At 35.2% G+C, this 60,948-nt stretch overlaps 4 protein-coding genes and 2 long non-coding RNA genes across 6 annotated transcripts; 2 read left to right on the top strand and 4 right to left on the bottom strand.

Annotated features, from left to right (window-relative positions):
- Positions 1-235: 235 nt before the first annotated feature.
- On the bottom strand, positions 236-6,524 carry LOC128214583 (sterol carrier protein 2-like). The gene is made up of 7 exons (XM_052921135.1): positions 6,482-6,524; positions 5,230-5,367; positions 4,651-4,878; positions 3,762-4,179; positions 3,342-3,498; positions 1,933-2,134; positions 236-889 (listed from the first exon to the last, which is right to left on the bottom strand). Exons 2-7 carry the CDS (start codon positions 5,336-5,338, stop codon positions 717-719), a joined length of 1,287 nt encoding a protein of 428 aa, XP_052777095.1. The 5' UTR covers positions 5,339-5,367; positions 6,482-6,524; the 3' UTR covers positions 236-716.
- Positions 6,525-6,729: 205 nt separating this feature from the next.
- Positions 6,730-18,983, top strand: LOC128214584 (hydroxysteroid dehydrogenase-like protein 2). Its single transcript, XM_052921136.1, has 7 exons — positions 6,730-6,833; positions 7,983-8,146; positions 8,369-8,582; positions 8,923-9,128; positions 12,427-12,624; positions 13,881-14,099; positions 18,112-18,983. Exons 1-7 carry the CDS (start codon positions 6,817-6,819, stop codon positions 18,351-18,353), a joined length of 1,260 nt encoding a protein of 419 aa, XP_052777096.1. The 5' UTR covers positions 6,730-6,816; the 3' UTR covers positions 18,354-18,983.
- A 308-nt stretch (positions 18,984-19,291) lies between these two features.
- On the bottom strand, positions 19,292-20,138 carry LOC128212865 (uncharacterized). The gene is made up of 2 exons (XR_008257628.1): positions 20,010-20,138; positions 19,292-19,700 (listed from the first exon to the last, which is right to left on the bottom strand). It is a non-coding gene; the product is annotated as an uncharacterized LOC128212865 (long non-coding RNA).
- A 3,996-nt stretch (positions 20,139-24,134) lies between these two features.
- On the bottom strand, positions 24,135-25,436 carry LOC128213045 (uncharacterized). Its single transcript, XR_008257672.1, has 3 exons — positions 25,401-25,436; positions 24,536-24,670; positions 24,135-24,231 (listed from the first exon to the last, which is right to left on the bottom strand). It is a non-coding gene; the product is annotated as an uncharacterized LOC128213045 (long non-coding RNA).
- A 1,486-nt stretch (positions 25,437-26,922) lies between these two features.
- Positions 26,923-28,866, bottom strand: LOC128215604 (uncharacterized). The gene is made up of 2 exons (XM_052922323.1): positions 28,727-28,866; positions 26,923-28,308 (listed from the first exon to the last, which is right to left on the bottom strand). Exons 1-2 carry the CDS (start codon positions 28,821-28,823, stop codon positions 27,443-27,445), a joined length of 963 nt encoding a protein of 320 aa, XP_052778283.1. The 5' UTR covers positions 28,824-28,866; the 3' UTR covers positions 26,923-27,442.
- An 18,337-nt stretch (positions 28,867-47,203) lies between these two features.
- Positions 47,204-59,047, top strand: LOC128215471 (thyrotropin-releasing hormone receptor-like). Its single transcript, XM_052922155.1, has 4 exons — positions 47,204-47,372; positions 49,736-49,814; positions 51,035-51,125; positions 58,925-59,047. Exons 1-4 carry the CDS (start codon positions 47,204-47,206, stop codon positions 59,045-59,047), a joined length of 462 nt encoding a protein of 153 aa, XP_052778115.1.
- Positions 59,048-60,948: the final 1,901 nt, after the last annotated feature.

Raw genomic sequence — 60,948 nt, 5'->3', positions numbered from 1 at the left:
GGGTAGGGAAACTTCCAACAATCTATTTATTAATTGTGGCATTGTCATGATTACAATTATTATGCACCCCAAATCTAGCAAATTCTTTGATTTTCTACTTATATACATTTAACGATAAACAAAAAGCACTGAAGAGACTCTTTCACAATAAAATATTTATGTCGGTAAAATTCTATAAATAGCTTATGTTTTAAATGTTACATGATATCCCACAATAAAAAAATATTGACTTGACTTGAAAATAGTACAGAGCAAATTTTTTTATTCATATTGTGTTAAATTTACAACCAATTTCAAAGAAACATTGATAAAGACATAATCTAAACGTAAGGTTACAGAATTTTATACCTACATGTGCATACATGTGCGAGTTTTCTTTATCCCTGGTACTAAAAAATGCAGCGTGTTTGTAGTCCCAGAAAAGAAACCTTTAATTAAGCAAGAATTGGAATTGATTTACTAAAATAAAGTATAAATTAAAACATAAATTGTCTCTCTATATATTATACATATATTAATAGCATCAACATACCTTCATTTATCACTAATCTACACAATAAAACAAATATATACTTCATAACATATGGTGCAGTGAATTTTGATCACAATATCATACACAATTATGTCATGTTTCTCAAAGAACAGTCATACTGGTATATTGACAACTGTAATTTGCCATAAATACTGCTTAAAAACATTAAAAAAGTATTTTTTTATCACAGTCTAGCTTGTGCTTGGCGCCCGGTGGGTCGATACTGCTTGTAGAGCGTTACTACAGCAGCGCCACCAATGCCAAAGTTGTGTTGCATGGCAACCGAGGCTCCGTCAACCTGCCGCCTCCCACTCTCCCCCCGCAGTTGGGACACGAGCTCTGCACACTGTGCCAAACCTGCATGAAACAATTTGATTGAATGGACATAAATTGAAAAATTATATATATATGAATTATATATATATATATATATATATATATATATATATATATATATATATATATATATATATATATGGGTTTTCCAAATTTATCTAGCATGCACCATGAACAATGTCTTATTTTCTGCATGATTAACTAAGTGTTACCTCACAAAATTGTTTTTTGAATGATATTAAAAAACAACTAGACTTATCCCATGAGGAATGACTGCCCGCATCAGTTTTTTTTTAAATACCGCTTTGTGTATGATAATGTGGCATAGTATAAGATGATTCAAAGGAAAACAATAATTCCAATTTGCCATGGTCGACAAACAATATGTCTTACAATGCTGTTCATTGATATGATCAGTTTAGTTAAGCGACATCCTGGCATATGAATATTCCAAGGGCAGTTACTGTAACTTGCCAAAGTCAAAATTAACCAAACATATGCCTTGCACAACTTCATAATGGTACTTGTTACTTTGACTTATCATTAAGTAATTCCATGAATAACGTATAAACATAAAGAAGACTGTCAATTCATCAGGCAATAATCTATGTTGCCAAAGTCAACAAAAGTCAGGACGACCACCATTTTGACTTCTAAATTATACCCACTTGAAATAAGGTTTGCCGAGCTGTTATAATATTATAATACTATATATTAGTATATTTATAGATCAGTTTAGCGATGGCCAAAAAATTATCTAATTCTTCATTTATAATTACATAGAAAAGGTTGAATTTCTTGAGCTTCTATTGTAAAAAAGTAAAATCTATTTTATTATAGAGTATTGGTTTGTCCAACCTGGCTTTTTCAGGAACCATGTTTGGTCAGAAATAGAAAACAAATTATGTCCAAATACCAATAAAAAAAATACTTTGGACAAAAATCTGAAATTTTTGGTGCTCAAACCTGTTCAATTACCTTGAAAGAAAAATGGCTAATTTCTACTAAGCTGGAAATTTAACTTTAGTTGCTTCATGAATACAACCCCTGATTCCTTTGCTCACCTGTAGCCCCTATGGGATGCCCCTTAGACTCAAGGCCCCCAGAGGGGTTGACGACCCAGCGTCCCCCTAGAAGAAGCTGCTCCCCACCCGCACGATTCTGCCTCCATACCCCACTATGCAGTAGGTCTGCGCCTCGCCCCTCAGGCGCAAGTTGAAGTGCCTCATACATGAACAACTCATTGCATGAGAAACAGTCGTGTAACTGGAAGAATGGGGAAATAGATATTTTTTTAAATAATGCGTTTTTGCAAATAGATGTGCATTTAAAGCTGCACTCTCACAGATTGAAGGTTTTGACAACTTTTTTTATTTTTTGTCTTGGAACGAGCCAATTTTTGCAAAAATCCATGAAAACTAGGAAATATAAGACTACTGACAAAAAAAATAGATCACAGATTTTTATATTTAAGTTAAAAATTGATGTTTTATGCATTTTTCCTAAACTGTTAGTAACGGTTTATGCCATAAAACATTAATTTTCGAATGGAAATATGAAAATCTACGATCTGATTTTTTGTCAGCAATCTTATATTATTGGTTTGCAAATATTTACGCAAAAATTTGCTCTTGTCAAGACAAAAAATTAAAAAATTGTAAAAATGGTATATCTGTGAGAGTGCAGCTTTATTAAAGCCTTCTACTAATTATTTTTCAAGTTTCAAGCTTTAACTGAGACAAATGGTCATTAAAGTGTGAACACCGTAGTAGATCTTTAAATTAAAATTAATTCTGGTTGGTCTTTCACCAGATCTGCAGCATTCATTGAAGCACTAAAACTACATCAAAGGTCTACACTGTCTACATGCTTGCATCAAGGTCTGTATTCCAAATTGCATATCATACACAAATTGTGGATGCAGTTAATAAATTTTTTAACTTAGTAAGGCATTGCTGTTATCAGTATTGAAAATATTTATTTAATGACCGTGTCCACAGTTAATGGCCATGGGTGTTAAGGAACCAATTATATTGTCAACAGGCTTTACTGTATTAATGCAATGTCTTTAGGTTTACTAAAATCAAATGAGATGTTCATCAAAGCAGATCACAAACTGAAGCAGGGTCAAATTCCCTGTCTATAAAACAGATTCCTAAATAGTTAAGATGTATAACTGGAAATAACAAGTTTTGCAGGAAAATTTATTGTAAAATTGCTTTTTAATGATAGTTATAATAACTTTATTTTTTAAAGATATTACACAGAACTTCAGACTAATAAATTTACTGAACATTTTTCCTCATCTTTTTTATTACCAGTATATATTTTAATTCAGTCTTTATTATATAGGAGTACATTTTGTAGATCTTATGCCATGATAGTAAGTTGTATAATTGTTGATAAGATTGGTCCTTCATAAATACAAAGAAGTAATTTACATTAACATTCTTTAACAATAATTAACATATACCTCAATCACATCTACATCAGCAGGGGACATTTTGCTATCCAGGAAGCATTTCTCGGCCGCCTTGCGAGCCATACCCGCCCCAGACAGGTCCATGAAACTGCGACCAAACGAAGACGGCATGTCTGTCACCATGTTCTGGGCCACAATCTCCACAGCTCTGAAGAAATTTATATTAAAAAATGGATAATCATGATTGTTTGATAACTGCGTTGCTGAATGCATGATTCGATAGCTGTATAGCTGGCTGAATGTTGTATAATGCAATTGCTGCATTGAAAGCTGAGAGTAGCATGATGCAATAACTGTGTTACTGACTGTGTGTTGCATAATGGTATACCTGATTTGCTAACTGTGTGTTGCATCATGTGATAACTGTGTTGCAGGCTGTGTGTGTATGATGCGGTCACTTGGTTGCTTTACCTGTCTTGAAGGTTGTGTTTCAACACAAACTCCTCGCTACAAACAATGGCTGCTGCACCTCCATCTGCAACTGGTGCCGACATCCAGAACGTAATAGGGTCACAAAGCATCATCTTCCCTGAAATATCCTTCTTTGAAATCTCCTTAGATATTGAAGCATTAGGGTTATTTACACTCTGTTTGTGATTTTTATATGCAATTTCAACAAAGTCATCAACTGTCACTTGTGGATTTTTCTTCATGTATTCTCGCGCAGCATAAGCGTACAATTTAACGACGTCAGATGTCATGCTGTTCATTCTTGGCTGAATAAGGCCAGGCTTGGCGCCAATGTCAACCATGTGGTCCATGTGACGTTTCACTGGTGATGTCTTGTCTGTGTAACGCTCTGACAGGCCTCGTTCCATCTTCTCAAAACCTGGAAATGAAGGGATTCACAGTGGGCTGTGGAAACAGGGCCATTTTATCAATGAACTTAAGACAAAATATTGTAACTGCATAATTGCAGTTTGAAATAATGGTATTAACATAATTGTTATTAGATTTTTAACTGAAAAAATCAAGATATCCTACCACTTCATTATTAGAATTTGTTTCAAAATATATATAAATATTACTCAGGGATACTCATTCGAAAATGTTATTGAAAGTAATGATCATTACAAGAGGAACCAACGGTTCTTAAATTATCTGAAACAACCTCTTATAAAATGACATATCAAGATGCATGTAAAAGAAGGTTTCACAATGTTCTTCAAAACATACTTGATACATGTAAGAGTTAAGGCATGAACACAGTGTTATGCTGTGTTAAAATAATAAAAGAAAACTGGATTTGTGACCCTGATGAAACCATCTTTCCAGTATAGTGAAGAATTGTCTTCTCTACCTAGTGCCATTACACAGTCCTCCATGCCGCTCTGCACAAGCCGACGGGCCATCATGAGGGCCGTGGAGCCTGATGAGCAGTTGTTGTTTACATTGTATATGGGAACGCCTGACAGCCCCAGCTCATACACCGCCCGCTGACCGCTTGTTGGCTCCCCATAGCAGTAGCTCGCCACAACTGACTTGATCTGGTCATATGTGAGCCCAGCATCCTTCAGTGCTGCTGTACCTTTTCATTTTAAAAAACATGTACATGTATGTATGTATGTACAGATCCAGCACTTGTTGCTGCAATTGGGCAAAAACACAAAAAGTATTTCAGATAGAGTAGATGAACCTGCTACATACACATAAGAATGAACGTTCGCATAATTTACCAATATAAATTGAATATATTTAAGTTATGACCAACATGAAAGTTTTCACACAGTATGCCAATGACATGAATGGCAGGAACATTAAAGCTGATGATGAGAGCAATACCAATGCATGAATGACATAATATATATGCAACACATTTTTGTCCTTAAAAAACAGATGTGCTAATAGCAGATAAAAACCAACATGACAACAGTCTTACCAGCCTCTCTGCCCATATCTGGGTAGTCCCATTGTTTTGTCAGCGGCCTCTCAAACTTTGTCAGCCCCACCCCCACCACAAATACCCGACTACCGCTGGGTCCAGACATTCCTCAAACAGGTTGTCTTATTCAACAGCCTATAATAGAATTTCATCCATGATGATTAAAGTTAATAAGATCAAAAATGACATAAAAGAGGAATGATATCTCTGACATCATAAGATTCTTTGAAAATATTGGGACCATAGCCTTGAATTCAAGGCAACATTGTTATGTACATGTACATTGTGTACATGTATCTATACGATATGTACCATATATGTGTCAACAATAAGCCATCAGGGCGAAAGGTGTAAAATCACAAAAAAAATCAATGAGGGCCTTGATTAGTTGTAAATGATCTCCATAAAAACCTTCTGTATCACTTTGAATTATCTGCTGCATATTCAATATCATATTTACTAAGATTCAGATCACAAAAAAAAGATAAACTTTGTGACATAATGTGGAATTAAACACCAGTTATTACAGTGACTCCTTTTATAGCCTAAGGCCAATTAAAGGGCCTTGATTTCTAAAGACAAAGTGCCTCTCAGGATTGCCCTCCATACTTTTTTTAAATTTCATGACCTATAGTACAAGCAGGCAAAATATGGTGGTTCGTATTCCCTTTGCCCCAACTTTGCACATGCCCTGTAGAGTGTAGAGTAATACTGTCTAGCTATATTTTAACCAATATGGTATCACTGCTAAGTGTTACACTGTGTATGACTGAGGCGCAAGAGGTCACTAGTTATGAACACAGAGCACTTTCGCATGCTCTTGTAAAGATTGCCCAGAAGTTGTCAACACAATATTAGTATGGCCGGATTCGGAGAAGTCGTTCCAAGTATGTATATTCTTTAAAGCACCATACAACTGTAACCACGGCCCCAGGTCCGGAGGGAATGCCCCCGTTTGTCCCCTGCAGGGCGGAGATTTTATCTGGAATTAGCTGGACCGAAAGTCGAAGTCCCCGCTACGGAGGGCGTAGTTACAATTCACTGGTGCATAATTAAGTGTACTACATGACAAATTAACTGATTGTAAGAGGAGTACTAAAGACTGGTATTTACATCCAAACTGGTTGTAGACATGAGTTTCAAAATGAAACAACATTTTCAAATCTTGACCATGTCTTACTCTATGACAAATTACCAGATGACCTGTACTGTAAGTATATAAATAATAATTAAAAAAATATCATTCTACCTGACTGTCAACTGGAACGTTATAGATAATGACCCGACTCTTGCTAGTGGTCTCCCCTAAAAAATACGAAACATTAAACGAAAATAAAATATTGACGTTTAGATTAATAATGTGTAATATTAGAAGTGAAATAATAATTTATATATTTTCACTCTAAATTAGTCAGATAAACAAAAAATTATGACTAGAGTTTGGAAAAGTAGCATGAATTTATTGATTTTGGAAAGTAAATTCGTCTGAAATAATTGTACAATTATTAAACCGGCGAACGTTCTTAGGTAACCGGGACTAAAGTCTACCCCTTCTACCCGAAGTCCGCAAAAATTTCTATCAAGATGGCAGCAAACACAGGGTAATTTGCTTTTTCTTTGTGATTTTCGGAAATCCTTTGAGCAATCGTGACAATAAGGTCAACGAATTATATAACAATATCTGTGGTTTGTCAAGCACTTATAGTTATATCACCGTTTGTTCCACAAGCTGTCAAGCACTTATAGTTATATCACCGTTTGTTCCACAAGCCAAGGCAAGGGGGGTGAACTTAAGGGCATGTAAATACTGGTTTGTTTGTTATCAGTTTACCTTGTTTTTGTAGTATGAGTTAAGAACCGGGCTGCCTGATTAGTGCAATTGGTTAGAGCGCCTTGCTAGTGTTCCGGTGGGCATGAGTTGGAACACAGCAGTGGTTTCATCCTAACACGTATAGTTATAGGGAACTTCTTTTATCATTTGGATATTCATTTTGTTCCCTATCAACACGCCACAAGTCAACTGATTCATACCAATGTAAAATATATTCTTCGACTGTAACTCAACAATATTTAACACTGCATTAATAAATAAAAACACAAAAGTTACACATAAATTATTTGTAGCCAATACCTTTCTCTTATAACACCAAGTGTTTTATGAAACACAAATTCAGATCAATCTGTCAACAAAGCATCGCCATTTTTTAACTATCTAGCAGGTGCCTGTTATCTTTACACTCAATATTCTTAGCGCTGGGATCTGTCATTCTTGGTTTGGAAAACAACAAGTGGGATATGGACGCATAGAGTCATCAAAATAGAAATTGTCAAAAACTCTGAATCGGCTGTTTATAAGGACAAGTTTCATCCCAGGTTTACATTATTGGTGTCAAGAAAAGCGAAGTGCATCTTGTGAAGGTAGTCATTCTAAAATGCTGTCCAGGCTTCTCTTTTTTTTAATGATGTTTAGTCTGGACATCATTTAAAAAAAAAAGAAACCTGAACAGCATTTTAGAATGACTACTTGTGTAGGCTACAACTGAGCTTACTGGGAAGCTGGTGCTTACAATACATTTTATTCCCAAATCTTTTACACCAATTCAGACAATAAAAAGTTTATGGGACTGGAAAGACCTTTGTAATATTAGCGCATGGATCTAACCACTGAGCTTACTACAGCAGCTGGTTCTTACCAATTAACGCTATAGATAATTGTACTATTCAATGACATATATATGTATTCATAACAGGAAGCTTCTAGGTAAGACATTGTTTATCACCGGTGCAAGTCGGGGTATTGGTAAAAGCATCGCCCTGAAAGCCGCCAAGGATGGAGCAAACATTGTCATTGCTGCCAAGACAGGAACACCTCACCCAAAATTGCCAGGCACAATCTACACTACAGCTGCTGAAGGTCAGTTTCCCAATATGATTTTTAATTTTATTTTACACAATACAAATATATGAAAATTTGATTTTCTCCCTTAAACCAACTTAAACTTCTTGATTTTTCATGATAGTTGTTAAAATGGTTATGAATTTCACTCTGAGTCTTTGAGTTTCATCATGATCTATCCTAGTTTTAACTTGACTTTTTATCATTGCTTTGTTTTAATTTTCCAAATGGCTCTTTCAGTTGAAGCAGCTGGTGGAAAGGCTCTGGCGTGTCTTGTGGACATAAGGTTTGAGGATGAGGTAGAGCGTGCTGTGGAATCTGCTGTAGAGAAGTTTGGGGGAATCGACATACTTGTTAACAACGCGAGCGCCATCAGCCTGACGGGAACTTCCGCCACACCCATGAAGAAATATGACCTCATGAATGGAATAAACGGGAGAGGAACGTATCTCTGGTCAGTTTTTTCGCTTGACTATTTACCCCCACACTCGCAGCGACATTGCAGCATTTGATTAAGTTTTGCCTTATCTTTCTGATAAAATATGACTTATTTGTTGGAATCTGCATGAGGAAAGTTATGGTTTTATAATGACTTTTTATCATTTTATTGAAGCAAAAGGCTTGAACATAGATTAAATTAACGATTTGCTTTAAAATATTTATGTCACAATACTTACAAAACATACACATGATGCATACACCATAATGACATGTGTAAAGGAAAGAGAGTTGTATAAAATTAAAACAAGTAATGTGGTGTCAAAAAACTTTTACTCTCTCTGTTTTGATGATAGTTCACGCGTGTGCCTGCCGTACCTGAAGAAGAGCAAGAGCCCCCACATCTTGAACATCAGCCCGCCCTTAAACATGAACCCAAAGTGGTTCAAGGGCCATGTGGCATACACTATGGCCAAGTATGGCATGTCCATGTGTGTCCTTGGAATGTCAGAAGAGTTCAAAGACGAAGGCATTGCTGTTAACGCTCTCTGGCCAAGAACTGGTTAGTGAAGTGTCTTTTATTTAATAGTGAACTGTGCATGAAGTCCTTCCTATGTTATTAACAAAAAATGATAATTATAATGACAGACTGTCTTCAAAATTTCATCCAATAGTCGAAATTAGCATAAGCCTGCAAGCCCTGACTGGTAAAATGCTTTCAGGGCTTGCTTAAATTCTTGGTATTATACAGGAGGGCTTGTTCAAAAATGTAATGCCAAGCAGTAGTATATGAACTCAGGCTTGCTTATAAAAAAAAACTTATTTCGATGACTGTCAGCATCATTGTTAATAATAATAAGCTTTCTTCTTTGTGCATTGAGTCTCCTTTCATAAAGTTATCTTGTGTTCACTGTCATTGACAGGAATTATAAGTTAATTTTAAATATAGGTTGAATAAAAATGCAACAACAAGAATAACACAAATTTTATACCAAGAGCACCTGCCAATAGTAGTTACAATAATCAGTTACAGTATGTGGAACAAGTATGCAGAGGATAATGAGTTGAATACCCTTAAATAAATTATGCACATATTATGAAGTAGCGGTAAGTAAAAAGATACAAGATATAAGTTATAAGAAAATTTAGTTTACATCGGATATACATAAATTACAACACTAGCTCAAAGAGCTATTTTCCGAAAAAATGCAAATCAAATAAAATAAATTATGCAACGCAGAACCTGTAAGATAATAAATGCATTCAAATAAGATAAAAACAAACAAGCAGAGCCTCTGTTTTTCTATCTTATTATGCCATATCAAATTTTATAGATTAAAAAAAACAAGATTAGCTTCCATATAATCTCATACAAAATACCAGAGGCTTTTTGTTTTATTTTAAAGTGAATATGTTACATTTTACAAGGTGTATAGATCAGCTTGAATATTCATATTTGATAGGGGGCCAAGTCATCTGCATGCTATACATGTTTAAGGACAATAAATCTGCATGAACAATATATATTGTGGTATGTAATTACTGCCCTTGTCTCCTGTAATATTTCATTGGTAATGCACAAGTCAATTGTAACCACGCCCCCCCCCCCCCAGGTCCAGGGGGTATACCGGGGATAGCCGGGGAAATGGGCTGTGTTTTTACCTTCCATGTGACCCCGCAGTCCCGGGTGAATGCTGTGGTTTTGTCTTCACGCCAAATATAGCTGGGAATGGGCCTTACCTAGAGTCCCTGGGGTGCGGGGGCTTTTGGCAGGGGTTTCACCATCAGTTTGTCCCTGCCAGGTGGGGATTTTGCCTGGGCTTGGATGGACCGAAAGTCAAAGTCCCCGCTATTCCCCGGACCTGGGGGGGGAGTGTGTGGTTACAATTGACTGGTGCATAATGCTTTTACACCCCAATTTCACAGCAAAGAAATGTGCATTCCATGATTGAATTCCATGTACAAACATTCTCCCTGTGTTTCAGTTTAATCAATAATTTGATCTGGAAAAAAGTACTGTCTTATAGATTTAAGCTAATTTTACGTAGTTTTACGCAAGGTTTAGATAAAGCATAAATTTATATAATAATTATAAGTCTTATATTTATAAAAAGATAAATAAAATATTATTATATTTCTTTTACTGTCATAATAAATACAATATAATTTGGTTGATTGAATTTTTTTGGTTGTCAGTTGTGACTGTCTTATTTATTGATTGAAGAAACTTCTTGTAAAAAAAGAAAGTTCTTATTTTTTTAATTAATTAAAAGAATACTAGACATACAATAAACATGGTTAAAGATCTTTAAATGTCAACATCTTTCTTAGAAAGTACATAAAATAATGTTGTAAATTCTAATTTCTCAGTAAAGCAGACATCTTTAATGAATATACATTTTGCTTTCACTGGCCATCGACGGTATATCCATTTTTATATTTATTTCACTCTAGGGAATGTTTAATGCCCTTATAACAAGATCAAGCTGCGCACACTATTTTCGTTTTTCATTAATTTCCGTAAGATATACTTCTTTAGTTTTTTATACTTCATATATATGAATTATCTTTATGCTTATCACAATAAACCTTTTTGCTTTTTTTAAAATTGAATTTAAGTATGCATTTTGCCATTAAAATAAGCTACTTAAGCCTGTTAAGAATTTCGAGAAACTGGGCCCTCACTGGCCCCAATTTCTCGAAAGTTCCTAAGCTTAACAGGCTTAAGTTGCTTATTGCATTTAGCCAAAATACATATTTCAATTGAATTTTGATAAGTGAAAAATGGTTTATTGTGATAATCGTAACGATAATTCCTATCTTGAAAATAAAAACATATAAAGGTCAGAATATAACACGCAAAATATTGAAAGACAAAAATAGTGGATTTAGCTTTATCTTGTTATAAGAGACTTAATAAGTTTCGAGAAATTGGGGCTAGGTTATCAAGTTCATGAAATTGACAGTTTTAGAAAAGAAAAAAATGTGTAAATAAATTGCACAATTTTATGACTTGAAAAAAGGAAATAAAAAATAACAGCTTTTGTATGGAAGAGATGGTGTTTTCTTAAGAAAGAACTTTAACACATTCTTTCTGTCTATTTTTTTAAGCAATCTTGTACATTTCATTGAACAATTGGAATTTCCATTTTAATCATAATGACACATTCTAACCAATCCAAAAGACCCCGGCCTTATTCCCTAAATATTGAGAAAAGTTTTGATAATCTTGTTTATTTCATTTAAATATCTTTACCAATAACCTAGCCTTTTTGCTTACTTGTATTTCAGAATTGTTTTTTGCTTAGATATAAATTACATTGTCTGAAAGAAGCAAGTTCTTTTGAATATGAGTGTGATGTAGTAGTACTGGTGTCTTTCCCTCAACCAGGAAATTGTATATTTGATTTGAGCCCGGTTGACCTCCAGCAGCATTGTCCCTCGACTTCACAAAAAGGACACTGGCAGAAAACAGATTTAAAAGGGATGCTTATTAATTCACAATCAAACCTTAAAGCTGCACTCTCACAGATTGAAAGTTTTATATATTTTTTTATGTTTCGTCTTAGAATCAGCTAATTTTGTTACCAATGCCTTCAATTCAGTCATATAAGATATAACAGATCTCAATTATTTGGGAAACTGCCGAAAATAAAGTGTTAGTAACGCTCTTAGCCATCAATTTTCAAACGTCAATATGAAAATTGTGATCTGCTCTTTTGTCAGCAGTCTTATATCACTGAGTTCAAGACATTTATACAAAATGAAAAGAGAAAAAAAAGTCGTCAAAACAATCAATCTGTGAGAGTGGAGCTTTAATAATTTTGTAAAAAAATAAATAGTCTTATTGTATACTGCAGGCATCTATACAGCAGCAATGCAGATGTTGGGTGGAGGTGATGAGATTGCTGCCCAGTGTCGTAAGCCCGAGATCATGGCAGACGCCGCCTACTGGATGATGTGCCAGGGGAGTGATTTCACGGGCAACTTTGCCATTGACGATGAGATCCTAGTCAATGCGGGCATCCATGATATGGACCAGTATTCCTGTATTCCAGGTGAGTTGTGTGTTAAATGATTCATCAGATATGATCATGCTGATGAAATGTGTCTTTTTGGGCACTGCTTTTATTTTCTTATGAATAACTGCTTCAAAAGACTGTCAAGTGTCCCGGGATAATTCATTAGTAGAAGATTGGTATGGTGTGTCCTGGGTGGAATTACTTGCCTTGTCTGTGTCATAATGGTAATAAAAAAATATACTAGTAGTTCACCCATGTAGCCCTTGGCATTATAGCATACTTAGTATCAATACACTACTTTGAAAACCCCAGGAAAGATGTTCCCTGTGTATCATTGCTTTACTCTGGGCACTTTTAATAACCAAAAGATCTGTTAAATAAGGTCAAGGTTATTTCATTTAGACCATCTTCCATGTGTATAACTCTGTCGTTCTGTCAGCATGATATTTAAGACCAGTGTAAATATGGATCCCCTCCATTCAAAAACTAGATCATTAGGTAAAATATTAAAACAGACCTTTGTGTTAAGTTTCTTATTCCTTTCATAAATTCCACAGTGTTTAGCCAATCTTCAATAAACTCAGAATATTTCTCACCATGATATTTAGGACCAGTGTGATTATGGGTCAAGTCGGGTCAAAAACTAGGTCAGATAAGTGTAAATATGGGTTATGTTGGGTCAAAAACTATGTCAGATAAGTGTGAATATGGGTTATGTCGGGTCAAAAACTATGTCAGATAAGTGTGAATATGGGTTATGTCGGGTCAAAAGCTATATATGTAGGTCAAATAAGTGTGAATATGGGTTATGTTGGGTCAAAAACTAGGACAGATAAGTGTGGACATGGGTTATGTTGGGTCAAAAGCTAGGTCAGATAAGTGTGAATATGGGTTATGTCGGGTTAAAAACTAGGTCAGATTAGTGTGAATATTGGTTATATCAGATCAAAAGTAGGTCAGACAAGTGTGAATATTGGTCAGCAGCATTTACTCTTTCCTCTATAAAAACACATCCTGCTGCAAAATTTCATTTGTCAAAATGAATTATTTTGTCTTTAATGAGGTTGCTGTATGAACCCCTTGTCTCAGTAGTTTTATCAAGGATTTTCCAAATAATTTGAAATACTCCTAAATGGTGACAAGAATCTCTCCACTAAATATGATCAAAAAAGGAGATGAAATAATAAATTGCATTAAACTACCGTACATAAAAACTCATTATTTTAAATGAAATATTCAAATGTACACAGCTTGACTACCGTATTTAATATTAATAACTCTATGTTTTATAGGTAGTACCAACTTGCTTCCGGACTTTTTCCTGGATGAGGGCCCTGAGGTTCTACAGCAGAAAATCTTGGATGCTGGGGGCAAGCCAGCATTCATGACAGGCAGCGGGGCTAAGCCCCAGGGGAGTGGGGACTCAGCGAAGGTGTTCACACAGCTAGAGGCCCTTATGTCAGAGGATATGGTCAAGTCTATTGGAGGAGTCTTCCAATTTAACCTGCAGGGTTAGACATCTCTTCGACTTCATGTAGATTTACATGTTTTAAGCATCTTGATTAATCAAGTGATATAACTCTACCTTGAATGTAATATTAATTTTACCCCTTTATTTTCTACTATAAAATACAGGTTTAGGTTTTGCATGGAAGCAGGTGTAGTCAATAAGTCAGCAGCTACTTTATGTATTGCATTGAAACTTAAAACAATCAAGTATGATCACTCTTGCATATTATGTGAATTTTTGCCCCCTTTTTTATATTTAAAAATGATGGTTTAAGTTTTGCATGTTATCTAATTTTACATTGACCCATGCATGTTTCATCAAATATTGCAATCCTTACACTTGAAAACGGCGTAAAAGTTGATTGCCCTGTCTCTGTAACAACTCCTGTTTTGATTGAGTAAATTTTTGCTTGAACTGTTTTTTTGGGTTCCTATCAAACTTTTGCTGAAAAAGTATGATGGACACCTGACAAGGAGGTTCTGGATTCCATTCATGAAATTTAGTGTCCTCGGGATCCCAGGACACTGTTAAGTGTTGAACGCTGTAGTAGGTTCTATTTGTTTCTTATTTTTAGCTCGACTATTCGAAGAATATGGAGAGCTATACTACTCACCCAAGCGTCAGCGTCGGCGTCACCCCTTGGTTAAGGTTTTGCGTGCAAGCACACATAGGTTAATATCTCAGCGACTAGTTGAGGTATTGCATTAAGACTTGATACAATGGTACTCAACCATCCAACCTACTTAATTAACCAAATTAGATAACTCTACTTCATACATGCCATATTTTCTGGAGACCATTCAGGGGGATTTGTTCAAAAGTCTGAAAATTCAGGGGGATTTTGGTAGTATTCAGGGGGATTTTTTAGCAGATCTAATTTGGCAAAATTTCGAAGTATTTTAAGATGCAAGTACAAAAAAAACAACAAATTGCCATAATTTTGAAAGGCTCCCGAGGGGATTATGTCCACAATTTAAGGGGATTTTGGTCACATACCAGGGGATTTTCATCATCGCCATGTAGCATTACGGACATGACACACATGCCAATTCACCTTGTTTACCCCTTTTTCCAGCACTTCATCTATATTTTTATAAGACACAACCATATTGCATAATAAAATCACTCGCTTGCAAAATAGAATACTTCACAGAAAAATATGTTTCAGAGACAATTTAATGTGCTTACCTTCTTCTAAAATTGGATACAAAATTTGCAGCCTATGATCATAAATGATGACTTTCAGACTAAGAGAGAGAATGGAATGAATTATCAATATTTTTCATTTCAATTCCCAAATAGTCAGAATTGTTTGCTTCTGATAAAAAGCAAACGCATAATTTATTAAGTTCATAAACATATCTTCTTTTGGCATTCATAAAAAACAAAAAACAAAAACAACATCACCATAATAAATAAATAAAAGTCATTTCATCCGAATTGTCTACTTTCAGTTTCTCTTCTGGAAGTTCTGTTATTTTCCGATATTTGCGATGAAGGTCAATGTCATGTATGTAAACATATTAGTGAGGCATAACAAAGAACAGCATTGTCTATTAGTTATTTTAATCCTTTTCTTTACTGAATAATTTACAGTCACCTTTAAATTATTAATTCTTTTGATGACAATGACACATGTTATGAAGAACGCTTTAATTTGTTACATCCTCTCTGATTGGATAAAAATTATAGTTTTAACCAATGAAAATCGACCTTTTATCTGACTAGTCTAATTGACATTTCTTACGCAAATTCTGTCACTTTCAATCAAAACAATGCATGAAATGTGCCCTGCTGATTTATTAAGTGTCACCCAATAGGTGTTGTTAAAACACACCATCAGTTGATAATCCAATTAAGCTTCAGGACAGGAAGGGCATTATAACTGTAAACAGGCATATATAATTAAACCCTGTGATAAATTTGCGTAATTTTAAACACTTTTTAATTCCGGGGGATTTTCATCCCCCTCCGGGAGACCGGGGGATGGGTCGAAATTCCGGGGGATTTTATCCCCCTCCGGGGGATATGGCATGTATGCTACTTTGCATTTAATGCCAATAAAAGGCCTTTATTATTCGACTTAGAAATTCTGGTTAAGGTTTTGCATGTAAGCACACATAGGTTAATATCTCAGCAACTGCTTGAGGTATTGCATTAAGACTTGATACAATGGTACTCAACCATCCAACCTAGTTAATTAACCAAGTTTGATAACTCTATTTTGCATTTAATGCCAATAAAAGACCTTTATTATTATTCGACTTAGAAATTCTGGTTAAGGTTTTGTGTGCAAGCACACATAGGTTAATATCTCAGCAACTACTTGAGGTATTGCATTGAGACTTGATACATTGGTACTCAACCATCCAACCTACTTAATTAACCAAGTTAGATAACTCTAGTTTGCATTTAATTCAAATAATAGGCCTTTATTATTCGACTTAGAAATTCTGGTTAAGATTTTGCGTGCAAGCACACATAGGTTAATATCTCAGCAACTACTTGAGGTATTGCATTGAGACTTGATACAATGGTACTCAACCATCCAACCTAATTAATTAACCAAGTTCGATAATCTACTTAGCATTTAATGCAAATAATTGCCCTTTAATTATTCGACTTAGAAATTCTGGTTAAGGTTTTGCGTGTAAGCACACATAAGTTAATATCTCAGCAACTTCTTGAGTTATTGCATTGAGACTTGATACATTGGTACTCAACCATCCAACCTACTTAATTAACCAAGTTAGATAACTCTAGTTTGCATTTAATTCAAATAATAGGCCTTTATTATTCGACTTAGAAATTCTGGTTAAGGTTTTGCGAGCAAGCACACATAAGTTAATATCTCTGCAACTACTTGTGGTATTGCATTGAGACTTGATACAATGGTACTCAACCATCCAACCTACTTAATTAACCAAGTTAGATAATATACTTTGCATTTAATGCAAATAATTGCCCTTTATTATATGACTTAGAAATTCTGGTTAAGGTTTTGCGTGTAAGCACACATTATTTTAATATCAAAGCAACTACTTGTGGTATTGCATTGAGACTTGATACAATGGTACTCAACCATCCAACCTACTTAATTAACCATGTAAGATAACTCTAGTTTCATTTAATGCAAATAATTGCCCTTTATTATTCAACATAGAAATTCTGGTTAAGGTTTTGCGTGTAAGCACACATAGGTTAATTTCTAAGCAACTACTCGATGTATTGCATTGAGACTTTATAGAAAGGTATTCAACCACTCAACGTAATTTGAATAACCAAGATATATAACCTGTATTTTGCAAGTAATTGCCCTTTATTATTAGACTTAAAAAATCTGGTTGAAATTTTCCATGTAACCACATTTATGTTACTATCTCAGCACATCATGAATTGCATTGAAATCTAATCTAACAGTGATCCATGCATGTTTGGCCAAAACTTTTTAATCCTTACACTGAAAAGCGGCGGAATAGTCGAGCGCGCTGTCTCTGTGACAGCTCTTGTTATAGCTTTCAAATGCCCAGTTTTTTTCTTAGAATGGAATTTACTCCATAAACCCTATGTTCTAGTACCAAAAATAGTAAGAGAATTATATCATCGCGATCTAAGTCAGTAATTGGAAACCCAATTCCTTAAATAATGTGGGAAACTTGTCTGAATTTGTATTTGGTTATTGTATTTTTGAGATACTTCATACTTTTTCAATATCTTTTTTTATTTATTTTTTAAAATCAGCTTGATTGACCTTTAAAATCCTCTTATTTGATTAAAAAAAATCCATATGCGTTGGCTTTTGTACCTCCAAATACTGTTTGTTTTGCTTATTATTTGGTTTAAAGAATAATATGCACGTTATGAATGTTCATATGTACTGATGTTGAATTAAAACTAAATATAGCATTATGGATGATATAATCTTTAATAATAGAAGTCTATTAGATTTTTCATTATGTTCTATGTAAAAACTATTTTTTTAATTATTTTAAATAACTGACGATATCTTGCAGGAGCTGAGGATGGTATATGGTACGTGGACCTGAAGAACGGCACTGGGACCGTGGGGAAGGGACCGCCACCCACAGAGGCTGGATGTACCATGACCATGGACAGTGATGACTTCATTAAGATGTTTGCTGGCCAACTGAAACCTACTTCTGCCTTTATGATGGGAAAACTCAAGATTAAGGGGGACATGGCATTAGCCATGAAACTGGAAAAGCTAATGGGCAAAATGAAGTCAAATCTTTGATCTCTGGGACTGGTAATGATAGGATTTACAGTCAGATAAAAGTGAACATATACATATTATAAGTACATGTATGAAGTATTTTACATGTATCAAGTTGTGATAAACTATGGGCAATCTTATAATGTCTTCTATTTAAATGTTTGGTTTCAAATCTCAGTCTAAATGCAGTCAAAGATGAAACAAGTTCATGTACACATAGGTTCATTTGTTTCGTGAGAATTCAACGTTATATAAATTATTTTATTGTCGTACTGGATTCACATTTTATGATTTAAAATCAGGTTGTAAACTCAGTCCCTATGTCAGTGATTTTCTGTTCAGTGTATAGGCAGCGAAAGGCCTCAGAATGTCAGAGGGGAGATTTTGTTGTCATTCAAAAATGTCATTACTGTATTAACTATCAAACATATAAAATTGGGTCGACTGTTCAGAACTTTGTTAAAGTTAACAATGATGTTAACGTCATCGTTGTTTACTTTCAATTGTATTCTCCTCATCATATATGATCATTATTTTTTGTATTATTGGGAAGAATGTAATGCACATGTATTAAGGGATTCTGCATAATTGTTATTTGAAGACAAATGAGTTCATTTCATTATGGTATGAAAATAAAAAGTATTTACTATTCATGCAGTTGTTGATTATTTCATATCTGTTATTGATTTCTGATATTATATTGTGATGAAAGCTAGAATCACTTATTAGTCCGTTTCTTCAGTAGAAACCAGTACTTGTTTTCAATTTGAGAGGCAATGAGAAAGTATCCATGTTGGGGATCGTGTTGGGGATTGAACTCGCAACCTTTAGCGTGATAAGCGGACACATAAACGCTAGAGACACTGTACCGAATCTTTATCACCTGGACGCTCGTCCTACATGTACACTAGCACTAATATGGATACAACCAAGGCCACATCAAAGAGAAAAGAAAAAAAAATCTTTTCAAGCTTTATTAAGAAATCATGAATGATAATTGAAAACATGATTATGTCCATTGCATAAAAAGGCATTTATAGAATATCTCACACACAATTGAAATTCAATGCTAGTAAAAAGTCTGACTGATCTTATGTTTTGACATAATGAGTACACAAGTGCATGCGTTGAACAGAAAACGACATCTTCGTTAATCAGAACTTCCGCCACTGCCCCCTGTCTTACTTCCGCCGCCACCACCTCCGCCTGATCCAGCCGCGCCGCCCCCACCTCCACCACCTCCAAACATTCCACCTCCTCCTCCACCGCCGCCGCCTCCCTGGGATCCAGCACTCCCACCGCCGCCACCTCCTCCATTTCCTTCACCGCCTCCGCCACTCGTTCCTCCACTATTACCCATGATCGTTACTAAAAATATACATCGTCGTAATCATCTGCAATGCCCAATAATCCAAATTCATGGCACAAGTTTGAATTGACAGAATATTTCGGGGCGCCATTTACAATGTTCACAAGTTTACAGCTATACATGATTGCTGTACATTAGTTTAAAAAACAACAGACAAATAACGGTTCTTCATTGTTTCTTAACATAAATATTCATTAACGGAAATAGAAAGTAAACGATATCATTATTTTTATTCTGTTAGTATCGCGGAATATCAAATAATTATTATCCTATTATCCTTTACTACAAGAACTTCAAATAATACAAACTTTTAATCTGTTTTTTGTTCTCTTTTATTCAATACGGACCTTTCTTTAAGATTGTCTACTCAGAATAACTTTTGTTCCAAAGCCAAATTTGATTTCCTGATTTTCGCCAATCCTAAATTTTGATAAAAAGAAAGCGAAACTACAATAAAAGAAAAAGGAAAAACGTTAATTTAGTTTAAACATATTTTATTCATCAATACATGTCAAATACAATGTAAATCAAATACAAGTACAAATGTTATGAAAAGGATGAGAACGAAAGATAAATAAATCTTATAATGTTCTTCTCCAAAACGTTAATTTGGGATTCTACTTTCGGTTTATTTATAAACACGTAAAAATATAATATTGACAATAACATATGTTTAAGTATTTTGTTTCTTTAATAATTTATTTGATTTTGTATATTATCATGACTTATTAATAACATATGACTTTTTTTTTCTTTTTTGGTCAAGTTTCAAAGATTTTCTCGAGCAGGAATTCATTTGTACATATCTCCTGACAGTCACAGAAAATGATTAAAATAAGTATGCTAATTTACGTCTTCAACTCTTGACAATAGCAAAACGTCATAGTATATATATCAAATATTTGTTGACAATATTGGGTGGTCCGTACGGCATGGGTTACCGATCTATCCCTCCCATGCCTATAATTAGACTTCTCCTTTTGCACTAGTGGGGCGTTCGTAAGGCACGGGTCGCCTTCTTTTGACCTCTCATCTTGCACTAGTGGACGGTCCATAGGGCACGGGTCGCCCTCATTTGACTTCTTATTTTGCACTAGTGGGGCGTTCGTACGACACGCGTCGCCTTCATTTGACTTCTTATTTTGCACTAGTAGGGCGTTCGTACGGCACGGGTCGCCTTCATTTGACTTCTCATTATGCACTAGTAGGTGGTCCATAGGGCACGGGTCGCCTACATTTGATCCCCTATCTTGCACTAGTGGGGCGCCCGTACGGCACGGGTCGCCTGCATTTGACCCCCTATCTTGCACTAGTGGGGCGACCGTACGGCAAGGGTTGCCTGCATTTGACCCCCTATCTTGCACTAGTGGGCTGTCCGCACGACATGGGTTGCCTGCATTTGACCCCCTATCTTGCACTAGTGGGCTGTCCGCACGGCATGGGTTGCCTGCATTTGACCCCCTATCTTGCACTAGTGGGGCGTCCGCACGGCACGGGTTGCCTGCATTTGACCCCCTATCTTGCACTAGTGGGTTGTCCGCACGGCATGAGTTGCCTGCATTTGACCCCCTATCTTGCACTAGTGGGCTGTCCGCACGGCATGAGTTGCCTGCATTTGACCCCCTATCTTGCACTAGTGGGGCGTCCGCACGGCATGGGTTGCCTGCATTTGACCCCCTATCTTGCACTAGTGGGTTGTCCGCACGGCATGGGTTGCCTTCATTTGACCCCCTATCTTGCACTAGTGGGGTGTCCGCACGGCACGGGTCGTCTGCATTTGACCCCCTATCTTGCACTAGTGGGGTGTCCGCACGGCACGGGTCGCCTTCATTTGACCCCCTATCTTGCACTAGTGGGGTGTCCGCACGGCACGGGTCGCCTGCATTTGACCCCCTATCTTGCACTAGTGGGGTGTCCGCACGGCACGGGTCGCCTGCATTTGACCCCTATCTTGCACTAGTGGGTTGTCCGCACGGCATGGGTCGCCTTCATTTGACCCCCTATCTTGCACTAGTGGGTGGTCCGCACGGCATGGGTCGCCTTCATTTGACCCCCTATCTTGCACTAGTGGGGTGTCCGCACGGCACGGGTCGCCTGCATTTGACCCCCTATCTTGCACTAGTGGGGTGTCCGCTCGGCACGGGTCGCCTGCATTTGAACCCCTATCTTGCACTAGTGGGGCGTCCGTACGGCAGGGGTTGCCTACATTTGACCCCATATTTTGCACTAGTGGGGCGTTCGCACGGCATGGGTTACCAGTCTTTCCCTTTTAGGCCTAAATGACCTCTCAGTTTGCAGGACTAAATTAAATCAGATCTTGAATTGTTCATACAAGTTTCTCATTTACTTCCCTGGTCAGAATTTATCGAACAATTTGATATCCCTTATAACAAAGTCAAGTTAAGCACACAAGTTAAATTTTTGGTACGTGTTCAGTTTTTTCACTATAAAGAGTTTTGAGACTTTTAAAGGAATTTATCAGTGTGTTAATAACGATATATATTTTTCTTGTTTCATAAAATCAAGTTCAAGGAAGCAGTTTGGCTAAATAAAAATAAGATGCTTGACCTTATTATGGTAAAGACTTTTTAAGTTCGAAAATCAGTCGGTTTATAAAGGTCATATTCCTAGTATATACGCTTTTTTACTGATGTTTGAAATGGTGTTGGTCTTGGACATCCCGGATGAATTATTAGTGAATGGAAGTCTAAGAAGCTTGGACATTTCCCTCCTATCTCGCACTCTCTGGTGACTCGTTACTCATCGTCTCTCACCAAACCATCACTGACGGCCAATCTCTCATTCCGGGGAACGCTAAGACAATCTAATATCCACAAAACAAATTGTCTATTCATTTAATTAAATTCTATCAACGTAAAGAAAACGTATTTATTCCCAAGATTCAATTACAATTCGTAATAACACGAATGTTTTGCATCTTACGAACAAGTTTCCCTAATTGTGTTTTTAGACAAACGTAAATTACAGCTTTAATGACTGTAAATTGTCCGGTTAGAGTAGTGGTTAGCGCACTCGCTTCTCACCTAGACGACCCGGGTTTGATTCCCGGTCTCGGCGCATGTGAGTTTGTTAAGTGGTCACCAAACCGGACAAGTGGGTTTTCTCCGGGTACTCCCCCACAACACAAGACAACTCGCGCAATAAAATCGTGCCTACGAGAGTGACTTAGTATAAGCTATCATAACTTATCGTTGTAAAATATATAATGTTTAAACTAATGACCATAAATTGGTTCTTCATTAAATGGTGTTCCTACTTTCTTAAATGTTCCAGATTAGTAATTCAAACGATGCTGAAAAGAAAATGGATACGCATCAAGTTGTATTACCAGGTCGTTAAATTCTGAACATAATCCGTACATTTTAGTAAATATGGACATCGACATTCTTCAAAGAGTTCCTCTGGCCAGATTTGCATTAGTCGGAACATATTGTTAAAAGTAAAATATGCTTTATTTACATACATTTAACATTTTGCATTTTTTGACTCCATGAGTTCAACACCATGAAGTGGAGGTAACCCACTGAGTTCATCGCCCGGCATCGGGCAACAGCAAGCACATTTTTAGAACGACCATATTATTATCAGGACGATAAAAATGCGTTTTAATTTTTGATATATACACTATCTTATAAGTGTGCAGGTTTAAATATGCACAGAACTGAGAGAATATTTGTTTGATTTTGCAGGAATCTGCCGGAAATAGAGCCGAGATATTGCATGATTTTTTGTTGACTTTAGAACAGAATCTAGTCATTAATTTCGACAACGTCAGCGTCAAAACTAACGACAACGGCATGACTCAAGATCAATAGAACAAAACATTTGCTGACTCAAGGGGTAAATTGTCTCGAAGCCGTAAGGTTACTGCGCGATATTTTAGGATAACCATATTATTACCAAAAGGATGATTAATATTATATATTTTATACCTTCTAATATTTATCGCCATCAACCGATTTTGCCACCATTATTTTTTTTTGGTGAAGTGAAATATGTAAAGATATTTAATCATTGAACAATATTTTGACTTGACGGAATTTCGCAGAACAATGCAAGGCCGAAATTTTGGCCAAGGATTACATCATTAAAAACAAGCATATCACACAGAAAAATAAACAAAACATCAAGCTTTATTAAAAAATCTTGAACACATGTCAATGTCCATGGCATAAAAATGGCATTTTAATGGGTATTTCGCAAACAATTAAAATCGAATAATCTAATAAAAGAAGACTGATGTAAAGTTTTGACATAATGGGCTTATGTAGATCCCCAGACGAAATTTTCGTTAACTAGCACTTCCACCACTGCCTCCTGCCTTACTGCCACCGCCACCACCTCCGCCTGATCCAGCCGCGCCGCCCCCACCTCCACCGCCTCCAAACCATCCACCTCCACCGCCACCGCCGCCGCCTCCCTGGGATCCAGCACTCCCACCGCCGCCTCCTCCACCACTTCCTTGGCCGCCTCCGCCACTCGTTCCTCCACTATTACCCATGATCGTTACTAAAATATACAACTTTATAATCATCTGCAATGCCCAACGATCCACATTCATGTCACAATGACCGTTTGGATTGACAGAATATTTCGCGGCCATTTACATCACAAGTTTACAACGATTATGGTTGCTGTACATCAGCATTAAAACATGAAACATATAATGGTTCTTCATTGTTACTTATCTTGAATACTTCGTAACGGAAGTAGAAAGTAATTCATATAACTATTTTATTTATTGCTTTCATCGCGGAATATCAAATAATTAAGAGTCTATTATTCCATACTAGAAGTAGTATAAAATACATACATACACACTTTATCCTGATCTATGTTTTATTTCTTCTAGTCAATAGACGGATTTTCTCTCTTTTATCGGTTCGACCCTCTAATCTGAATACTTTTGTTTGAAGAGAAATTTGTCTTCTGGATGCTTTTTCAGTTCCTGAATTTTAATAAAAAGAAAAGCGAAACTGGGGTGAAACACAAGCGAAACTGGGTTGAAACAAATTTTAAAGCGAAACTGAGGTTTCAAGATTTATTTAGATCATGGGTTATTACAACCATGTGATCAGAACAATAACGCTTTAACAAACAATTAATTAAACATATATATATAAACAAAGTGGACATATATTACATACAGTTTCCTATAATAGGAAATACTAAGACAAATAAGTCGTATTGTTTTTAAAGGAGAATGACTATTTGACATTAGATAAAAGGGATTTACAAAATATAGCCAGTTTAATAAGTTTTTTTTTGTTTTTACTGTTCATTTATTGATCTAACTAAATACAATTAGAGTTACGACAAAAGTACAATTTAATATTTTTCTTTCTATCGTCTGAAAAATGTTGACATTCAAACAAGTAATGAAATTCATCACCTAAACTATTACTATTACACAAATGACATGTTCTACGAAATCTCTGAACATTTTGACCACGCCCTACTTCAATAGGAAATTTGTGATTCATAATTCTAAATTTAAGCAAATACAATGAAAGATTCTTGGGTAGTATATCAATATAGCTTTCAAACCCAAAATCTTTTTTGTATACTTTATACATTTGACATTTTGGTGAATTTGAAACAATACTATACCAATTTTGAATAAATTGGTCAGATAATCTGTTTTTAACCATATTTTTAAAAACAATAACACTATTAACCTGTTGTAAATCAAAGTACATGGATTTGGAATTCTACTTTCGGTTTATTTACATCAATGTAAAACTTTATATATAAATACTTCAAAACGAAACTAGGACGTAATTCGTCAATTTGGAATTCTACTTTCTGTTAATATATTTTTATATATGTATATAAATACTTTTGATAAGAATCTTGAAAATATATTTTGTTTCTTAAATTATTGATAGTATATTATCATAACTTATTGATAACATCTGGATTGTCTTTCTTTTCTGGTAATGTTTTCAAGATGATGGATATCCACGAGCAGGTGTTCATTTGCAAAAACTCCTGACAGTCAAAGCATATGTTAAAATAAGTATTCTAATTTACGTCTTCAGCTGTAGACAGTTTTAAAACGTCATAATATATATATAACAAATATTTCTAATCATTACCGAGTGGTCCGTATGGCATGGTTATCAGATCTATTCCCCTCCATGCCATTAATTTGACTTCTCTTTTGCACTAGTGAGACATGGATTGTCCTAAATTTTACTTCTAAATAAGCACTAGTGGGTGGTCCTTAAGCCATATATGATGGCTATATTTTTTACCAACACAACGCTGCGGCTGCTGGCGATCATTGCCATGATGCTCAGCATCAAATATGCCTAATGGTTGACGAAAGAGTATTCAATGGGAGTTCATTATGTAAAACTTAAGACTATGGAATTATAAAAAAGAGTTTAATTTGGCCTGTTACCATTTTTTGACAATTTTTTTTTTTGCATTCTTCTAAAGTATCTCAGTATCTACAATTCAACTTAAACAAAATCAATGTTGACCAAGTCCGCCGGAACACAGTAGCATTTGTAAAGAACACATTTCATATCCAATTTGCATGAACTTGGGTCAGAAGGTGCATATGTGTTGATTGTGTATCACGTTGCGTTGAAACGAAAGTTAATCGGTAAAGGTTATTCATATCAATACTGTTAATCTCTTTAGGTGAACATTTCTACCAAATCTTGGTTTATACTAATTAGCTTTTAGCTATTGTGTCGAAAAGCTGAAAAAGTAACTCCCAAAGTCCTTTTCCTGGGTATATGTAAGTATTGGTTTCCTATTAAACAGGTCATGATAAAGTACCCGTGGCCGCGGTAATCGAACTCATAAACTTCAGTGTGACAACTAACCGTGAGGTAACTCTCTACCCAATCCGTATCACCTTAACGCTCGCCCAATAGCATTAATATGGATAAAAACGGCTAAGGTCACATCAACGTTCGACAAGAAGAAATGTATGTATTACGCTTGATATTATATATAGTTAGAACCTGTGCACTCACAGGCTCACTATAAAACATTTAACGTGCTAGGAGGATTGATTGGTATGCACCACATGTAATTAAATATTTTAAATTAAAAATGTTGAAAAAACAATAAGACTTATAAAAGTTGAAGTGGTTAAGGGTTTGGCGAACAATGAAGTAATCTAGTTGCAAAACTTAAATTTATTTTATCCTCAATATTGAATTATAAAAATACTGTGTATGAATGAGTTTAGAATACAGCCATTCATTTTAACCATAAGCCTCTAGGGTTTCGTTGTGAGCCATGGTGCGTATCGAAGTTGATATTCAATATCTGTATCCAATGATTTCGATAAACATTATCAAATACACTTTTGTTTATTGAAAACTAGATATTGTAACATTGGAATTACATTATACATTGATGGTTTTATTAATGTACCATTGAAAACTCACGTGAAGTATTATGATATTTTTTTTCACTTTAATTGAAAATAACAGCCTTAGATACCAAAGTGTTTATTTGTACTGTCTTAGTTATGTTAAATTGTGGTTCATAATACGAACTAGACCACATATGTTCCGTAAAAGTAAATCTAAACTGTTCTTCTTTGGAACGTGATTTTCGTCTGTTCAGTTCATTACATCCTCTTTTCCACATGTCAGGATTTGCTCTGTATTCATTCACGCATAGTTTTGTGAAGTCGCTCTGTCTACACTTGCTTTTGCCATCAACCTGAAACGCTTTGTTTGCAAGAATATCACTATATACACAGTCTAATAACACCATCGTCATCAAATTTATACGCCAGCGTATTTAGAAAAAAGTGCGTATTCGGAACAAGGACATGGTTTTCATGAGTCATTGGGTATTTTGATATCTCCTGTAGGTTGTATGGCACTAATCCGTTGACTGAAGGGTTATCTTTGAATATTCTAAGTGCGGATTGATTTATATTATTGTACTTTACAAATGCACGGTTGACAAAAACAGGCCCTGCAACGACCAGCATCCAGTTCCTGTTTTTCGCAGATTTTAGACTGTCCATCAAAAGCTTAAAGAATGGGTGTCTAGGGCGACTCATCATGATAGCATTGTTAGTCAGGAACGGCATCTTCAATCGGAACACGCTGTGTTCAAACGGTTCAAGGGGTAGGATTGCGGAAAACACTTTAGTAGCTCTGTCCAGCGGGCGTAAAAACCTAACATCACAGTCTGTATAAACACCGCCGTACTCATAAAGTACAAAATATCTTAGAGCATCTGCTCTGTTCATGGGATCTTTATAGCCATCCCATATCGGTAGAAAGTATGGGTATTTCTTTGCCAGTAGCCTTCTGGCTGAGTCCTCAGTCCAGAAATAATAGGTCCAATTTGGGTGTAGCTCGAGGAAGGACTTAATCATAGGAACGTAGTGAGTAGGGATTTCTTCCGATTTGTATGTTTGATGTAAAATATGGGGAATCTTCGGTGTAGCATCCTTTAGTGTTGGGAAATCTTCATGCATTTCAGCTTCGAAAAATGGAAACGTCATATTTGGTAATAACTCCGGAGATAGTTCGGATGATGTTTTGTTTAATGCATTCCTCCTATTCAACCGGACTTGCTCTGTGCTTATAACTTCTTTATCTGAAATATTATTGGAAACTGCTTTTGAATATATTGTTGTTGAAGATGACAAAAGTGAGTTTAAACATATGGTGAAAATTGACTCAAAAAGTTTTGTTCATTTCACGAGCGCGTTTTTACTGACGTCATGTTGCGTAGTAATTTTAGTAAAATGTTGACGTCAAATAGCTAGTCTAAAACAACACTGTTTTCAGAATATATATATCTTATCTTTGTTATAGTGTTTGTATAAAACTAATTACTCGGTTTTGCACGGTTCATATGTCCAAATTTATTTCATTATGTATAAAATAAAATAAATAACACGATGCGCGTTGTTTAGCGTGACTTAACTGGCATCTTGGGTGCCCTACGAATATTTCCAGCATGGAAAAATTCACCGAACATGCTTGTCAGCTGCGCGTATAAACTAATTTACCTTTATTTAGAAGCATAATTGCCATTAGCCCATAACCGAAACATAAAGCAGTTAATAAAAACACAATAAAACGCAATTTGATAGTTCGTGTTATCATTTTTAGGTAAAAATATAATTCTCCTTAGTATATCCGAATTACACTCGAGTGATTTAAAACTACATTTGATTTACATAGAAGATAATCCTCCGGTAAAAAAACAAACAAATTATACCAAAAATATACACACGTTACTTCGGAAACAATAGAGTCATTGGTCTGATACATGAATTTCAATGGCATGAAATTCACCTTTTATTTGTACCGGCATGCGAAAACCCAGTTATGTGAATTTTGGGCTTTATATTTTGTATTTGCATTTGTGAACACATTTTACTCTTATGAGTAAATAGAACGGGGATTAAAATAATATACATTAAGAGGGAAATGTCTGAAATTCATTCTTTCAAATGACATTTTTAAAACAAACAATGAAGCTTAGGCCACAACAAATGAATCATTTGTTCTACGGATTTTGCCAAAACAACCTACGAGCGAGCGAGCAAAAAAAAACACTTTTTTTTTAAATTTAAGGCAAATCAGAGGCGAGCGCAAAGCGAAAAAAAAGTATATTTCTTACCACATTGATCATACAGTTATGTCAAGGAATGCTTTTTAATTGCATAAACAGGTTCTTAGTTATAAATTAAAAGGTTTTGATTGTATCACATGAAAAAAGTCTCAATATTTAACAAATGGCAATAAGATCCAGTGCTTTACTATTAACTTTCATTGCTTCAGCAATTTAAACGTAGATATGGATATGTTGTAAAGACAGCATTCTCACAGTAACGTGCAATTATTCGAAGACCAACTATTGTATTCATTCCGTACTAATCTAAATTACTATCACAAAAAAACATTTTAGACTAGTAAGAGTAATTCATCATTTGAGCATTTCCAAATAATAGGTCAGGTCTAAATTTGAACCACTTGAAGCACAGGATAAAATTGAAGTGACTTTGACATGGCAGAAGATCGAAAATATAAATAACACAGAGAACATCGCTAAAAAGACACTGTGGATCGAATTGTGGGACAATATAATTGAAGCAGTATCAAACAAATCTGCAAATGTGGCACTGGTCATTATATTAAGTGTAAACCCCGCCCTGACCACAAACCTACGGTTTATAGGTCCATGCATTGAAAAAGAATAACATGATAGCCTCCATAGCTTCAATGCCGGTAAGAAACAGGCCACTTTATTACTAATCTTTTTTATCTGTTTTGTAACACTTATGAGTATAATTATGAATACTGAGAAATGCATTTTAGAATTTAAAAAAAATACTCACGGAAAACATGTTTAATGGTTGTAAGTCGTGTGTCCGTGTATTTGAATATAAGTTTTGCACTCAAAATCTGATTTAGTTATTATTTAGCACTAAATTTTGGGTACAAAACAATGAATTACTTAAAACACACACAAGTAATTATTGCCTTCGACGATTTTGTTTACTGACGACTATAATCCATTGACTATGACACTGATTTTCACTTAAAACATGTATTTTACATTACGAAAACTGAAAATTAATGCCGGAAGTGAATAACAACGATGCGTCATGCAAAATATTCCCAACAAAAAGACTGTCAACAAATATCAGCTGTTTTGGTTTTTGGTTACCCGGACCTGATTTTGTCCTGACACGAGGAAAGTTTGCTCGCAAAGAATGTAAAGCATGGGAATACCTTCAAAAAAGGCGAAGTCGACGTTGCAGGTTTAAATTCTAAGTAAAATAAATTCAACAAATAGGGGAATTTCAGAAATAAACAAAACATTTATCTGCGCGGCCAAATAATATGTGCGGGCGCAAAACATTTTTTTTTTCGTTTTTTTATTTTAGATGCGGCAAATCCGACGAACAAATGATCAATTTGTTGTGGTCTTAATGTTAATTTTTCAAAACTCGCTTTTTTGCTGCTCGCCAAGGGAGACTACTGCGTAGGAGGTTTAGACCCATAAAGGGTAAATTGTAACAGTACCGTGTAACCTTCATCTATTTGGGAGAAGTTGGTATGAAAATTTACAAAAAAAAAAAAAAATAATCAGGCTATTATAATTTAAAGTTTTATTATCTATTAAAGTGTATTTTTTTATAAAACACACTGAACTTCACATTGAATCGTGCAACGTGGAAAATATCGAAAGCATCGTTCTACAATTTATGAACTGGTCCCTCAGTTGGAGTAATATCTTGAGTAATATCAAATATAGTCGCCGCCCTTCTGGGAGCCGATTAATAACACAAGTACTGGGACACTACCAAACAGGTGATCCGAGTATCTGATGATAACCCTCAATTAACCTTTAATGAATATTGATCCGATGAAGAACAGCAGTCGGCTAAATAGGTAAATGACCTGTAGACTTCATCCACTGAACTTAAATCAACTTTACTCCGGTGGTGGTAAATGATTCGTACACGCTGAGTGTACGGACAAGTAACAATTCCCGTACACTCTATACGGAAATGAACTCTTTCCAGTACACCATTGTTATAAAATAGTTTTAAATTTCGTAATCAAGTAAGGTTATTTGGTGTTTCATTTGGCAGCATATATGATATGAACATTATTTATACCATTTACTTGTAAACATGTTTCCGTGTTTACGCCGAGAAAAAGGAATGTGTTAGTATGAGTCACGTTTTGTAGAAAATGTAATGTGTTTTGGGTTTTAACAGCCTTTGATGAAATTAAAGCGACATCTTTATGATAAAAGATAATAAGAATTGACAGTGGTGAGTGGTGTTTCATTTGACAGCATATATGATATGATCAATATTTATTACATTAACCATTGACATAATCGTTTTTCCGTGTTTTGCAGAGTAACAGGAGTCGCGTTCTGTAGAAATTGTAACGCTTTTATGTGTTTTTTTTTGTGCCTGGGTGGATTTATTCACGGCTGGTCTCAGAGGAGACGGTGGGTGACCGAAGAAATGGGGTGCATAACTAATATATGTTGTCATTATATTGAAAGGCGGCACTTAATATATTTATAAGTGTCAGCACTGTCTTTTTCTAACTCGCATGAACGGGATGGATATACGGATCCCGTATATGCAACGTGTACCGTATGGTTATGGTTAGACCCCGTACACGCAAAGTGTACGGGATGGATACACGGACCCCGTACACTTAACATGTAAGGGATGGATATACGGACCCCGTACACTTAACATTTCTAACTTTCTCATGTGTCTTGAGACACTTCTTTGAGAAATGTTGGGACAAGTGTGAGACGGATCTCAAGTAAATTCCTGTTTCACTGACTGTTCCAAGGCAGTAGCTCTTATGTATCTATAAGGATATCCTTATGTATATGTAATCTGTCTTTATTGTCCAAATTAGAAGAATTACCAACCCTTTTGTTAATAGCGGCAGTTGAAAATCATAAAAATTCTTGTTTTCGCTTATGTCTCGGGACGGATTCTGATTGAATTATTTAGAAAGCTTCTGACGAAAATCGCTAAATGATCTTTAAGCCATTTATGGGATTTATTCTATGGGCTATGAACTGCTCGTGATTGCACTTTGACTTTTCTAGAGGCATTGGCGCAAAACACTAAAACGTTATTTGCTTTCCTACACAATTAATTCGGCTAGCGGACTGCGCCCGCCAAATTTTGTAGTAAACATCAACTGTTACATAGAACGCAAGCCTTTGAATTCAAATTTTACCACACATTACATGCACTGTTATTCATGGTATCAATGAAAAACTATGTAGACATTTAGATGGCATTGACATTCAATTTTAATACAATGTTGCAACATACTGTTATTCCCCTCGGCGGCTATTGCCCAGCAACCACGGACTGAACTTTCTCAAGGTTTTTTTTAGCTTATCGAATGACTAAAATGATTATAAAAAAGTGTTCTTCATGGCTTTCCGTTATGGATTGTTCAAATAATTTTGATTGTGTCAAAACTAAAAAAAAACATTGATAATTAATCGGATAATTGTCAAATTATTCAATTTGATTGCGACCCCGAAATTTAGTGCTAAAAGTTACTAAGATGCATGTGTGGTCGGTCTGCGTTGTTTGTTCGAACCTCACTACTAGTTTATACTCTTAATAACTTGAAGAAAAAATATATCTAAACTGATAGCTGCATTTAATGTGTGTTGGTTTATAGGTAAAATCTTATTTAGCTTGAGGAAATTTTCACAAAATCAAAGTGATTTTTTTTTCAGCTATCCGAAAATCAATGAAATGTTAATTTGCATGTGTTTAAAATTGATATTGTCAATGAAATAGGCAATAATTGTTTGTTTCCGTGTTTAACCGTAACATATTTCGCAGAGTGAGCACACAAAGTTATATTTTACGAGTGGCGTATCATGGCATAGCTACGAGTTAAATATTCACTTTTTCTGTTCTCTGTATGGCGATCTCACACTGAAACACCAATGTTCTGTTTACTTCATACCTAAAGTGGTATACATTTATATTTCAGCATCGTATATCATATGAGAGGGAGCATCGTTTGGGACACAACGTTTTTGAATTTGTGTCACAGAACTGTGTACGCTGGCGTTTGATTTGGAATTAAGAGAGGGATAAAAATGACAAAACAGTGAAAAAGTAACAAAATGTTATTTCGCTGTTCGAAACGCTAAAATATTAACTTTACCTCACTGATAAATCTGTATATATCAACGGAAAACAAATGATCAAAGCCTCCATTTACACATACTGATACGAACAGATCCTCAATAACTTTATAAAGATAAGATTAGATGTATATCATAAAAAGAGACTATCCTCTTGGATGAATTTAATTCCAAGGGGTTATGTTTCCCTCTGGAATATCTGCCCATATCTTGAGGTCAGGAAGTAAACAATTCAAATCATAACACAACTTATTTGTTTCCTTAGTAAGATTTAAAGTTATTTTATTGAACATGAGTTCACAACTTGTCAATACAATTACACAATATATCCAGTAAAGAAATGGTAGAAATAAACAAATCATGTTCCCCTCCTTGTATTAATATTACGTTTGATATTTTATACAGGTACTATAAAACATAAAACGTGCTAGGAGGATTTATTGGAATGCGGCACATAATTTTTAAATAAAAAACGTTGACGAAATAACAAGACTGGTAAAGTTGAAGTGGTTAAGAGTTTGGCGAACAATGAAGTAATGTAGGTTTGTCCTAAATGAAGTAATGTAGATTTGTCGTCAATGAAGTAATGTAGGTTTGTCCTCAATGAAGTAATGTAGGTTTGTCGTCAATGAAGTAATGTAGGTTTGTCCTCAATGAAGTAATGTAGGTTTGTCCTCAATGAAGTAATGTAGGTTTGTCCTCAATGAAGTAATGTAGGTTTGTCGTCAATGAAGTAATGTAGGTTTGTCCTCAATGATGTAATGTAGGTTTGTCCTCAATGAAGTAATGTAGGTTTGTCGTCAATGAAGTAATGTAGGTTTGTCCTCAATGAAGTAATGTAGGTTTGTCCTCAGTGAAATAATGTAAGTTTGTCGTCAATGAAGTAATGTAGGTTTGTACTCAATGAAGTAATGTAGGTTTGTCGTCAATGAAGTAATGTAGGTTTGTCCTCAATGAAGTAATGTAAGTTTGTCCTCAATGAAGTAATGTAGGTTTGTCGTCAATGAAGTAATGTAGGTTTGTCCTCAATGAAGTAATGTAGGTTTGTCGTCAATGAAGTAATGTAGGTTTGTCCTCAATGAAGTAATGTAGGTTTGTCCTCAGTGAAATAATGTAAGTTTGTCCTCAATGAAGTAATGTAGGTTTGTCCTCAGTTTTGAATAATAAGGATGTGTGTGTATGAGTGAGTTTAGAATATAAACATTCATTTTCACCATAAGCCTGTAGGGTTTTGTTGTGAGCCATGGTGTGTATCGAAGTTGATATTTAATATATGTATCCAATGATTTTGATAAACATTTTCTAATACGCGTTTGTTTATTGAAAACTAGATATTGTAGCATTTGACATTACTTATACAGTTAATTACAGTCACGTGCAGTAATATAATATACTAAACTTCAATTGAAAATAACAACCTTAGGTACCAAAGTGTTTATGTGTATAGTCTTAGTAATGTTAAATTGTGCTTTATAATATGAACTCGACCACATATGTTCCGTAAAAGTAAATCTAAACTGTTCTTCTTTGGAACGTGATTTTCGTCTGTTCAGTTCATTACATCCTCTTTTCCACATGTCAGGATTTGCTCTGTATTCATTCACGCATAGTTTTGTGAAGTCGCTCTGTCTACACTTGCTTTTGCCATCAACCTGAAACGCTTTGTTTGCAAGAATATCACTATATACACAGTCTAATAACACCATCGTCATCAAATTTATACGCCAGCGCATTAAGAAAGAAGTGCGTATTCGGGACAAGGACGTGGTTTTCATGACTCAATGGATATTTTGACATCTCTTGTAGGTTGTATGGCACTAATCCGTTGATTGAAGTGTTATCTTTAAATATTCTATATTTGGATTGACTTATATTATTGTACTTTACAAATACATGGTTGACAAAAACAGGCCCTGCAACGACCAGCATCCAGTTCCTGTTTTTCGCAGATTTTAGACTGTCCATCAAAAGCTTAAAGAATGGGTGTCTAGGACGACTCATCATGATAGCATTGTTAGTCAGGAACGGCATCTTCAATCGGAACACGCTGTGTTCAAACGGTTCAAGGGGTAGGATTGCGGAAAACACTTTAGTAGCTCTGTCCAGCGGGCGTAAAAACCTAACATCACAGTCTGTATAAACACCGCCGTACTCATAAAGTACAAAATATCTTAGAGCATCTGCTCTGTTCATGGGATCTTTATAGCCATCCCATATCGGTAGAAAGTATGGGTATTTCTTTGCCAGTAGCCTTCTGGCTGAGTCCTCAGTCCAGAAATAATAGGTCCAATTTGGGTGTAGCTTGAGGAAGGACTTTATCACAGGAACGTAGAAAGTAGGGATTTCTTCCGATTTGTATGTTTGATGTAAAATATGCGGAATTTTTGGAGCAGCATCCTTTAGTGTTGGGAAATCTTCATGCATTTCAGCTTCGAAAAATGGAAACGTCATATTTACAAATAACTTCGGAGATATTTCGTATGATGTATTGTTGAATGTATTTCTAAAATTCAATCGGACGTCCTCTTTGCTTATAACTTCTTTATCTAAAATGTATTTGCATACTGCTTTTGAATATTTTGTTGCTGGTGAAGAACAAATTGAATTGAAACATATGGTGAAAATTAACGCAGAAAGTTTGTACATTTCACCAAAAGCGCTTGCGATGTTTGTTTACTGACGTCATGACGCGTAATAATTCTAATAAAATGTTGACGCCAAAAAGATTCTCCAAAACAGCGCTTTTTCAGAAAATTTACCTAATTTTTGTTATAAAAGTGTTTGTATAAGATTAATATTGAAATAAAAGAATTAACACTATGCGTGTTGTTTTGCGTTATTCATCGGGCATCGTGGGTGCCAGACGAACTTTTCAAGCACGGCTGATCTAATCGATCAGAAAACGCCTGTTCTTTGCCGAAAAAATATAATAATGTATAAACTTATTTACCTCCAATTCGAAGTATTATTGCCATTAGCGCGTAAGCCAAACCTAAAGAAATTAATAAAAACACAAAAGAAGCAATTTGATTTTTCTTGTTATCATTTTAGTTAAAAGTATATATAGCAGCGTATCCAAATTTCACTGTAATACGTGAGAGACTCGAGTGATTTAACATACATTTGATATACATTTTACACTAAACTACATGTATAACGATGTGAAAACGGTTTCCGTAAACAAAATCGCCCAAGGTTGAATAAATATCTCGATAAACGTTTGGTTAACATGTAACTTGAATCGTTGAAATAAAATTTTAAATGATTATTTATACAAGTTGCATCTACATGCGAGTTTTACAGTTTGGTTTGTTCATGCATTTACACTTGAAAAAAGTCAAGACAAATTGCAGTATTCAAAAATGTACCGAAGCTTATTACGGCCGTCTTGACTCAGAACTTAAAGTAGTGTTACATATTAGACATTTAATTGATACGTAACGATATAAAGATTGATAATTTTCAAATTTATTATGAGCTATTATTGAGTATAAGTCAGTTTCATCATCTGGTAGTTTTGTTTCAAACTACCCCCTGTTCCTCATTTTACGAAAAACTCGATTGACTTGCTTCCCTTGACGTTGTTTTACGTGCGTAGTTGTTTCCCTTTTTATTGCCTCTCGTGTTTGATAAAGAAAGAAGATGAAACGGGAGCCAGCAATCGACATATCAACTCCCGCTTCCGCGACAATTCAATTAAAACATGGCCTTTCTGAGGCTTCAAGTTCTCTTACATGGTTTATCACCAAAGTAACGAGTAAAACATATGAATTCTGATTTATCTTTCGAAGCATTCCAATGACGTTTGCCATTTGAAAGTTAACAAAAGGAAATGGAACGAATGTTCAACCAAGTCAAACACTGAAAGTTTGAAACAGTTTCAAACTAACGATAAATCGTGTGTTCCTGAACCGGCTGAAGTCTGAAACTGTAAATAATTTACTGAACTAGTACCACTAAAATATGCAGGGGCGGTTCTAGAATTTCAATTGGAGCTTGGCGTGTTACGCTTAAGTATCCTCCACCGCAACTAGCTAACAGCTTTGCCTCTGTCTAATCCACTCCTTTGACCAGATGTGATGTTGAAAGACCTAGAACAGAAATGCCTGCCATCAAAATTTTAGGCACTTACATTCTCATAAAAAACTCATTATTTATATTGGCATAATAAACAGTAGTGCCACGCAAAAGACTGACAGAGCTAAGCTGATACGATGTGCGAACGAACTTTGTGAAAGTCATTTGACTGACAAAAGGAATCAATGTCGAACTATGCTAACAACAAAAGTGGCTTAGAAAACCTAGGTATTTATCGATGGAGTACAACTCATGTTTGTATTTAAAAAAGGGTTGTCTCTAACCTTCGGTTGACAAAAGAGTAACATCCCTTCTACGCAAATTAGCCATGGAATAGATGATTTGCTAAGCAAAAGTTCTTAATGTCAACCGAATTTTAGATAAAGGTTAGCTAGATAAAACATTTCACAAATTGTAAAATCATTTAACAGAAACTTCATCTATTTTAAACATTATGCAAAAAGATATATTGTGAAATTTGCAAAGAAGTGCATATGTTGATCATTCTAGAGATGAGAGAATTTCATCATGGTTCATTCTGGTTTTGACCAAAGGCATTTATACTCTATATACCGAATTGGTGATAATTACTACAAACATATGAACATGACCAGCATGCCATGAATTTACCATGCACTTGCAGTTCCAAAGCAGTGCATTTGTGTTTGTATCACTTAAAAAAAGTTTAATTTTAAGTACATATTGCTTGCAGGGACATGCACACTAAGTTTCACGTCCACTAAAAGATCGTGACATGTAACGTCACATCCGTGATCTCAGAACTTTCCATCGTAAGTTACCGCATGAGGGCGACGCATTTTTAATAGACTCATAATGACCAACCTTAATGTGGCTTTCCTTCTATTACCCCAATCGTAACTACTCGGCCATCTCCGGCAAGCTTCGAGATAGACCTCGTAAATAGAAGTAAGGATATACGAAAGTGCGATGCGGCTGCCGGCGATTAACACCGTTTTCAGTCCGCGTAAAGAAGGCCCATTGTAACAACAAGGAAATGGATTGTGTTAAATTAAATGTGCTTGTTTAAGAGAAAATATTTATTGTAACCTCAAAGAATGTTCGTTTTATGAATATTTAGATGTTTCCTTATAGTTGAAGCACTCTATTTCCTCTAGAAAAATCGTGAGCACACAGAAAATGTACTTGACAGTCATTGAAATGATCATACGGTTCATGGCATGCATGAATCATTACATCGGATTAAATGCATGCATGGACTAAATGTCAACATTTTCTCAACAGTTATAGGAATACCCTATGAAATGTAAGTTTTAGGTCATACTTGGCGGTGTTATTTTTCACACCCTGCCTTGCCATTAAAACAACATTATTATTCTGTAAAATCATTGATTGCCTTGTGCAGAGTTTTGTGGGTTGTGGTAGGAAGGGTGTGAGCTTGGCACCCAGTCAGCTTTACCAGCTGAAATCTATGCATGCCTTTACTTCAGCATTGTTGGGTTTGGGCTGCAGATTTTTTTGTGTAAACAGTTCTGTGGGGTTGGGGTGGGGCGGCGACTATCCACGCAGTAAGCTCAATTGTTAGAGTACCAGTACAACGTTCATGTGGATATGCACCAGACAATTGTAACCACGCCCCCCATGTCTGAGGAATAGTGGGGACTTTGACTTTCAGTACAGCCAACCCCGGCTAAAATCCCCACCCTGCGCCATCCAATGGCAAAATCCCTGCCAAATGCCCCCACACCCCAGGGACTCTAGGTAAGGTCCATTCCCCTCTATACTTTAAGCGAAGATAAAACCACCGCATTCACCCAGCACTGCAGGGCCACCTGATAGGTAAAAACACGGCCCATTTCCCCGGGTTAACCGCAGTATTCCCCCGGACCTGGGGTGGGGGGTGGGGTTACAATTGACTGGTGCACTAAGTTGACAGAACTTGTCTTAAAATTGTATTTGTTCAAGGCAGATCATGCTTCACTTTACCTCCTAAGCTGTGGATAAAACCCACTCATTAGAAGTTTCCTTACACATTATATTTGTCTTAATCTATAATTATTAGTCTCAATATCTTTGAGTAAACACCAAAAGAGTAACTGATAAGATACTCAACTGATTTATTTTTTTGTAAATAAAAGCCAGGTTACTAAGCTTTTCAGCAATGCATTCCAGACTTTTTTCAATAATACTTAATCTATTTTGAATAATTAGCCTTTAGCTCACTCTTCACCAAATGACTCTTTTATGTCCAACTCCATAAAATGCAAACAAGAATAATTACAGTTTGGATCAATTTTATTTTTAATATTAGTCAAGTAATAACAGAGCCATCTGTATGCAATCCAATGTAAAATTAATGATAAATTAGGTTTTGCTCCCATTTTTACTTTCATTTCTGTGCCAAGCCCTTTTAAGTGCATTGAGTCTTTTGGGAGACTTCACAATATTTCTGGCGTTTAATCCCCATATATGGCTTTAAGTTGCCATATAAATTTAAGTCTTCATTATAAAAAATACTGTATGTCTCCACTTTAACCATAAACACACAATGAGAGGACTATTTAAAGCATTACCATGTGTCAGAATTATAGATCTTTCTTTGCATTTTATTTGTCTAAATGTATCACCGGTCTCTTTAGCAGTATCCTTGTGTCTCTTTGAGTACTTGGCTTGACAGTTTGGTTTTTATTACATTGCTTTAAATGTTTTATTTGTACACAACAATGATGATGATGATGTTGACACTATGCCAAAACCTCAACACATTTTCTTCAAACAAAAAAGGACAGTCATTCAGAATAACTTTTATTACATCATTTGAGAAAATAAACTCATACAATCAACGAAATAAACGTGCATCTGTAAAATAACAAGTCATGTTATGTGTTCGTTAAATTTAACTTAATAAAGAAAATAAATATTGGTTGCAGTAAGCAATGCGCATCACTTCTAATAAACATTCCAACAGACTGAAAAATAAATCAACACAAATGGAAAAACTGTTTGCAAGTCAGCTAGTATCTTATTTTATGCCTTATCAGATTGCTATGCAAGCTGGAAGCTTACAAAATCACTCTTAAGTCTGTTGCCTAAGTAGAAACAAGTATGGACATCATTTTCCTGAGGTCAAGAGAAAGTATCTTGGAGGTCTTGAACTCACAACCTTGAATTTGAGGCTTATCCTCTAGACCACTTTCACCTTTTCACATTTTAAAGAGCCCAGTTTACAATATGGCATTTGCAAGGATGTGCCCTATTAACGGATTTTCTGAAGTCTTAAAAATTGAACTGAACAAAATAGTTCTCCTTTATTTGGTCTGCCGATGCCATCTGTTTCTGTTTTTGTAGTTATCTTCCCTCCATAATATAGGAAAACCACTTTAAGCGTAGATAAATCCTTTACCATATTACCCTTTTAAAATATATGTTCGGATTTATTTAATAATCACGGACCAACAGATGACTTTTATCTTCAATTTCACATCAGTATGTAAGTCATCAAATATTTGAGATGACAAGATGTTCCACTGAACGCTTTGTTTCCATCTTGCACTCATTTTTCCAAGGTAGGCGTTGCAGTTGTGTTAGATGATTTCCATGCATTGCAGGTCAATCCTCATACAATGGCATTTTTGATTACATTCGGATTCCAGTGCCTGAAATAGAAAACAGAAAATACAACAATAATAGGAATTATATTTTCAGATCAATTATTTTAAAAGCCTGTACAACAACAGAAAAGGATTCACAAAACATTAAGTGCAACATAAATTTAAAGCTGCATCCTCACGGTTTTACTGTTCTGACACCTTTTTTATTTTTATCTTTAAACGAGCCAATTGGCAATTATTGTGCAAATGTATGGAAACCAGTGATATTAGACTGCTGACATAATATCAGATCACAGTCTTTCATATACAAGTTTGAAAATTTGGTAAAAATTCCTCCAACTAGTCATATAAAGTCACACATAATAGAACAGATTTCAATTGTTTGGAAAATATTTTTTTTGCTATTGCTTTAAGCCATATAATTAATTATATGTGTAAATTTAATTTAATTACTCCTTTGGGCTTTTGAAGAACGACCAAGAAGAACTATCAATCTGTGAGAGAGCAGCTTTTAGCTCTGGACTACTGGTAAATTAAAAAATATGAAACGAAATTCATGTTTAAATTCATCTACAATGTTGATATTTTAATACTGTCAATCCTTGTTGGTTAATTGTACAAACATGCAGGTACTTTTGAGCTTAAACCAATAGGATACTTGACTGTTAAATTATTGTCCGAATTTCGAAAATAGTACAACCATTACCTCATCTGCCTTTTTTCATTAGAAGAAGCCGGGAATCAGAGTCAGCTGCACCCATGGTACCATACTCTTCTCTGAAAATGACAATAAGATTAAAATTTAAATGTCTGCATTTCATTGGCACAGTAAAAATGTCGGCATTTTTCAATGTTTCTGCATCACCACCACTGGTGGATATCATAGAATTTAGTCTTGAAAGAAATGTGTGCTGGTTTATGCGTTCAAACTCATTTTGTTAAACCAATAGAATGAAGATCTAATTTATTTAGAGAACTATATTAGTGAACAGGGCCGAGGCATTCAATTGTGCCATTACATTAAATTGTTCGATACCAACACTCACGGACATATAAACCATACATCCTTGGTTAAAAGAATGTAAATTTAAAATTATAAAAAAAAATAAAGTTAATGATATGAAATGTTTGAGATAAATACAATGAGAAAGAAAGTCTAACCTATTATCAATCTAAGTAAAGTCAGATTCAGACTTATTTGTTATTACAAATAGAGTATTTGTTTTCTTAATTTTTGCCACTGATCACTGGAGCTTCAAAATTGTTATTTACTATATTAGAATCTGTCAAATGAAAGAAGACTTTACCCCACCCACTAAGAATTAATGACATTTCCAATTAGTTTCTCGTTAGGGCTCTTTTAAAACTATTTATATATTTTATTAAAATACAATATACAAGTATGAAAATAACACTTACACACAAATAAGTGGTAAAAGTTCGCTCCTCATTCTGTCTTTGGACTAACATATCTCTTGGTTATTTGAACATCTTCTTGGTCGGCCATGATGGACTATTTTCTTACGACCCGTATTATATCCGAGGCCATATCTTGATAAGTTCCGATTGCTATTACCCTAGACGAAATCACAGCCGGTCATGTGGAAACGTAACGGATAACCAACTCACAAGAATCGCGGAAATGACATGTTTATCATCTTTGCAGATAATCATGGGATGATTCTTAGCCACGCCGTAATTTAAGCCGTATGACCGTTAATGCAAATTACTTTATTAAGCCAGTATTATGATTTTGTTCGTGATTATTGTTTTACGACTATATATTATGATATAACTATTACTACTTTTTTCAAATATTTCATTATGCAAACATTTCAGTACATCATAAATATTAAATGACTATATATTTAGCACGTAAAGCACTAGACTTCATTAAGTATTAAGACAACTACTATTATAAAATATGTGATACCTATTTTTTCACATATTAAGAATGAAGCGGGTCGTAACCGTCTGTTTTACTTGAATAGGTGCCAGGGGGCCAACGTGTTTTGTGTTTTTTCCGAATTTTAAGTGAGGGAAATGTGTGATGCGAAATGAAATGCGAAATGAAATGTTCGAAAGGATTTTGGTGTTTTGGGAGTATATTTTCGCAATAAAAAAAGCCTACCCGGAGGCCACACGTGTTAGCTTCTATCAGTTTTTGAACCCATGTTTCTAGAGGCCTTAACAAAAAAGTTATTGAATGTATAAGCTGAACGATTGCATGTTGACAAAGTGAAAGTAGAAAATTGCATGACTTGAAACTATGTTTTAGTCAAGGTGTTGCATTCATTTACCTGTTTTACAGTTTTTTCATTGAATTTTTGCATAACTGTTTTCTTTTCGACGGCATGTGCAATTATATGGGCACCACACGGCCGATTTTTGTATGTTTAAACACCTTTAATATTTGGCAAGGAAGTTTCATGCATTTTGTGTGTGATGCAGAATCAGAATACGTGTTCGTAAATAAAAGTGTGATTAAGACACAAGCTGTAAGACATGTTAATATTTATGATAAAAGGAAAATTGTTACCCAATAGCAACGCACCGCGATTTTGTTCTCCCACTCGAGAATATTATATTTTGCATATGGACAACGGATAGTTATAAATATATATATATTCTTATGCCCCAAAGTTGGAGTGAAAATCGTAACATACTGTAGGGACGACACGTTTAGAGACTGGAGTCCGCGATATTCGAGACAATATTCAACACCGGCCATCTCCCCCCACCCCAACAAGAACTCAATTGAAGGGCAATCGATTAGCTGATTAGAAATTTCATTAGCTGACATTCATTCGCACGGTGAAATCTCAAATATTAATGATAATGAATCTGAGCGGTATATAAATGTATTCCAATTGATTCATTGTCATCACAGGTGTATTCAGTGTGACGGCGACTATTTTGGAAACAACAACAAAACGTGTTTGACGTCATGTACGCTGTTTACGTTCCGACGTATTGGACGTGCGCCGTGTCTGAGCTTGTGCACCTTTTCAGACCTCTGTAACTTTTGAAACGATATGCTATTGCCATAATATTTTCAGTATTTGTAGCGGTTTATATCTGCGTCTTGTTAGGTTTAAATGCGACCTTCTTTCAGACAAACAGTTTAAAAAAGTGTCTCAAGACTTAAGTGACTTCTTAATCAATAGTTTTAAAGTATACGAAGTGTTATAACCCCACACACCGAGAAGTCTGACTCTTTCAGTTAAATACACAATTTTTATATCAACCATTAACCTTATACCAGCTTGTAGAATTTACGGCAGCCTCAGAAACCAGTTGAAGAAAATCTTTCTACGATCCCCAAAGAAAATTGTGACACAGATCCTTTACCATCATGGTTTCCTTATAGGGGCATATAAGGATTTTTTCCTGTTTTGACAAAGATCATCAACGTCTCGCTTGACACTGCGTGCTTACCAATATCCATAAAAAAGGTAACGTATAAGACCTCTTTATTTCGATCAGAACACACTCAGGAATTACATACCTATTCCAAACATACCGTTTATTTCTATGGTTCTTGAAAAAGTAGTTAATGCGTGTACTACTCAACCTGTCTGCAGCTCTGACACCATTGATCACAACACTCTTATAATTCGCTTGGAATATCATTTTTGAATTTCATGAAACCGCTCGTATTGATGTCATCATATCTTAGTAATTGTTACGAGACTGTATTAACGGTGAACTGTCAAAACAGGTACCGGTGAAATACAGCTTACCCCAAGGATAGGTTTAAGGACCCCATACCTTAAATATGATTACCAAGCTAGTTGGTGATACTACTGTACTTATCTTTTGAAACAACATACATCGTTTCTGAGGTCGAGGCATTACGTTATGTTGATGCCCGTGCGCTTGGATCGAATTTCCCGAGGTTCGAATTATTTTCGCCGCTCCCTGGGAGTTCGAGTCAATGGTGTTCGACTGTATATCAAAAACATATAAAAGGTTTGTATACACGTACGAGACCCAGGGTCAAGTAATAACTCCAGCTAAGGGATACTCTTTCAGGAGGAAAAAGGGAATGTGGCACATAAACGTTTTTTAAAGGAACCATGAAGACATTCTTCCTTATTGAGATGTATGGGAACTAATAGTCAGTATGCTAAGAAACCTTAATTTGTCAGTTATGCACGTTTTTTTAGCATTCTGTAGATACGCCACAGTTCCCTATGTTCGTCCATTTTACCTCTATATTAATGTTTGAAGAAGACATGCGTTTAATTATTTTCCAAATGTTTTTTTTTAAAGAGTACACGATCTTTCTGATAAAATATATTTGAATTGAATTATTTTTTGTTTTGTTTTGTTTTTAATACGTATTGAACATATAGATTATTTGTATGTATTTTATTGTTGCTTTTTATCATATGTATATAGTTTACGTATATTTGTTTGTTAAGCTATTTGGAACTATGTATGTCATGATAAAAGTGCGAAATAATAAATAAGTATAATTAATTTCAATTAAATGTTTGTTTATTTTGTGAAATCACAATCTACAATCTACAACAAGATCATACTGTATAATTAAATAATTTAGCGAACAGATGATTGTGAAATATTAAGCTTTTTGTATGCAAAGTAAAGTTTTTAGAAAAATAAAATACTATATTCAATAACAACCCTATAGATGATTAACCAAGACTTTTATAAAGTTTTTGAAAGACATTTGGCTTGTCCAATGAAAAGAAATTCAGTTTATCTTTTTATTTAAAAAAAAAATTACATTGGAAACCCATATCAGAATAGACTTCAAGGATTGTGTAAAAATGAATGCATTATATGAAGCTAGATAAAGGTTTACTCTTTTCAACCAGTTCAGAAACATGAATAAAAAACCTTGGTTCAATATACAATTATAATATAGTTTTACTATAAAAAAACATGAAAAAGAATTATTAGTTCAAAAGACTTCCGCTATACGATCCGAGCTTAATTTTTGTGTGAAATGATACCTCGCTACCCAAATGGCTAATTTGTGCTCGCATGTTTATCTTTAATCATACATGACAGTATCAGTCAAAGATGGTTAAAACAGATTTCGGATATAATCGTATTAAGAAAATCTCCAAGACTGTTTTTATCATTGCCTAATGAACCTGATATTTTAAGTAATTATACAGTATTAGTGGCCACATAGCTAAATTTGCTTTTACATTCTAAAGAGATCGGATGCACAAGCGTATAATAAAAAATATAGAATTATTCAAAACAGATTCACCATCTCTGAGGAGATATAACGTTATGATTGGGATAAGTTTAATGTAGATCACTTGTTTTTACATTGCTATCACTTTGATCATGTTAACGAGCCTTTTACGAACGCAATCCCTTTAATTTCGCTTAAAACCTATCGAAGCTTATTTATTGGCGTTAAAGGGTCTCGCTCATGGTGTATATGGTAGTACTTTTTACATTGAATTGTGTGTGCAATGTGAAAATAAACGCCTTTGAATTAACAGCTGACACTATTCATAATTATTTGACAATGTGGATGAAATATGTCATGCCGACATACAGTTAGTAATGGGGCCTCTTCAACTATAAAAAATCAGGTCGCTAAATTGAATAGCGTTTTATAACGTGGTCTACTCAATTAGATAAGTCAGATTGCTAATTTGATAAGAGTTGTGTAACATGGTCTATTTAACCAAAAATATTGATTTAAAAAGCGCATTGTAACGTGGTTTCTCCAACCAAATAAATCAGATTAATAATTTGAACAAACTTAAAATAACTGTACGCTGCCAGCAAGGGAGTTGTTCCTTTAAACATGCATTTTTTTCAAATATATATACAAAGGTCATGGCTCAGTTTCTGTTAATGACCTGAGAGGTATGTGGATAGATAAGCTTTTTCATAAAAAGACAGATTACTTGTTCTTGCTTTTACTGAGCTTTGGTAAATAAAAACAAATGTAGTAAAGAACACTGAAAAGGGCCACCAGAATGTGATTTCGACTTTGTTTTACCTAACGTTGCAGCTGAAAGGAGCCTCCTTAAATAAGCTTCTGATTGAGCTCAGAGAAATAAATGACCATAAACCGGATTAGGGCTTGCATAAATGTGACATTATACAGGAGAACCAGTAAGAGAAATATAAAGTATCCTTAGTCAACTATGACCGCAGCATTACTATATCGTATAGTTCCACCCGTTCTGCTCGTGATGGGTACATTTGGGAATATTCTCACCATCATCGTCCTAACACGGCCCGCTTCCCGGAAGACGTCCACGGCCATCTACCTGATCGCGATGGCCTTCGCAGACCTCATGGTGCTGTACACTGGTGAGATCTGGTTTCTCTCACATTCAATAATGCATACTTGATAAATCCTATTGTATTTCATTTGAAAAATTCAAATTTAGTTGAACACTTTTTAGGTGATACAATTCTTGAAACAATATTTATACGAACTACAAATAAAATATGATCGTTATTTTCACTGTACTGTCATCAACTAGGATGCATTGGAGTATAATATGAACTACGTTACTTGATTTTTTTTTTATATTCGAAATTAGTAACCTATTCTCTTCTTGATAACCTGAACTGTTTTTTTTAACCTTACAATTCAGGATGTTTGAATATGGCCATTTCTAGAGGCCAGGATATTTCTATCATTTTTTTTCATTTAAAATGATAAACGTTCTGGTTTAACTGTTTTGTGGATCATTTTATGTATTATACTCTGTAAGATACTTTCAGTGTATTTCATTTTTTCTATAGTTTTGTATGTGAAAAACGTAAAACTTTTTTAGTTCAGAAATATTTAAATACATAGCAATGGTAAACTATTGATTAAATTATGTATAAGGATATTTTGTATGTACTCGATGCAGATCTGATATACCAATGTTAAAGTTTATGAAATAAGTACAACTTGTTTGAAAAATTGTCGGATGTGTCCTTTTTTGACTTTGTTTTTACATATATTCTGAATATTTGTGAGCGCTGATTATTCCAAGATTAATATCAAACCCAGAAAGTTTTGTTCATTATGAGTTTGTAGATTATAATATATAAGTGTCAAATATGGATATGTAAATGATGCGTCACGGACACTACAACTCTTGGTAATGAGTTAACAAGATAGACACTGTATTATTATTATTATTATTATTATTATTATTATTATTATTATTATTATTATTATTATTATTATTATTTTGTATATATTATTTATATTGTATGCATATATAACATCTTCAATGTTTAGTCAAGGGTTAAATTTATATCAAAATCATGACCTTCGTACTATGGTCGGTCTTAAAGAGTTTATATATACCAACAAACATATAACGAACCTATGCCTATTGCTCATCCTTCATCAACCATTCAATTGATAGTCCCATTTTGAATTACATTCTAAATCTCAATTAATATCGTACATAGCTTTCTCTACGGTTTTTGATATGATATGTATAAACTAATTTCTGTATAAAATCTCCTTATTTCCAAGCACGACAGCATTACGGTGAAAATACGCACCCAAGGTTTTGGGTGGGGATCTATCAAAGCAGATGGAAACAAATAATTGCTTTTAGAAAGCAAAATTTGTAAGAACATCATCTGAGCATATGCTTTAAATAGATTTTAACAACAAATGAACAGAAACTTGTGAGTTACTTATGCATACCATGGAAAACAATTAACAACAAAATTAATAATACTCTGAAAACGGCGAATATGTTGAAACCATGTAAACTACAAAGGTCCATTTTTAAGGCACAAGGCTAAGCCCAAAGTAACTGAACATAAACTATTTTACTAAATCTGATCAAGTATTTGGCCCGTATTCCTTTACATCTGTAATATTTGCATTTTTTATTCTGAGTCTGTTATCAAAGCTGGAACCACGATATATGTTTCTTGACCATAGCGTATGTGACCATTACACTCGGCAAAATACTTTAATAAAAATCTTAGGTTTAGCTGCCTGTAAATAAAATAAGTAACGGGGTAAGTGGGTAACCCGATATGGGATATACGGGGCAAAGAAAACCATATCGCGCTCCGTACCTACTAACCCCGTAACGTATATATCACATCGACATGCTGTTTACATGTTCATAAGTTACTGGAATATTAATTGGAATCGCAAATTAGACGCCAATAAGGTACTATATAAATTTGGTGATCCAATAGGGAAATAAATGAGGTCACTGCGTGACCAGTCCTGGACCAATGGCGTTGCATCATTTATGTTGGAGACGTAATATATGTTTATACTGACGAATAATGACAATAACTAACTCCATGTTCCAAGGCACTCATGACTTTCGTCACGACTGTATTCAGAGTGTCTGTTTCAAAGTCCTGACTGTTTCAAAATATTGGAAAGAACTATCAAATGTTACGTTTATAATTTACAATAAAGAATCTGAAACCAAATGAAATTATTGGCTGGTTGTTATGGCGATACATGAAATTCGCTATGCATTGACTTACTTGTATAAACGTATTTTACACAATTTTAAGACATATCATCGGTGAATTTTCAGTGTTGCTTTGTGGAATGTAATGTAAATACAAAGCAAAACAATAAAAGCAACTGTATGCTCCGTGTGACCACATTCCATATCTTCCTTTCAACCGATTACATGTGGGACGGTTTATATATTCCATAACCATTTCAACTGTTGTAACAGGCCTGCTGCGCTGGTGGATGATCCATTCGTTTGGTATCGACATTAGCCTGCTTGGTAACGTTGGCTGTCGTCTGATATGGTAAGAATCACACGTAGCCTCAAACTTTTCTTTGGAGTTTTATAGTGTTGTCGTCGAGTGCTCAAGCTTGGGGCGAAAAATCGCAAAGCAATATGGGACAATTAATTGAAAGGAATCGATTTATACCATATGCTTTAAACAAGATGTTAATAGCTTCATGCCAGTCAGAATATAAGTCTTGAATCAAATACTTCCCACTTTACTTTTCTTCATAGCATTGTTAAAGTTCTGTCCATGCTTAAGTACTCGATTCCTTAAATCGTATATGATTTAACCGTTTTTAACGTATGTTTTCAAACTAATGTAGGCTTTAAAATGGGACATTTATTTCACTTTTTGCATTTTGAAACACACATCAAGAATGCTTGTCAGTTTAATGGCGCATTAACATGATTGCTTTTAATGTACGAATGAGGTGAGTAGAAAAAGGTCGACGAGATATCGCTAAAAAGACAAATATACCGAAATGCCATAATTAAAAACCTCATACAGCACAAGAAATAAGAAGTGGCGCCTTTTTGCGCGTGACTCATCTGGCATGGGGTTTACAAATATTTTTTTGTTCTAGCACGACCAATTTCCACTTTGTTTCTCTTTTTTGATTCATGATAGGAAATTCTTACAACTGATGATGATAAAACTGCTATATATACCAGGGTATATTTTTGTTATATGCTAAATCTCAAGCAAATCACAAAAGTTCACAATGTCTATTCCACAAACAAATTTCGACAAGGTCATTAGCATAAGAATTATACTGTCCGTCATGAAAGCACACTTTCTAAGTCTAGTTGTCGTATGCATGCATATAAATATAGTATATTCTGAAGCCCCATGCTTATATGCAATATCTACCTTCTTTTTCTACCGTTTCCCTTAGCACTATGCTTTACGGTCAAAGGCATAAGTTGTCATCTATTACGATGGCCATAACGTATTACGTATTAACCTTTTTAAATAGGGGTTACAAAAAAATACGTGGCTACACAATCTTTAGTTAAAAAGCTCTAGAAATTGTTTATATCTAAGGAAATCACATATTTTTGTTTTTGATGATTAAAGTCAAAGGAGTTATAATAATAATAATGCGTTAAAATCAATACGTTTCATGAGTGTATCGATCACGTGTAAACCCATAGTGTGACCCTTTAGTGATACCTTTTTGTAAGATAACAGGTCATTATGTAATTGTGTTTTAATACATTTATCGTAAATTGCAGGTTCTTCGTATTCGCCTCCCCTCAGCTGTCTTCATGGCTTCTGGTAGCGGTCACGTGCGAACGCATCATTAGTACAAAGTGGCCTCACAAGGTGCGCGTCCTGTGTACACCGAATTCAGCACTATTAGTCATTACATCGCTGGTCGTCGTTGTTTTAGGCGGAACTTCGCACGTTCTCTTCGGTGTGCACCTTGAGTGGCTGGTTGTTGAAGATCATGGAGCTCTAAATCGTTCCAGTTTTATCATTAATTCTACTTCAATGGTTGAAAGCTTTCAACAAGGTACGGACAGTCGTGTGTCGAATAGCTCACACAACCCAATTGAAAGAATGGACGCTTTTAATCTATCCCCTACAACACTACGTTTGTTGGAACAGTCAACGGTAAACAGTCATTTTATGACTGATTATTCTAGTCCTGTTCCAGCCTTTTCTTCCAATATAAATGCTTTCAACGCTACAATGTCAAATGAAAAGTTCAACTCAGAGGCAACGGTTGCATTTTATGACATAATGTCTTCAAAGCCCAAACAAAACAAATCTGATGTTGCTTCGGTTGAAACTACTGACACTCGAGACTATTACGAGATGCTAGTCTGTTTACCAACTGTCACGAATGATTACGCCATTTTCTTTAGTTTCATTTATCCTTGGATGAGTCTTCTGTTGTACGTTGTTGTTCCGGCAATTATTTTGGTTATCGGAAACATAATAATCATTAGTTATCTAATTTCAAGCCGAGATCTGAGGAAAAGAATGTTCCAAGTAGTTTCTTCTACACGAAACCCCCAAGACAAAAGTGCATCAGTCACTGTTATGTTACTAACGGTGAATACAGTGTTTGTATTATGTACCACGCCGGTCTCAGTATGGTTAATAGGAAGGCCATACTTGGAACAGTCAGTTCCTGCTCAATACCATAATACCATCTGGGCAGCAGTTAACCTTTTAATGTTTCTGAATCACGCCATTAACTTTATTTTGTATTTCCTAAGCGGTTCTAAATTCAGACAGAACGTAATAGATATGTTCTGTAAGAAGCATGACCCACGAGCTAAAGAGCGATGTTAAGGAACAGGAGAAACGAACTGCAGAGGTCACACATTGTCCACATCAAAGAGCAGCAGGTTTTAGCCAACAAAAGAGGCGGCGGATTTGTCTCATCATTGCCAATTTGGGTTTTCAATTCCAATCTGAAAACAATTTGACATTTGTATTCCACCTTGGCAGCAGTTAACCTTTTAATGTTTCTGAATCACGCCATTAACTTTATTTTGTATTTCCTAAGCGGTTCTAAGTTCAGACAGAACGTAATAGATATGTTCTGTAAGAAGCATGACCCACGAGCTAAAGAGCGATGTTTAGGAAAAGGAGAAACGAACTGCAGAGGTCAAACATTGTCCACATCAAAGAGCAGCAGCTTTTAGCCAACCAAAGAGGCGGCGGATTTGTTTCATCATTGCCAATTTGGCTTTTCAATTCCAATCTGAAAACAATTTGACATTTGTATTCTTCTTTGTTTTACTGACAGTTCACTAAGTTATAAATATTCAAAATATCCTTTTATGATCAGTACTTATATACATGAATATATTGACTCACTCACTCATATTATTCACTGTTTTGAAATTTGGGAAACAAAAATGTACAACGTCATCCGAAATGACGTTACGAGGGCATATTTTGGCATGATTTTGCAATATAATACATTTAAATGTCTTTAAATACCACCTTTAGGCACAAATAGCATATAATATGTTATGTGTTGTATAAAGATTTTCCTTATGTAGACAAAATTGAATGTTTCTCTCGTTTTTACGCCACTCATGAACAAAATACTTTTAGTGCTCACTCGGTCAAATATATTACGATCTTACACCGAAACAGATTTTTTATCTTCTATTACTTAATTTTCATTCAAGTCTTGCCTGTGGTATAGCTTTTTTATAATTCAGAGTCGATATTGAGATGTTTCATTTGTTTTGTTTTGGTATTACATTGATGGATATTGTTTTAACATTACAAATATAATAATACTTGCCTTATCCTTTATGAATGATATTTATTAATCCTGAACGAATGTGTATTAATATCTTCAGGTTTATAAGAACTGATCATTCAATGTGTAAACAGTATGCTTTTTGATGAATAAGGGCACTTTCAATGAAAAGAACAACACAATTAGAATTGTGTACTCATTTCACATGCATTTGATAAAACGTATCTCGTTGTTTTCTTCTTATTATTTATCTATATTTGTAGGAGAAACTATCAATCGCAGGCAGATGATTTTCGTTTAATGGGAGATAACTTGCAGGCAATTTACCTCAGAAAATGTAACGGTGTTGCAGGCCACACATTTTACTTTGATGCTAACAGTTTGCGTATCAGTCGCGTAATACTTATAATGTTGATGTGTGTAGTCTGAAGTGTCTAGGTCAATGTCGTTTGGGCTCTTTCCTTGCGCCTCTAAACAGGATCGTTTTTGAATTTTCGACTACTACTTGGCTTGTCCCTGTAGCTTACATCGTATGATTCATCAATTTAGGGGTGTTCATGTTTAAAACACAAAGCTTTTATATATAATAGATATTTAAAGGCCCGGTCACACCGCAAGAACTTTGCTGGAGCGTTCCTGGAGCGGTGAAAAAAAATCATCACCGCTCGTTACCGTTCACCAGAAGTTGGCCCCCGTTAAGGCAACGCCGTATACGCTCGGCCACCGCTTATGGTCCTTCCTACCGCTCCGAAAGTTTTGAGCTGCACAAAATATTGCGAGCGGTGAGGAGCGGGCAATTTTCCGCTCCGGCAAAGTTCACCACCGTTCAAACAACGCCCAGTCAAAGTTTGGCACCGCTAGACGCAAGTTCGTGGACGCTTGGGTCCGCTAGGCCAACGCAGAAATCTTGAACGCTGGACCCCCGCTGCTTCGCCAGCTTTGCCCGGGCGGTGATTAAACGTTGCACAAACTTTGGTGGAGCGGTTGTAAGCGTTTTACGAGCGGACACGGGATTGCTGGAACGGTGTCGGGCGTTGAAGCAGCGATCCATTGCGGTGATGAACTTTGGTTTGGCGTTGGTATGGAGGTGTCGGAGCGGGACCAGAATAAACCAACGCTCGCTACCGTTAAGCCAACGCTATAGCAACGCCGGCTTCAGCGGTTCACCGCTAAGGCAACGCCCTTGTTTTCGATTTTTTTTCCCATTTTGTGCGCGGTGACGAGCGTTGTCGAAATTCGGTCCCCTCTCCCTACCGTTCAAGGAACGCTCCAACAAAGTTCGGGCGGTGTGACCGGGCCTTAAACAATATATTGTGAACTCCAATAGACCATATAAAGTTTCAAAATTACAACAATCAAGGTTGTACCCTATATTGAATATATCAAAAACTCTAAAACATTGTGTGTTTTTTTAATACAATATTTTATTCAACTGAAGCACCCAATTGTCCACATATTATCTTTTGGCTAATTGACGCAATAAAACAACTTGATTGGCTAGTTATTTTTGGATACACATTGAACAATCAATAAACATTGTAGACAAAACCAAAGACTTACCTGTTTTATACATCTAACTGCAGGAACCATTTGCGCATCTAAACGTTATTTGTCACCGTTGACTACTCAAGCAATTAGAACATGGACGATTCTAGAACATGTAATATTCATAAACGAACAGGTAAACTTTAAGAATCTTGATCTTTGTTGGCTTCTTGTCCCTGTAGCTTTTCATGGTAATATTGTCATTATCATATATTATTATTATTATTATTATTATTATTATTATTATTATTATTATTATTATTATTATTATTATTATTATTATTATTATCACAGTGGTCGTTATGACAATTTCGCATTGTAGTGTTCTTTTCTGGCCCATAGTCTCATTCACATTTCTAAAATATCTACGCTATTCTTCCATTCGATTTTCTTGGTGTGGGGTATGTAAATCTTTTAAAATCATAATGCATGTACATGTAATTATATTTTCTTTCTGATACATCTTTTTTATCTCTGATTTGTGTTGTATTGATTATATTCAAATTTTGAAATGTAAGCATTCAATAATCCATTATTCGCTGATGGTTTTAACTCTGAAAACAGCTTAATTGCTTCTTGCATGATACAAGTGTATTTGAGCAATAAAGGCAATATGTTCTGCTTTGTGTATTTAATAATTATATTTAATAAATTGTTTAACCTTATCCCTTATTACAAAATTAATTGATGATTTTTATGTTAAGTAACGTTAATCAAATTTTAGTTTGAAAGTTAAACAAATATAACAAATGATTAAGCAAAAAATTGGAATGGATTATACTTGTTTTAAGTAAAGTAATATGCATGGTTACATAATATTTATACGGTAGCGTTATTGCTGTATCCCATCAATGCAATCGTGTTTTACGAAAAAAAAAATGTTTGTATTGTCATGTAAGTTTTATTTTATGTATTTTACGCATTTAAACATTTGTAAACTCTACTGCATCAATTAGCTTGAGGAAAAATATCGACTTTTATCATTATCTCTTCATAAAAAAAAATGAATCTTCATTGATATAGAAAGATTAACCTTTATAATTGTCAAGATTATTTACAATGTGCATCATTTTAATAGCCGGTTTTACCCAGGGAATATGTCCATAGAAAGGGCATCAATCATCCGCTTTTCACAATAACAATGACGGATGAAAGAAAAATTATCAAACTTGCATATAACTCGATGTTAACTGATAAAAAAATAACGCAGCAGAAATCAATTGGGCAATTAAAATTAAAAAGTTGTTAGAATCTATGGGATTCGCTGAAGTTTGGCTCAACCAGGGGTTTGGAAAAAAACAAGAGGGGATGGGGGAGGGGTATGTATTTGGTTAGGTATACTTACTAAACAGACAGTATAAAATATTTCAGTAACATTAATTTTACCTTTCTTGTTTCTTGAATGAATTAAGCCATTATAAAGTGTTTAGTCTCCATGTATTTATTTAAAATATTGTTTTGTAGCATTAAAGCAACAATACATCTACATCAATATGCTTTTAAAAATAAAACTATGTTACATATCTTTTAGTCAAGTAAGCAATGAAAAATAGAGTATTAATAAAACAAGCTTTCTTTTATTGCTAACTTTCTAAAATGGCTACCTCTGATTGGCTGACTTATTATAGCAATGACATCTTTTAAACTTTCAATTTAACACTGCTATCTGTCATGTGTGTTTGATATACGGTATGTTTGCTATTGTGTTTGTGTATGGGCCGGAGGCCTTTTGAACAATGCACTTTGAACTTTGAACTTTATAACGGCATATTTTTGCATTCACATGCGTATTTGTTTTATTTTTTGAACATTGGACATTATTTGTCTTACAAGTATAACAATGATCATATGTTTTAACTGAGGTGAGCGTAGGGCTTACAGGGAGGCGCTCGTATTCGTTTATCTAGAATACAGTGATGACATTAAGACTCTTGCCTCAATTAACATATGTATAAAACTTAACTTTCGCATGTCATGAAATCATTTTATTTTACAATTTAGGCAGGACAGCTCGGAAATTAGTGTACAAATGAACTGTATCTCTTCTTTCACTGACTGTTCCAATGCGGTTACTCATTGACAAACATTTATTAATGATTCTCTGTCAATGAGTGTTGTTGTGTAGCATTCAGGTTTGGTATACGTAACACTGTGTTGTGTATGTGAATTAAACTATGTTTTGTGAACGTAATATACAATTGTGTGAAATAAATCTTGTAAACTTGTTTTGCGTATATTTAACTTAAAAACAGAAAGAAAGAAGTCAATAATCTAACGCAGAGAAGTACTAATAAGGTGTTTCGAAAAAGCTCTCCACTACAGGATACGCACAACATTACTAGTAAGGAGCGCACATCTCCAGCACCGGGAGCACACTTGCAGCACCGGGCGCACACTTGCAGCACCGGGCGCACACTGGGCGCACACTTGCAGCATCGGGCGCACACTTGCAGCATCGGGCGCACACTTGCTGTTTGAAATAGTGCAAATGCAAGGACAGCAACTCTATGCCCATTATTTATGGCATATTTCCAGTGTTATATCTCATCAGCAGCGTTTGTTTGATTATGATCTCTTTGAATGGAAAACATCATTTTCGATGCAGAGCTTTGAAATGTATATACTTAAATACTCATTGACCTTTTGATCAAAGCCTTGTGAGTAGGTTATTTTATATTTTTTCTTTACTCACTGAACATGTGTATAAGTGTGGTGTCTGGCAATTACCTAGAAAAAAACCCGCAGGAAACCCATTGAAATGCAAAATGTTTATTCCAGAATAAAACCTATCAAACTATAAACGGAAATCGTTAAAGCCCGACACGGTGAGGGTCGTTTATCAAGATGGTCAATCAAAGTCTGAAATAATCAAAATAGTGTGCAGGTATAAGGAGCATCTACATCAATACAGAGACAAACTCGGGCTATACAATGTGAAAAGAAAGTTTTCTAGTCTTTTCAAAGTCCAGTGTAAAGCAGTGATATTTTAAATAAAACAAAACAGAACTGTATAATGCTTAATAATGCCATGTAAACTTCACGTCCGGCACCACTGGCCTAAAACTGACATTTTGAAGTAAAATATCAGTCTAAATGACAAAATATTGATTAAATGAACGTTTGCTTAGTAATAATATATATAATCACGATTCTTATTTAAAGTTTATATAACTTTAAATAAGAATCTGACTGGTAAGAATATATATATATATATATATATTCTTACCAGTCAGATTCATATTTAAAGTTATATAAACTTTAAATAAGAATCGTGATTATCATGACTTATCTATAAATAATGGATTGTATTTCTTTTTTTTTGGTAATGTTTTCAAGATGATGGATAAGCACGAGCAGGTGTTCATTTGCACAAACTCCTGACAGTCAAAGTAAATGTTGAAATAAGTATTCTAATTTACGTCTTCAACTGTAGACAGTTTCAAAACGTCATATCATATATATAACAAATATTTCACATCATTACCGAGTGGTCCGTATGGCATGGTTATCAGATCTATTTCCTTCCGTGCCTATAATTTGACTTCTCTTTTTGCACTAGTGAGACATGGATTGTCCTACATTTAACTTCTAAGTTAGCACTAGTGGGCGGTCCTTACGCCATGGGTTGCCTACATTTCTGACTAACGCTACGCTGCGGTTGCTGACGGTCATAGATCCTGCATCAGCACACTGCAACCTCCTTTCAACGACTGCCTACTCGTGCCTTCGTTCACTATTGACAAGGAACTGATGGCATCAGAAACCAGCAAGTTCAATATGGATGCTGACATTAAACAGGATAGCAGATGACTTCAAAGCCAGCAGAGAACATTGACTCTGGTTTCTGGGTGGTGAAGGCGTTTGCTCTAGAAAAGATTTAACAAGCCCATACATCTGGCACTGAAATCTATGATGACGGACCCCTGACCATTTTCAGTGGGCCACTTGTAGAGTCCAGTTTGAAAATCATGGACGACATAATGGAGAAGGTATAGGCCAGACTCGAAGTAGAGAACTATGAGGCTGTTGCTATTGCACTGAAATCTATGATGACGGACCCTGACCATTTTCAGTGGGCCACTTGTAGAGTCCAGTTTGAACATCATGGACGACATAATGGAGAAGGATTAGGCCAGACTCGAAGTAGAGAACTATAAGGCTGTTGCTATTGTGAAATCCTCCTTCAGGAAAAATAAATTAAAAAATCCATAAGATGACGGTTAGTGCTACAATGAAGAGATCCTGCATCAATGCTTGCAGCACCTTTTGAGCTCATCTTCTGAAGAAAAAGGATCTGAAATAACATCAAATTCAGCAAAAAGTAAGTGCGTCTGTGCTCTAACTACAGGCTGAGAAAGCCAATAGAGTACAGAAACTTCTCAGGCTGATGGATGGAGTTCTGAAAAAAACCCAGACCTCGGGGTTTGGCAAAAGACAACATGAGCAAAACTCAACAGCTGTTCCGAAATAGTGCACTTTAGATACTTATAATGATATACCTGAACTATCACTAGTATCCACACTCAGCATCACTCAGATTGTGTAATATATAACTGTGCAGAGTGATAATGTTTTGCCACAAATAAATGTTTCTTAAAATTGTCAATCCTGTAACCTCTAAAACATTAGAATTTTAAATACCTGTCATTCACCTTGGTATATACTATAAAATTTACTATGTAACTGTAAATAGTGATAATATGATACTGTGACATAATATTAATTATTTGGAAACTTTCATGTAGTGTAAATTCTAGAATCACAATTGTTGTTGCCATCATATTTTGCAAACATTTATATAAGAACATATCCAAAATGTCAAAAATTATATACATACTAGTAGTAAATTATGATTGCTGGCTAATGCGTGATAGTCTTCAGTAGTCAGTGTCATATGTCTATCAGTATTCTTATCCTTAGAGTCATTTTTGGTCTGAATTTTTATTTATTTCAATACTCATCATTATTCGAAATCGAAGCCTGGAAAAGGCATTTCATAGCCACCATAATGACTATGTTCCAGGTGCTTCCACTGGCCAACGCTTCACCTAAGACCTGATCGAGGGTCATGTAGCCCCCCAGGCCCCAAGCTCATTTTCAGGATTTGTCAGTTTTTAACTTTTGCCATGCATTTAACTTCTCATTTTCCACTTGTTAGACTTGAGTTGGCTACATATGACTACTCATTTTGAACTATTGGGAAGACAATACGACACGGGTTGCCTGCATGTGACACTGACGTCTCATTTTGCACTAGCGAATGGGCCTTGCGACATGGGTTGCCTACACCTGACGTCCCATTTTGCACCAGCGGGTGGGCCTTGCGACATGGGTTGCCTACATTTAACGACTCATTTCGTACTAGTGGGGTGTCCGTACGACATGGGTTGCCAACATTCAATTTTGTCTAAGCTCGCACTTATTGGTGGTCCGTACGTAACCCATCTATCTCTTCCATTCCTGAATTAGACTTTCATTTTAAGTTAATTGGTTTATATCCTAAATTGTTCATGCAAGTTGTCTGTAAATCATAATATTCATTGGTCACAATAGCTCGAATAATCTTAGTATCTTTTGACCGTATCAAGCTAAGCACACTTCTTTTGTCTTTGTTTTATTTGTGACGTATTCTCATTGTAACCAGCTCTCAAACTTGTAGATAAAATATGTTCAGTATGATAATGACAGCAAACTAGTGCTTGGTTTGGAAAATCAAGTGCAAGTAAATGATTTAGCTAAATGAAATAAGATACATACGCTTGTTACGCATAAGACTTTTACAGAAAGCTTATTTTTCTTTTCTGTTTTTCGATTTCGAAAATCAGTCACGGATACAAAAGTCATGTCCCTGGTGTCATATTTAGGCTTTTTAAACAGCGTTTATCTTAGGCTTCACGTAAAAGTTATAAGTGAATAGATGTCTATAAAAGATGAAAAACTCCCCTCCTATCTTGCCCTCTCTGGTGACTCGTTACTCTCCTTCCCTCACCAAACCATCACTGACGGCCAATCACTCATTTCGGGGAACGCTAAGACAATCTAATATCCCAAAACCAAATTGTCTACACAATTAATTATATTCTTTAAACGTAACGAAAACCTATTTATTTCAGGAATTGGATTACAATGTGTAATTACGCGATTGCTTCGTCTTAGACGCTCTGCACCTTACATGAACAAGTATCCATATATGTTTTCTTTAGACAAAAGTAGTGGCGTGAATGATCGTAAATTGATTTATCCATTAAATGGTGTGCCGACTCTTTCAAATTGTCAAGATTGGTTATTAAAACTGCTGCTGAAAAAGAACACTGGGTTGTATCAAGTTGTATTACAAGATCGTTGAATTTCGAACATAATCCGTATATTATA

The sequence above is a fragment of the Mya arenaria genome, chromosome 13, assembly GCF_026914265.1.
Source record: "Mya arenaria isolate MELC-2E11 chromosome 13, ASM2691426v1".
Classification (NCBI taxonomy): Eukaryota; Metazoa; Mollusca; class Bivalvia; order Myida; family Myidae; genus Mya; species Mya arenaria.
This window is presented reverse-complemented; position numbering and strand designations above follow the sequence as displayed.

What these genes read in the sequence shown, in the direction of transcription:
- LOC128214583 (XM_052921135.1), bottom strand. Translation starts at nt 5,338, where the DNA reads ATGTCTGGACCCAGCGGTAGTCGGGTATTTGTGGTGGGGGTGGGGCTG. An exon ending in AAACACAACCTTCAAGACAG is followed by an intron (nt 3,499 to 3,761) that starts GTAAAGCAACCA and finishes AAATTTCTTCAG; the next exon opens with AGCTGTGGAGATTGTGGCCC. An exon ending in GCATCCCATAGGGGCTACAG is followed by an intron (nt 890 to 1,932) that starts GTGAGCAAAGGA and finishes TGTTTCATGCAG; the next exon opens with GTTTGGCACAGTGTGCAGAG.
- LOC128214584 (XM_052921136.1), top strand. An exon ending in GGGAGAGGAACGTATCTCTG is followed by an intron (nt 8,583 to 8,922) that starts GTCAGTTTTTTC and finishes TTTTGATGATAG; the next exon opens with TTCACGCGTGTGCCTGCCGT. An exon ending in CGCTCTCTGGCCAAGAACTG is followed by an intron (nt 9,129 to 12,426) that starts GTTAGTGAAGTG and finishes TGTATACTGCAG; the next exon opens with GCATCTATACAGCAGCAATG.
- LOC128215604 (XM_052922323.1), bottom strand. Translation starts at nt 28,823, where the DNA reads ATGATAACACGAACTATCAAATTGCGTTTTATTGTGTTTTTATTAACT. An exon ending in AATTATGCTTCTAAATAAAG is followed by an intron (nt 28,309 to 28,726) that starts GTAAATTAGTTT and finishes ATAATATTTCAG; the next exon opens with ATAAAGAAGTTATAAGCACA.
- LOC128215471 (XM_052922155.1), top strand. Translation starts at nt 47,204, where the DNA reads ATGACCGCAGCATTACTATATCGTATAGTTCCACCCGTTCTGCTCGTG. An exon ending in GTTGGCTGTCGTCTGATATG is followed by an intron (nt 49,815 to 51,034) that starts GTAAGAATCACA and finishes CGTAAATTGCAG; the next exon opens with GTTCTTCGTATTCGCCTCCC. An exon ending in GTACAAAGTGGCCTCACAAG is followed by an intron (nt 51,126 to 58,924) that starts GTGCGCGTCCTG and finishes CTCTAACTACAG; the next exon opens with GCTGAGAAAGCCAATAGAGT.